The sequence below is a fragment of the Gymnoscopelus microlampas genome (assembly GCF_963454915.1).
Source record: "Gymnoscopelus microlampas genome assembly, chromosome: 8".
NCBI lineage: Eukaryota > Metazoa > Chordata > Actinopteri > Myctophiformes > Myctophidae > Gymnoscopelus > Gymnoscopelus microlampas.
In genome coordinates, this window is record NC_139945.1 from 25833493 (window position 1) to 25898492 (window position 65000).

At 40.7% G+C, this 65000-nt stretch overlaps 2 protein-coding genes across 2 annotated transcripts; one reads left to right on the forward strand and one right to left on the reverse strand.

The window, feature by feature from the left end:
- Positions 1-16663: 16663 nt before the first annotated feature.
- On the reverse strand, positions 16664-23306 carry LOC311050530 (zona pellucida-like domain-containing protein 1; the record flags this gene model as incomplete). The annotated part of the gene is made up of 10 exons (XM_084064615.1): positions 16664-16815; positions 17390-17419; positions 17579-17681; positions 18387-18558; positions 19083-19166; positions 19473-19570; positions 19822-19894; positions 21163-21353; positions 21877-22103; positions 23135-23306. The coding sequence occupies 10 exons, from the start codon at positions 23304-23306 to the stop codon at positions 16664-16666; spliced, it is 1302 nt and encodes a 433-aa protein (XP_083920741.1).
- A 24090-nt stretch (positions 23307-47396) lies between these two features.
- On the forward strand, positions 47397-62624 carry laynb (layilin b). Its single transcript, XM_084064249.1, has 7 exons — positions 47397-47589; positions 50231-50543; positions 53263-53420; positions 56098-56142; positions 57231-57308; positions 57905-58019; positions 60661-62624. The coding sequence occupies exons 1-7, from the start codon at positions 47475-47477 to the stop codon at positions 61022-61024; spliced, it is 1188 nt and encodes a 395-aa protein (XP_083920375.1). The 5' UTR covers positions 47397-47474; the 3' UTR covers positions 61025-62624.
- The last annotated feature ends 2376 nt before the right edge of the window (positions 62625-65000 follow it).

Below are 65000 nucleotides of genomic sequence, written 5' to 3' on the forward strand. Positions count from 1 at the left end.
TTTATTTAACCTTTTCTTTAAACAGGTAGAACACATTAAGAAACAAGCCACACATTCTCAGGAACAAATCCTGGCCCACGATGTCCGTCTGTCATGGTTTAAAATATAGTTTTTGATAGGATTTGTGATTTGAGCATGCATGATTTGTGCATGATTTGCCGGTGTTATACGTACTAATCCGCTAATCACAATATCGTCTCTGTTGGGTGGAAACCTCATATGTCCAAAACTGTTACTTTTCAGGATTCAAATTCAAAAATAGCAAAAGTAGCAGATCTACAAGCTCGAAACATGAACTTGTGGATCTGCTACTTTTGATGCTTTTGTGTGACGCTGTAGTATGCGTTCATTTACAAAAAAAAAACACGAAACGTTTGAATATGGAGAGGTTTCTGCTCGACAGCAACGATATATTAAGGGTATATTTCACAACTTAATTATAAAGCTCATCTAAACGGGTTTAGATGAGCATATGGCATCTCATACAGGTTGCTGTGTGAGCTGCTGGTGTGACTTGTATTTGCAGTTGTTAAACACCTGAACTTTACATTTGACAAGATTCACAACTCTACAACGGTCAACAAAGTATATACCGTAGGGTTTACAGAAAGTGATTTTGAGGGCCGACACCAACAGCAATAGTTTCGGCAAGAGAGAGACAGCGCTGTCCATCCAGGCCTGAGAGACGCACTGCCAGTCATACAAGATGGACACCATCCCAGGGGACAATTACTGAAACGGTGCACACAGGTCCAGACAGCCAGGTCAGCCGCTAAACGTGCACTAAACCTGTGTGCTGAAATGCAGCTGAAGTTTGTGTACAACTGGAGCTGTAGCATAACAATTTAGTATTTGCATTTCCCAAGATTACTTTTATTTTCCCTAGCCTAGCCTGATCAGTATGCTTGATTGAAGAAGCTATTTAGCAGTCTACTGCCATTAGAAAAAAATATTAACACCTTGGTTTCTGAAGTGACTATGTGCTGGTACTGTATGTGCACAACTCACAAGGTGTGTATGCATAGTGCGTTAAACTTTATACCTGTCTCCCACCGTGCCTCCACAGCAGCTCCATGTCTCCATTGAGGTGACACTGCAGCTTCAGAGCCTCGTCAGAAGGTGAGCTCCTACACAGACTTCCACAGTCAGTCCTTCCAAAGGACTGCCTGCACACACACAGCCCCAGCTCTGCATCGTAACGCTGGTAGTCCTCTGCACTCTGACACACCTACATGAGAGGAACCGTCTTAAAAACTCAGCTGAAATGGTCAAATATTTACGTAATCACTCTTATGTGCTCAGAGTTTTTTTTCAGCAGGCTAGGCTATGTGGTTTTAGTCCCGTTAGCAACAGGACTCTGTGGATGCTGATGGAAATTGGTCGGTGGTCAGTCCATCCATCAGTCCATCCATCCACCATCTTAGTCCCAAACAACATATTGCCATGGAATTTTCAAAGGCAAAGAATAAAATGACCGTTCCTTAAGCGTCAACATGGTTGATATGAAAGGGCACCATGTGGGTGCCCTTTCATATCGGCATCAGATGCGAAGGATAAGGAATCAAGCTGAGAAATATAACATGTTGTGAGTGAGAATGCCTTTCTGCAAAACAGCCTCTAGGGGCCGCTAGCCGGACTTTTAGACTTGTGTTTAGACTCATTATAGTAAGAAGCTGAAATGAATTTATGTCATTGGTTCTCAACATCGGGTTCGGGGACCACCAGGTGTCCAAAAGGACTCTTACGGGTCCATGTGGTTCCAATTGTGCACTCTCAGAGTTAAATGAAGCCCAATCAGTGTAGATTGGGGTTCCCGTATAGTTTATATACTATATATATACTATGTACTATTTATAGTTCAGTGATTCTCAACTTTTTGTTTATTTCAAAGACCCCCAGTTTGATATGCATTAAGCCAAGGACCCACATTTGATTCTGTGTTATCTACTGTACACTGTCAAATCCTCAGTGTTTTGCCCTCAACTCACAGAGTGTACATAACGGTTCCATTAGGACCCGACGTTGTACTGTGGACCCTCGCGACCGTGAGAAAGGTAAACAGGCTGTCTGGGAAGGATCGATGAATGAACGCATGAGTCACCAATTGATGGAAGTACTTCATAATAGCAGAAAGGCCAATGACATCTATGCTGTCACTGGTTCATACTGGTTGTACCTTTTAACCCTCTTTCTGAAAAGAACCCAGAGTACTACTAACACATACACTGTAAAAATCCAGACTGTTACTTTAACTCCCCACACTGTAAACGTGGACCCGTGAGGGTTCATGTTTACAGTCTCGGAGTGAAATGAACAGTCATGGTTTTATGTTGTTGTGTCAGGGCCATTCGCCCCTACAGTAGCTTTCACCTTTATCCTACTTGTGTGTGTGTGTGTGTGTGTGTGTGTGTGTGTGTGTGTGTGTGTGTGTGTGTGTGTGTGTGTGTGTGTGTGTGTGTGTGTGTGTGTGTGTGTGTGTGTGTGTGTGTGTGTGTGTGTGTGTGTGTGTGTGTGTGTGTGTGTGTGTGTCTTTCACCTTTTGCCTACATTGCAGGGCCCATTGATGTCTGTCCAGACAGTCTCCGTGCTGCGTACGGGTTTTCCCGTCCCTGCAGACATCGTATAGAGTCTGTGCACACAGGTGGTCTCCCTTGCTGGTGCGCTGGTACCCCAGGGCACACTGGCACTGACCGTCACTCATCTACATGGACAGATAGGGTACAAACCAGGGTTATTATAGTTAACTAAAACTAACAAAATAACTAAAACTAGACATTTTACTTTTTTAGGATTTTTAGCGGTGCCAACCGCTCTACACTTGACTTTTGACTTTTGTATGTCCGTCCGTCCGTCCGTCCGGCGGTTTCAGCACGGGATGAGCACGGCAAAGAAGCAAACAGCTATAACTTCAGTTTGCAGCATGCCACCAAGTCCAAATTTGGTATGTGGACTTAGACCACCAATAGGGACGAGCATGAATTGATGACGTTATCAAAAAGGGGTCCAGGGACCCCCAGCGCCCGTATGAGCACGGGATGAGCACGGGATTTTAAACAGCTATAACTCCAGTTTGCAGCATGCCACCAAATCCACATTTGGTACAGTATGTGGACTTAGACCACCAATAGGCACGAGCATGAATTGATGAAGTTATCAAAGAGGGGTCCAGGGACCCCCCGCGCCCGTATGAGCACGGGATGAGCACGGGATTTTAAACAGCTATAACTCCAGTTTGCAGCATGCCACCAAGTCCACATTTGGTATGTGGACTTAGACCACCAATAGGGACCAGCATGAATTGCTGAAGCCCCGCCCCCTCTGTCTTCCCATTGGCTGGCCTTCAAACAGCCATAACTCAAGTTCGCAGCATGCTATGGAGTACAAATTTTGTACATGGACTAAAGCCAGCAATAGGGACTAACTGTCATTACTTAAGCCCCACCCCCTCTGTCTGCCCATTGGCTGGGCTTTAAACAGCCATCATTCCAGTTTGCAGCATGCTCCCAAGTACAAATTTGGTAAGTGGACTCAGACCACCGATAGGGACGCATTGAAATGAGTTAAGGCCCGCCCCAAAGGCACCGCTTCCTTCACACAGGGTGTGATTTTTTTTATTAACGACAGTTCAACAGAGAGACTCTGTAAAATGTCATTCCTCACCTATCACCTCATTGGCCCTGCTCCAATCAGATCAATTGAGCTGATTGACAGAGTCCCTTTAAAAAGGCTTGTCTCACTCATGCTCTCTGTTCAGGTCACCCACCACCTCCCCGACACCGCCCAAGCAGCAGGCACCACCAGGTTGGCCCTAGGCTGAAGGCAGGGGGCTCCTGAAGAGCCCCCTGCCTTCAGCAGGCAGGATCTGATCAGGACGGATCTGATCTGATTCTTCTCCTGCGATGGGGCCCGCGCCAAAGTGTTCTAACATATCAAATATAATCATTTACTATTCTAAATACATACTGTACTACTGAATTCATGTCATCTGTATTTTTCAATAAATATAATTGCATTCATCTTATGGTGTGAAGCCTCTCTTAAGTTGAACTGGAATAAAAATAATAAAACAGGCTTTAAAACAAAAAGGATAACTGAAACTGTTTTGTGTATTTATTAAACTGAGTAAAACTAACTAAAATCATATAATAATATCTAACTAACTAATATCAAATGTGCTTAGTTTTTTTTTTTAAAGCGAATTTCCGATAATGCTTTCATTCAGCTCCTTCAGTCGCATGTCCATTCTAATGCAAGGCTATTATAGTTGTTGTCTTTGCCAGGCCGACAGGCCAGGAGGCAAAGTTTACTATGGTTTACGGTTTTATGTTGAAAACCTGGTTCAGTTGAATAATGCCACAAGAGGCCCTCGAGAATCCCCAGCTGCTCCTCGTCATACACACAAAAAGGCGCCAAAGACCTATAGAATCTATCAACAAAACCTTGCAAGGTGTACAGTATACTTAATCTTCATAGAATAAGACGTCTCATCCACTGTGTGTGAGGTGGAGGAGTTGCCTCTTTCCATTTCTAACGTATCAAGTGTCAGGCAAGAAGGATGCAGATATAAGTCACTTTACTTAACCAGAGATTAGACCACTGTATCCCAAACAGCGACCCATGTTTGGGTCACAGACCAATTTTTATGGGTCGCAAGTAAATATCCTCTTTTTTCGTTTCCTTCAAAGAAAATACACCCAGGCAGGAGCAGGCACGTGCACAGATGGGCCCAAGGTGCACACAGCCCTGCAGGGCAAGAGTCAAGAGAAAATGAACCACGTTGTTCTTTAATATGAGCCGATGAGAGCACAATTCACCATGCAGCCACCCTGCGACAACCCAGGAAACCAGACCCCGATCTTGGGCTACCCGATCTACAACTCTCTCCGCTTCCAGCTACAGATTGTTTGGTCTAAAGTTTCTGTTTGGTCCAATGAGGAGCCTATATATCCTAGTTTTCACTACACTAGCGTGCAAATCGAATCCTTACTGTATACAAAAAAAAATGAGTGACACAGAAAAATGGGATGATCTCAAGACGTCGGCGTTCAAACTGGAAATGATTAAAATAAAGGAGGGAGGAACAAGTAGGACAAGGAACATAATGGCTGAGAAGTCGGAGACGTTGACGCAATTAAAACGAGCTGGAAGAAGGCTGTGGTACAGTTAGTCACCGACATGAAGAATAATGAGGAACCGAGGACATGGATATTATTAACCTAAAAACTCCTTAAAGAACTGGGTTAATGCTATCAGGTAGACATTAAAGATGTTTCTTGCCTGGAAGGTCTGTCCTTCTCCCAGGCAGACACAGGTGTCCTGGTGTGACAGAGGCTGCTGTGCATCAGGGCCACAGGGCAGGGAGGCAGACAGACCCGGTTTGGGGCAGTATTGGTGAGGAGGACAGCTGATGCAGCCGCCTATGGATGTTGCACCGTCAGTCGGTCCGTAGGTTCCTTTAGGACACGGGATGGGAGTCGAACTCATCCCCTCTGGACAGAAGTAACCTTCAAGAACAAATAATTGCAGCAGATATAAGATATCAAAGATCTTAGCTACCCCAACCATGGACTGTTTCAGATGCTGCCAAGGGCCAAGTGGCTTCGTAGCCACAGAGACACTGGCAGTGCTAAATATCTACTTCCTCAGGCCAGGAAAAAAGTAACTTATGGTAATAAGTAGCATATCTAGAAGCTCACAAAGCATCGCAACGCAAAACATTTGTAGATCAGCTGTTGTAGATCTATGAAACGTTTTCATAGATTTCATAGATAGCGTCATAGACTTGTTTGACAATACTGTTATCAGTGTATGTTGGACTCATGTTAATGTGTATTTTCAGACATCTAACCGCATAAACCCTCAGTACTCTTTTTTCCCTCTTCACCAAACCTCTTTTCCGCAAATAGCCAATCTGGGTTAATACGCTGCATGTTGTGAGTTCTCCTAGGGATGCTAGGGTTCAAGTGGTTAATGTAAAAGAATCCTATCAAACAAAGATTTGGCAGCCCCCCTGTAGTAACTCTGAGGACCCCCTGTTGAGGACCCCTGGTATATAGGGTTTAAGTGGTTATAAAACAACTGTTAGGACTACAGGGAAACAGCCTACCTGTCTGGCAGAGAGGTCTCCCTGGTGGTGTGTGTTCGGTGAGGTTGTTTGCACCGATCAGAGTGACGAGCAGAGAACCGTACAGACAACACAGAAGGCCGAACCCCCTGGACATCCATTGTTTCAGCATCGCCCCCCTGTCCCAACCCGACACAACCTCGGAAGGGAACATCTGTCTGCAATTTCCGTTCGCCGTCACCCGGGGTCATTATAAAGAGCTAGCTTTCTAATTCCTCCCATAACGTTCCGTAAAATAATTATTTTTTAAGAAGTTACATTGGTTTGTCCTCTCCCTGGATACTTGACCTGAGCTGTCCTCTTGGTAAAAGACTGCAGCAACAAGGTTTGCAGCATGAGGAAGGCAGTCTGGTACCACACGAAGCCCGATTTATACTTTGTTGTACGGACGTGTCACGCGGCGGAAAATAGCTGATCCATGAGCTCACAACGCATCACGGATGCGACACGTTGTGATCTTATAGATCTGCTATTTTCAACGGAGCATGAATTAGGCATAACTACTTTCACTGGCCCGCTGAATGTTTCATGAGACATGTGAGCTGTGTGTGTGTGTGTGTGTGTGTGTGTGTGTGTGTGTGTGTGTGTGTGTGTGTGTGTGTGTGTGTGTGTGTGTGTGTGTGTGTGTGTGTGGCTTTTACCTGATGCTGCCATGGTCAGGTTACGTACTGTATTTGTTCTCTTCAATCCCCACCATGAAACTGATTAGTCATTTGGCTCCCGACGCCAACTTTGCTTTAGCTCACCGACAGACACGGCAGATGGCCGTCGTGAATTCATTCATTCAAGTTGTACAGACTTCAGATGTCACTTTCAGATTATTGACTTTGCCTGAATTTTCCCCTGACGAATCTGATGCTGTGAAAACCACAAATACGGTTATTTTTCGTAATCGAACCGTAGTTTCTACGGCAGGGTCATTTCAAGCCAAGGGCCCCGTAGCTGCGAGAGAGATGGAGGGACACCCCATTACATTTTGTATAAAATTGTGTTGCAGATAAAACCTTTTCATAGATTTCATAGATAGTTTCATAGTCTTGTTTGACAGCACTATCATCAGTGTATATTGGATTCATGTTAAAGGAGTAGTTCATCCAAAAAAATGATCAATTATAGGCCTACATCCCATGAAGCATTTCAATGCATAGAGATGTTTTAGTTTTTGTCGCATTCCTAAGCCAATAATTTGATGACCGGTGGTTTCTCTGGTGGAGAAAAAAAGTGTAATTGATCGAGAATAAGTCATTTTGTGGGTGAACTACTCCTTTAATGTGTATTTTGAGACATTTAACCACTTAAAACGTCAATACTTAGTAAACTTTGGCTCTGTACTTGGTCTGCTCTTTTTTACCCTCTACACCAAACCTCTTTGTAGATCTGCTATTTTGTGGCTGAAGTTCAAGTGGTTAATGAAAAAAAAATCACACAAATATTTGGTGCCCCCCCCCCTGCGGTAACTCTAAGGACGCCCTAGGTGTCCTGGACCCCCTGCTCTACGGTGATGAACAGGAACTTTAACCCTATACAATTTAGAACAAAATAATTTTGGTCTGTACGCTTTATTGTCACGTCTTCTGCCTGTAGGCTACACAAGTCATGACAATAAAGAAACCTTGAACTTGAAAGTGGTGCCAACCTGGATGCTCCAGTCTGTTGATGAACCTGGAAATGTAGATGTAGTTTCATGTGATAAGACTATTTAAGACCAGAAGACTGTGTTGGAGCGCTTCACGAATAAATATTATATATTTATAGATTATAAATATAGAGTGGTATAACTATGGAATGGTGTTGACTGGTGCTAGCTGCATGTCTATAAATGATATTCCCAAAAGATAAAAAGTGTCAACCTAATAGTTAAAGATTAGGTCATTAACTGAGAAGTTGTCATCAGTTCAGATGTATTTATAATGTGGGATCTTTCAACGTGGTACCTTTAAAGGAGTAGTTCGCCCCAAAAATGACTTATCTATCAGTTACACACCCAATTTTTAGTTTTTGTCGCATTCCTAAGCCAATGATTTTAGGAGACTCAAAGAGAGTACATTATTTGACAGAAAATATGTCATTTTTTGGGTGAACTACTCCTTCAAGATAACAGGCCTAATCTATTCAAATGATCTGATTGCAATTGCAAACCGTGCACATAGCGTGCCCACATGTGCATCAGCATACATTTAGTGCATCGCTCTCTTTCTGCATGTGTCCATGCATGTGTGCACACAATCGTACTATGTACAGTACGTGTGTCCTGTATGTACCATACATGTATGTAACATTTGCCCTTTGTTCAACTCTGTCCATTCTGTAATGTCTTCTTTCACTTCACACTGTTATTGTACAGTGTGTAAATGATGGACTTTGTGTGCAAGGAAGAAGCTACATGCTCCAGCATGGTATCAATGGACTCTGCTCCTTCCAATGACCACTTGTACTGTTCTGTATAGCTTACCTAATAGAACACGGTTCAACTTTCACCCACATCTTCATGCAGTAATTGTGTCAGTATCTGCAGAGCTCTGTGCGCTGCACACTCAACTCCACTACAAGACGCACACTCTCTCTCTCTCTCTCTCTCTCTCTCCTCTCTCTCTCTCTCTCTCTCTCTCTCTCTCTCTCTCTCTCACACAAACAGAGATAAATGCTTTTTTCATGAAATTCCTTAATTGATAGTGGTTGGCCGTGGACCCCCCACTGAAAAGGAATACTCCCATAAGAGAAGATTTGCATTGTTTGAAATTTCAAAAAGTATTCCAAATTGTTCACAATTTGTCAAAATGTTTCAAAAATAGCATATCTTCTAGCACACGTGTCACATCGCGACTTAGTCTATTTTTGAATAACATTGTTATTAAATAGGTACCCGGACCCCAGTTTGAGAACCACTGAAATAGACAACAATCATTGACAGCAGTGCATGAGGGCATCGTATCAAAATGTAATGCCAGAGAAATGTGTCATCATTGTGGTACACACACACACACACCCACCCACCCACCCCCACACACACACACACACACACACACACACACACACACACACACACACACACACACACACACACACACACACACACACACACACACACACACACACACACACACACACACACACACACACACACACACACACACGTGTGCACTCATTGATATACTTGTGAGGACATCAACGTTTCAGGATTGCTATTTTTCATTATAAATGCAATTCCCCCCCCTTTTTTTGTCATGGTTAAACCCTAACCTTAAATCGTATCCTAAACCTAACCCTGTTGTTTATGTGTTTATTATTGTTAATATCATTGTTGCAAAATAATTTTACTTTTATGTAAACAAGATGTAACGGTAGAGTAACCTTGACATTGACCTTGACCTTAGACACATACACACACACACAGCGTGTACACACACACAGCGTGTACACACGCACGCACACACACTGGTCCCATTGACTGACCTTTCCCCATAGTGTTTTTTATGCGTCAAAAAACAAAAACAAAAAAACATTCATATATTCCTCAGCACAGGTACAGTGCACAGTTTACTACAACCATAACAATTTTAACCTCTTGCGATCTGCTGGGTGAACACACACATTTGTACGTAAACATTTGTAAAGCAAATATATCCGAAGCTTCCTACGTCAAGACTCTGTGTGCATCAGCCCTTTGGTCAATAACTCTGTTGTTTTTAAACGTGCTCTATAAATAAAGTTGTCCAGGGCCTCCAGGTCACTGGAGGTCCTGGACAATACGGGTGCTGGGGTTGGTTAAAAACCTGTCACTATCAGGGTCAAGGTCAGTTTCGGAGAATGGTGATGTCATTTGTAGAAATGCTGGTGAGTTCTCAACCTTTTTCATGCCAAGGACCCCTACATTGATATTCATTTGGACGCAGACCCCCATCTGAAAATGTTTTGTGCCAGGGCCACCAGAAGAGAACATTTGTGTTAAAAAAATCTTCAAACACTTTCAAGATTTCAAGCTTGTATATCTATTTTTGAATAGCCAACGTATACAATATGGATTAAAGGGTGAAAATGTATCAACACCTTTAGCTGGGGACCACCTGGAACACTGGTGTCAGTTTAGTTTTAACCTTGTGGTCAAGAAAAAAACATACTGCCTACTGTAAGTAATAAAAACATGAGAGCACATGACCAGGGTAAGTCTGCATGGTCGCGTGCACGCACGCACATACACACATAGACACACACGCACACACACACACACACACACACACACACGCACACACACACACACACACACACACACACACACACACACACACACACACACACACACACACACACACACACACACACACACACACACACACACACACACACACAAATAGACCAGTGTTTCCACCATGGACACATGGTCAAATAGACCTGCAGTTCCCAGGCCAGAGGTTAATCTCATAATGTACTCACCAGTGCCAAGGTTTTATTGTTGTTTTTTTTGTTTTTTTCACGTCGCCATAGACCCCGTTAAAATCCTTAAGAATGCGCGATGCACTGTTTGTAAACATCGTGCAGATGTCCCTGTGTCTACCAGTGAAGACCACGTGTCAAACGGGGCATCCATGTTGTAGTTAGAACGGTTTATGTTAAACAGTAATCAGCGAGGAGAAAAACTACAAGGAGAAAATGACGTTTAAAACTGGATCCCAGACAGGAAGCGGATGCGATCGAAAAAAAACGGAACCCATATAATTCTGTTTCCGGTGGTGCTACCGGAAGCGGAAGTGGATCAAAAAAATCGGAAATTGCACTTTTTCGAATTAACATGGATTTTCATAATAACACCAGTTGGCGTAGATCTACGCGATTGGCACGTGGCGGCTTTTAATCGGTTCGCGTAGATCTACGCGACTGGCAGTCAATGTGTTAATGTCTCGGCAGGTGTCACTATTTCACCTCCTCTTGGCTCCAGAAGAATACGTAATACTCTTTTCTTCTTTTTTTTTTAACCCTAACCCACGATTTTGTAACACAATACGGGTGCTGGGGTTGGTTAAAAACCACTGATCTAGACCAGTGGTTCCCAAACGTTTTGTCTCGAGACCCAAAAGATGAATTTGATATGATTAATGTCTGAATTTTGTGAAAATTCTTGTAGGAAATGAACAATAAAGGGACATTTAGTTCCAAAAAATGGGTCTCGATCATAGACTGTAAAAAATGAATGGACAAAGCCACTCCCCTGCTTTCTACAGACCGAAAATGAAGCCGATAGTTCAGGAACGTGTATCCTCCCATCTTTAATATATACAGTTGGCCACGTCGGAACTCACTCAAACGCTATTGGTTGAGACCAGACATGTGACCAGGGAACCGGAAAACAACCCCCAAAGAATGCTATTGGTTGGGTAGCTTGTCAATCAAGAGCGGGGCGGGGAATGAATGCTATTGGTTGTGTAGGTTGTCAATCAAATCATCCCGCCCCTCCTGGAGCATAGCCTACTTTATCGTCAATTTTAGAATAAATGGGACAATAATTTAGCAAAACGCATATCCTGATGATTGAAAGGAGACTTTAAACTAGCGACTGGAAGCATATAGAATTTATGACAATTTTGATTATGGTAAGAAAATCTAGTCTAAAGTTTGTCAAAAAACCCATTCACTTAAAATAAATTCTTTCTGACACCGCAGGTCGGCGCAGGGTAAAACAGTGCCACACTCTGGCCATTCATAAGCTTCCGTGTTGGGCTCATCGTAAATATCCAAGCCTTGGCCCTTGGTCTCGATCCACTGTTTAGCAAACACCGAGCTAGACAGCAGAGATGTGTGCCAGCTGTCTTATCTGGCTGTGTGAGTGGGCATGCAATGAACTGGATGAACCTCTGAAGTTGGTTCCAAGAATGCGTTGTTGTTTTGGACTAGAAGTAGTCTCCTGTAGCCAGATAACTATTCCACAATCTCTGAATGAAAACTCTGGAACTACACCTCCCGAAATCCGAGACAGGAAGATATCATCTGTTCCTCATTTCCGTTAAGATAATAGATAAGATATCTTAAAATATCTTCACATTACATTTTAAAATTTCCATTTCTGCTAAAGCAGCAATTTATTTGGATACATTTGCGTGACTGTAAAGACGAAACGGAGGTGGGAACCGCTTTATTTCGCTGGATCATTTTCAAAGCTTCCGTTGCTCCAGACTGTATGACGGAAGCATTTGAAGATTGTGGGAGGCAACAGTCTGGCTCGCCAGACTAGACTTGAAGGGCAGTAAACAGGGGCCTGACATGGGTGTGTGGTGTATGTGTGTGTGTGTGTGTGTGTGTGTGTGTGTGTGTGTGTGTGTGTGTGTGTGTGTGTGTGTGTGTGTGTGTGTGTGTGTGTGTGTGTGTGTGTGTGTGTGTGTGTGTGTGTGTGTGTGTGTGTGTATGTGGGGTCTATTCCCCTGAAGACGGAGTGCCTCAGTATTTTTTCCTTAGTCTGCCTCACCAAAAGCAGAACTTTGATTTATTTTGCTTCTATATTCCTATACCTGTTCCACTGAAGAGCATCTGTTTTGAGCCACTGTGATTGACCCCAAGCAGCGCTTCCTTTTCTTTTGTTTTAAAGTGTCTATATCAGCATCTCACTTTGCCTGACATCATGAGCACTTCCTCAAATCAATGTCCAGGAGCCAAAACTCAATACTTCTTCTCTCTTCTACTTGAAAGTTTCAACTTTTATTGTTTTGCTCTGGTCCCCCGTCTTTAAACCAATCCAGTAACTTTGATTGGTGCAGGGCTGAGCATGGATCAGATTGTAAATACCATCATTTCTCTGCAGATAGTTCACATATCAAATCTAAAATCATCCTTAACCATTAAATTCAATTAATTATTTCAATGGATCAAAATCTTGTTTTATTTGATGGCCTTCCTGCCCTGGCATTTGGCCTTTGTACGAAATTCCAGGCCTGGATGTAACAATACAAGCATCTTGAATTTTAGTGGAGAAATGGTGTGTGTGTGTGTGCGTGTGTGTGTGTGTGTGTGTGTGTGTGTGTGTGTGTGTGTGTGTGTGTGTGTGTGTGTGTGTGTGTGTGTGTGTGTGTGTGTGTGTGTGTGTGTGTGTGTGTGTGTGTGTGTGTGTGTGTGTGTGTGTGTGTTGTGAGTGTTGTGAGATATGTTATCAATGTGAACCTCCACGTGTTGGCTATGTTGACACAGGCAGAGTTTAGCCCAGCCTCTCTGATAACAGAGTCCTTTATAAACCAACATCAGAAGAGCTTCTCTCTATAACCTGTACGGCCAATCGCTCAGTCAGTCATTGATCCCCATGCAGCTTGAATTATTTCGCCGTTGAGGGAGACTCAATATTTATTTGTTAATTTTTCATCTGTTGGAAACGTGAAGATTCTAACGTGTTCCTCTCGCCTGTCACTCCACAGAAAGATAAACATGCATCTCAAAGTAGTCATCTTTGTGCTGTCATTCTTATCAACATCAGGTAAGGAAGAAAGTCCTCTCACACTTTGAAATGAACGCTTATATACTTGGAGATATTTATATGTTAGTATATGTTTAGATGCTGATAGGTGTGTGTGTGTGTGTGTGTGTGTGTGTGTGTGTGTGTGTGTGTGTGTGTGTGTGTGTGTGTGTGTGTGTGTGTGTGTGTGTGTGTGTGCAGCATACCCACTCCATCGTGACACCAGCAGCAGAGAGGCCGTCTGGGCTAACCCCGAAGCCAACCAGGCTAACGACAAGACGCAACTCACCAAGGATGTGAGGTGAGTCTAGATTTGTTTGTGCACAGATGTGTCCCCAATGATCTGCCTTCATATTCATTCCAAACGGCAGTGTGCTATTCTGCTATAAAGCTTTACCGTCTTTGCACAGAACGGCGTACAAGACCCACGTGGACAGCGGCGACCTCTACACCCGGTTAGACGTCCACAACCCCATGGTGGAGGAGATGCGGCGGAAACTCAACATGGAGTCGGAGCGCCTTCGCGCCCGTCTGCGGCAGGAGCTGGCCGAGCTGAGGGAGAGGCTCTCGCCGACTCCGGCCGTCTCCTCCGGCTCGGCCCAGCGGGAACTGCGGGACCGCCTGCGCCCCCTCAGCCGGCAGCTCCAGAGCACTATGAGGGGCGACACCCAGGAGCTGTGCGGGCAGCTCAGCCTCTACCTGCAGGGCCTGGAGGTCCGGGCGGAGGCCGGGCCGACCGTCGTCCTGGAGGCCGTCCGCTGGATGGGCCAGACCATGGAGGACGGCGGGTCCAGGCTGGCGGACGTCATCGGCGACTTCCACACCAAAGCCTCTGGCGTGATCGACGAGTTCAGAGAGGCGGGCGGCGGCGAGGGAGAGGCGGCAGCGATCGAGCCGAGGCTCTTGGAGGAAATGGAGGAAAAGTGGGGGCAGGAGGTGGCCTCGCTGAAGCTGGAGGTGCGGAGCAGGGCGGCGGCCGTCAAAGCTGAGCTGGCGGCTCTTCTGGTGACCACGCCGTCCGGCATGGCCGAGGTGGCGGCCACCGTCGAGCGGTTCTGCCAAAGCGCGGCGCTGCAGAACCAGGTGTTTCAGGCCCGTATAGAGAGGCTGCCGCAGGGTCTGGAGGTGCAGAGCGGGGAGACAGAGCAGGGACAGCAGGCCAGGCTGACGTCCTTGTCCTTGACCTCGTCCGTACAGGCCAATGGAATGTTGCAAGAGGACTTCTCGGCCAAACTGTCCGCTCTGATTCAGGACATTCTGACCTCAGTGCAGTGAGAGAGACAAGAAAACAGACATCTGTGGGAACCATTGTGACAAAGCTCCATTGATGTTCCGGTTACAATGGTACATTTTGAACTATATTTGTCTTCATGATCTTGATTTGACTTTCATCCACTTTCTATACGCCCAGGGTTGGATGGGATCTATGCCTCTGCTTTCGTTAACCCTCCCCTCACGTTTTATCCCGAGGCTGTCTGATATGTTTGATATTTGTGCTTGTTAATATCACCATTTCAAATGTATTATTTGGAAAAGCAAACACAATATCCCCCTAACCCTGTATACGCCATTGTACATACAGCACAAGCAAAACAAGTCTTTTTATGTATATATTTATGAATGCATCGATCGATGCTTGTTTCATTCCATATGTGTGAGTGATGGTCAATGGATATTACTGTACTGTAAAAATGTAAATAGACAACGTGTATGTTTAATACATAAATAGAATTTATGACAAAACATGTCCCATACTCGTTTTTGTGTTTGTTTGTTTGTTTGTTTGTTTGTTTGTTTGTTTGTCTTTGTCTCTGTTCAAAACTGATTTTCATTTAGATTGTGAAGCATCATGTGAAATCAACAGTGGTGGGAAAAGTACTCACATTTTTTACTTATGTAAAAGTATCAATACTGCAATTTAGAAATACTCTGTTACAAGTAAAAGGCAGGAAATCTAAATTTACTTGAGTAAAAGTACAAGAGTATTGGAAGCTAAATGTACTTAAAGTACCAATAGTAGAAAGTACTCATTTGGCAGAAGGTTCCTTTTCACAAGTTTGCAAATGGATAACATGTATAAAAGTCCTTTGAAAAAAGCCGATCTACTTGTAGATTGGCTATTTTCGGCAATAATCAAAATCTACAAAGTAACCAGTAACTAGACGTTTTCAAATAATTGTAGAGGAGTAAAGGTACAATATTTGCCTCTGAGATGTAGTGGAGTAGAAGTAAAAGTATTGGAAATTCTCAAGTAAAGTAAATACTAAGTGCAGTACTTGAGTACATGTACTGTACTTAGTTGCTTTCCACCACTGGAAATCAAGCACACAAAACCCCAATGTCCAACAGAGTCAAAACTTTATTGTGTTTTGTTTAAAGTAATGTACAAAGCAGCAACAGGTCATATGTCTTCATAAGCATACAGTAACTGTTTCAAAGCATACAGTCCACCTCATGTGAACTTCTACACACCCAGCGCCAACGGAACGGCTGACCACGGCAGGCAAAACAAGCAAGCAAAGCAGAATAAAACACATTTCAACGTATCCCACACTCCAGTGTAGAATCAAGGGAACAATAATCAGTAACTTTATATACAAGAACACATATAAACAATATTCCGTCTTTACAGTCTATACATACAGTATTTCCAGTTTCCTTCATAACCACTTGACCACTGAAACACACACATGTTCTAAATTATTATTATTATTTAAATGGCTGATCTACAAGCTCACAACTCATCGCACCTTGACACGTTAGCTTATTTTTTGAGCTTGTAGATCTGCTATTTTTCAAACTTATTTTTTGAGCTTGTCGGTGTGCTATTTTCTTTTTGTTTGTTTTTGTTTGTTTTTTCGCCTATAGACATGCCCAAAATCGGGATGCCAGAGTTAAAGTGGATAAAGCAATGTTGCACAGATAAAGATACTGTATAAGTTGAATAATATAAACCACAGCATTTGAATTCTTACAACAGTGAGCGTCATAAGAGAACACAGATATGAGCGCGCTAAGGGACGGGTGCATTGGTGAAGTAGCAGACGTGTAGAATAATAGAATAATAACGAACTAGCTGTAAAGACTACAGTGTGACGGTTAAAAACGGGTCAGTTGAAGAGGTGAGGGCGACCTCCCACCCAGTAATACTTCTTCAGGGCAAACCAGCCACCGAGGACCATCAGGACGGCCGCCGCCGATCCGAACACTATGCCGACCGCCAGCCCCGTCACGTCCACATCGCTGCTCGCCTTTCCACCGCCTGATGGGGAAACAGGGAGAAGATTTGTGAAGTGTTCCTAGTGTAACCTATTCTGCATGGTGTCATAATAGGCAAACATTCTGCAATCTTACTGTACATACTTTCCCCATTTGTTCTTAAATTGTTTTATTATGTTTTGACACCTGTTTTGGCAATGTAAACGTATGTTTTCTCATGCCAATAAAGCTCCATTGAATTGAATTGAATTGAATTGAATTGCAATCTACAAGTCAAAGAGATCTGTTGTAGAGGGGGGAAAGGAGAGGGTCAAGTATAGAACCTTGGGGGACCCCATGCAACTCAATATGATAGAGTTTACAGGAAGTGGTTAAAACAAAGGACGAGTGAATGCTATAATCCAATAGTAAATACATGCAAATAGTATTGTTGGTGTGTGTGTGTGTGTGTGTGTGTGTGTGTGTGTGTGTGTGTGTGTGTGTGTGTGTGTGTGTGTGTGTGTGTGTGTGTGTGTGTGTGTGTGTGTGTGTGTGTGTGTGTGTGTGTGTGTGTGTGTGTGTGTGTGTGTGTGTGTGTGTGTGTGTGTGTGTGTGTGTGTGCGTGTGTGATGACTCACCATAGGCAGCACTATGGGGACTGCCCTCTTCTGTGTAGGATGAGAGAGATAGAGTTAGTCACTTAATGTATGTACAGTATGATCTTATGTTATGTTACCTTACCTGATCTGATCTGATCTGATCTGATCTGATCTGATCTAATGTTATCTTATATATGCTATAGATAAAGCGAATGGTGTCTTACTGACCTTTCCGGGCTGTAAAGAGGGGTCCCACTGTAACGGTGGCTGAGTCTTGGGACTCTCCGCCAAAGGGAGTGACGGCTCTTTTTCTTCTTCCTGAACTACAAGCCTGTTTAACAAAGAACAACTCTCATTCACACATAGCTTCTGTGGTAATGATGTGTCATGATGATGACACAGTAATTATAACATTTCAGTTGTCAGTGTAAGACATTAATTCACGTCCTTCTAATTTGCTTTGCCAACACATTTAGTCCTGTCCCTAGTGCACCTGTAGGAGCCACTTTCCTCATGAGCTCTTTAGGTTTTTGAATCAAATTGGCCTTTTGAACTAACATCTAGGTTTGCAATTATTTTCTTAGTGATTATTCAATCTTTTTTGATTAATCAAATAATCGAGAAGTGTATTTTTAACAATAGTATTCTTTTTTTAATAAATCAACGAATTGGCGTAAATATGGAGTTGTGCAAAAATACCAAAATAACTGCTCTACAAGCTCACAACACATCGCATCGTGCGTGAGTTTATATATCTGCTATTTTCTGTATTCTTGAAAATAATAATGCAAAATGTTAAATGTTCCACCAAAATTGATTATTTTATTAACGACTTAAACCCCAGCACCCTTGTGGGGAAGAGTTTTGCAGGAAATAGCAGATCAACTAGCTGTTGTGAGCTTGTCGATCGGATAACAGAAAACAGAAAATACACTAGTATAGAGCCCTGAGGGACTCCGGTCAACCAAACACGGTTTAAGTGGTTAAAACAGATTGATTTTATATTATGAAATAGATGGGTTGCAGCTGTACTTACATTGACCAGCTCCTCACACTTGGTGGGTTCACACAGCCTCAGTATGCAGTGCAGGTAGATGCTGGATTTGTCCTGGTCCCGATGCTCCACGAAGCGGAACGCCTCAAAGTTGAACCGTGCGTTGTTGGAAAGACCGTTTTTGGTCACCAAAGTTCTTTGGTCCACTGAACATCTGATCATGAAAAGCAGTAGTTTCGTTCAGTTTGGGGTTGTTGGTTTGTTTTCGTTGGTGCAAATGACCAACAAAAGCAGACTCATACAGTAAAAAAACTAAAACATTTTAGCTTAGAATTGCTAGAATAAATGTATGATTGCAGATGATGTGAAACTGCCCATATGGCTTATTAACAAAAAGTTCTCATTTCATACAACTTCTCATTTCGTATATTAATGCCCTACGTGATCATACTTCAGCTTCACACAATAGTATCCAAAATAGCTTGTCTACGTCTTCACACTCGAAACGCAGCGCTTTTGAGCTTGTAGATCTGCTATTTTTGCTATTTTTGAATTTGAATCCTGAAAAGTAACAGTTACCTTTAGGAGGTTTCCACCCGACAGAGACGATATTGAAGGACAATAATAATATAGATCAGATGTTGATTGAAGAGTGTATTGTCAATTGAAATAGTGTGTGAAATAATAATGTCATGTCCAGGCATGTATGGTTGGTGTCGATGTGTTTGCTTATCTCACCCTGTGAAGAAGTTGTGCTTTTCATTGTTGCTCATGTTGTACGGAGAGGGCGTTGCAAAGCAGTGGTCCAGCAGCACATAGAAGCTGTGAGGAAAGAATAAGACAGAGGTCAGTCTATACCCCCACTAGCACACTGGGATGAGCTCCAACACTGATGCATGCACTCTGGGATTCAGAGATAAATACATCGACCATGCATGCACCGCAAGAACCCTAAGTGTTAATACAAATTACAATGTCACACTTTTTTTTTAGAAGCTATGTTTCCCTCTCTTTTGTCCGAACTCTGAGCCAGGTTTGTGACACTAGGGTTCCAGATGTATACTCTACCATACAGATTGGTCAAAATAATGGATTGCAGCTTTAAGTGGTAGATTTCACTGAACTTACTTCCCAGTGAGGTTCACAGCCTTAACCTCCACATATATCTTGGTTCGCAGCTCAAGTCCTGTTGTAGGGACCCCCAGTGGGTAGCCGTAGTCTGTGTCCTGACAACACAAAACCAACACATGTGAAGTCACTGTTTTTCTGTAAATATACCTTTACTGCTCCTAGTATTAATGATTTATTGTATAGTATGTTATGTCTTTATGTGTCTTTATGAATTGAATACATAGGACCACAATGGAAACAAGCCCTCAGGGCTTTTTGTGTTATCCTTTTAGCATTATTGTATGACTGTACCTCTGTACCTCAGAACAAACAGCAATACTGCACCAGAAAAGCAACTTGCACTTACATTATATACACTCATTCTGAGTGTATTGATGAAGGTTCCATTGTTATCGCTGGTGGCCACAGAGACTGAAGACCTACATGTTTAGAGAGGGATAGAAAAATTACATTTATTATGGACATAAAAGTTTTATCTCATTTGCCACTTGGCTTGCTGCTGAAATGGCAAGTGCATGAAGGCATAAAGGATAACTGTCTTACTGTAATAAATAAATATGAATATTGAGTCAGCAGTGCATCAGGCCATTTAAATGTAAGATTTTACCATATATTATTTATGCAAGTTATTACTGGGCTCGCTTTCCAAATATGCAGAAATTGCTCCTCTCACTATTTTACTATTATACGCAAAGATTTATCACACTCCAGCACCACTTTCACCTAGCGTCATTCAAACTTTTAAATGTTTGGCTTCTTTGGGGAGTCACCATGACTTTCTGAAACCTTTTGAAATGTTTTATACTTTATTAAATATTAACCATTTAAAACGTTGTTATAATTTTATACTGGAAGTCCGCACCGTTCCTTTAGGAACAGTGCCAGTGTACTCAACTCTAGGACTTGATTCAAAGTATTTAGAAAGAGAACGTGACATCACACCATTGAAAGTAATGAAAACCTCTCAAGATGGCGTTCTAAATAGATACTATTACTCCTGGTCAAATATTACTCAACTACAATTTGAGTAATTGACTAATGTACTAAGTGCATTATTCAAGTAAACGTACTTTATTACTGTCCGCCACTGGTTTTCTCATCCGTTTTTAAAGTCAATTGGCATCTGTTGCCAAATTCACTTCCGTATCATTTTTCTTTTTCATTCAGGAAATTAAAAATGTCTATCTTTGCAACAAACAGACTAGACGTCACCTAGCCTGTGAAAACCGTAGACCGTAAAATAATATGGACAACATTACGCCATTGGTTTCTACAGACTTAATTTAAAACAATTCAATGAGGATTTTGGCGAACTTTACACTTGATTTTATTACCTTAGTAAACCTTTTCATAAACACTTAATGTTTTCAATCTTTTTTTAAATGTGTTTAGTAAATTATAGTTCCATACATTTTAAAGCTAATGATAAAGTAGGGTATGCTTATAGGGTTTCTACTGGTTCTACCGAGTGAAGACCCGGCCTCGCTGCGGTTGCAGGCAATAGCATTAATTTCCGTTAGCCTTTCGGACAGGATACAGAAAGATGGCGGATTTGAAATCGCTGACAAATAGGCTTCATTTACTGTCTGTAGAAACCAATGGCGTCACTTTGCCCATTCATTTTTACGGTCTATGGTGAAAACTAAAACACTGATCTCTCCAACGAGACAAGAGAAGACGGACTCACGCCACAATCTGGGTGTTGTTGATGAGATACTCCAGCGGGTAGCGACAGGAGAAGTGGTAGTAGAGGTCTGTGGAGTAGCTGATGACGCCCTGGTCTCCTGAGGGGGTGTCGATGTAACCCGTGATGATCACCGACTGGATGGTGGAGAAGGAGCTGAACGGGCCATTGGGGTCCGGGACCTCGTCCACAATCTGAACCACACAGCAAAGAAAGACAGAAAGACCCGCTTATCTTAACGGCTGCACAATTATTCATCGAAAATGTTGGATATTATACAGTTTAGACTGATGATAGGTTCTTGGTTTACCTATCATCCTAGATTACTATTTCTATGCATTTGATGTGTGCTCTATCAGTGTTTAGCGAACAGTGGGTAAGGACCCATTTGTGGGTCGCGGACACATTTTTATGGGTTGCGAGTATCCCTTTTGTCAGTTTCCTACAATTTGTTCATATAAAAATATTTGTTTTTAAATTCGAACATTTTTCAAAAGAACTTCACACATAAACAAGTCAAAAAATTCCATATAAAGACCTTTAAGAAGTAGTGAAAATAGTCGATCTACAAGCTCACAATGCGCACGTGTTGTGAGCTTGCAGATCTGTTATTTTCACTATAGCTTGGGTCCCGGGAGACCCAAACTTTTGGGTCTCGAGCTAAACAAAAACATTTGGGAACCTGCAGTGCTCTATATATGAAACCCTATGTCGGACCTGCAGTGACTGGCGGCAGGGGTTGGCCTCGCTGTGGTTGACGTGCAGGTAGTAGCGGATGACGGGCGGCTGCACGCTGGTGTCCACGGTGCCCTGGCACTCTGACGAGTTGTGCCTCCCGTTGAGCGCCAAGCCGTTGACCTCAAAGCCCGCCCACTGGGCCGTGCACAGGTTGACCTCCAGAGTGATCATACTGGTGCCACAGTCCACCGTCAGGTCCTGGTTGTCTGGAGGAGGGCGCAAAGACACCAGGGTTACATATATGATACCAGTGGTTTAAAGTAACTAAGTACATTTCGTCTCTGTCGGGTGGCAACCTCATACAGTATGTCCAAAACTGTTACTTTTCAGGATTCAAATAAAGAAATAGCAAAAGTAGCAGATCCACAAGCTCAAAACGTGTCGCTTTGCGCCGTGTTTAAAGCTTGTAGATCTGATGTAATGGAATAGAACTTAGAAGTATAAAGTATTGAAAAGTACCACTACAATTATTTGACACGCATTGTGACGCACTGTGAGCTTGTAAGTAAGAACTTTGATGCCATTACTTTTACTCAAGTAAAATTTGTAATGCATGCCTTTGTGACAGAGTCATGTTTCTTGGTATTGCTACTTTTACTTAAGAAGAAAAAACTGACTACTTCCTCAACCACTGTTATAAATACAAAAGTTCACGGATGAGTTTCAGCTGAAAGTATACTTTCATTCACAGTGTAAAGTGATATAGTTGTAATACAGACTAGAGTCAACATTAGAAGTAGATCAGTATATCCACAACATCGCTATTCTCTCTGTTCTGAGGTGATATTATCAAAATCTAAACTAAAAACTAAAACTGAAACTAATAATGGAACTAATAAAAAACAAACTAAAACAAAAAAAAATGTAAACAATAATAACTCAATTGAAACTAGCAACTACACACAACTACACAGAACAGAAACTAAACTGGATTTAACAAAAATATAGAATAAATAAATAATGGAAAACACTAATAAGTGCTCACAAGCTCACACGTTGTGAGCTTGTAGATCTGCTATTTTCAAACATTTTGGTACTTTTGGTTCTTTAAGTACATTTCTATACCAATACTTTTGTACTTTTACGCAAGTAAATTTAGAATTCCGGACTATTACTTGTAACAGGGTACTTCTACATTGCAGTATTGATACTTTTACTCAAGTAAAACATTTGAGCACTTTTTCCCCACCGCACCTTGTTCCACCACTGGGTGAGATATAACAGCACATGTACCAACCTGGGATCCTCTCGTACACAGAGGAGCAGTTGTATGTAGCAGAGACAGCAGGCAGGTGCAGCAGCACCGCCACTAGGGGGAGACAGAACTGAAGAGGACTCATGATGCTCTGCAAGATGATCTGGACTTGACTGGATGGTTCTGTGTGTTGAGAGGAAGATACCAGAGCCATGGTTATCATCACATCCTCAGTGTTCATTTAACTCTGAGAGTGTACAATGCAAATTGACCCGTCCATTCGGTTCAATTTGTACACTCTCAGAGTTGCAGACCTGTAAGGCTACAGTATCATAGTATCATGGTATGATACAGTATCACAGTATCATCATGTTTAATAGCATCCGGCCATCCGCTATAAACACTATGATACTTATAGTAGCTGTTCTCAGTCAGTCTGTGTAAACTGTATCTCTCCCTATCAAATATACCATGACAACAACAAAATTCTGTGCAGTGGTGCATGGAAAGTACATTCACTCAAGCACTAAGTAATATTTTACTTTTAACTTTGAGTATTTACATTTTTTATAAGAAATTAAACTAATTATTTGTATGAACAGAGCAAAGCAAAATAATGTGATACCACATTTCCTTGCAATGTCTATTGCTGAATAAATCCTTCCAGTCAAACATAAATAAGTAATGTCTAATGCCAACTGCAAGTAAAACGTTCCAGTTTTAAAAGTAAAATGAATAACTAAATACATACATTATTTCTATCTAAATAAATGAATATCCTAAAAAGAAAAAGAAAGAAAGAGAAGGGTAAAAAAGAACAAGTCTGGAAGAGATGAATCCCTCCATAGATAGCAGAGTACCTACCGTTGAGTGTAGCTGGTGGTGTGTGAACACAGAGCAGGTGGGTGTGTGGTGTGAGAGATACAGGTTGAAATGTGACTTTTATACCCTGAGACAGCCTCAGCAACCAGAGAGGTGTACCTCCTTACACCCTCCCATCATGACTAATTATAGACCCACATCATGTGCACATGACGCATGCACGCTCTCATGCACATGCATTCACACAATAGCTCTCTCTCTCTTCCTGCATATCCCGCCTATTTCCCCCGTTCACATCAGCCATATCAATGGCACCAACCCTCCGTCCAGCTGCACACAGAGGTGGCAGAAGTAGGCTACTCTGGGGTTTTTGTGTTTTGTTGTTTTACTTATTCACATCAAGGTTCAAGGTTGTACTTTATTGTTACATCTTGTGCACAGGTACATAGGTCATAGGTCAAAGGTTTGGTATTTGTAGTGCGCCCCCATCCGGTTATTACACTGGCCCGGGGCGCAGTCCGGAGAAAGAGAGAAGAAAGAGAAAAACATAGGACAAAGAAGACTAGACTAGGACAACAAGAACTCAGTCACACTGTCACAACAGGAGGGAGTAGAAACTAAACACACACACAAAACACAAAACAACAAGTGAACGTTGGAGTAATCTACAGTGATAAAGTGGGTCTTAAGCATGTTTTTAAAAGTCCCTTGGGTGGGGGCCGCTTTGATCCTCAAAGGGAGTTTGTTCCATAACTTGGGTGCCAACAGAGCAAAGGCACGGTCGCCCATCCTTACTGTGCTAGACCGTGGAGTCTTCATGTTCAACTGACTGTCAGATCTGAGTGAAAGAAGAAAGAATGAGAGAGAACTAAAACAGGAGCAAGAAATAGTCTGTAGTTTTATACTGAATGAATGAATGACTAATTTTATTTTCTTGTCTGGCTGCCTTTCGCAGCCCATCCCTTACGGGATTATTCAGACACAATTTAAAGAACACAGTATTTCCAGTACCAACATGCTGACACGAAAATGATAAATAAATAAATAAATAAATACACCCTGTATACATAACTCTGATCAAAAGTACTGTTTAGTAGTCTAATTTTCAAACTAGAGAGCGTAGGGCAAGAGAGAGAGAGAGAGAGAGAGAGAGAGAGAGAGAGAGCAAATAACTAATAGGATAATAAAAATAGATTAGCGAACAATGAACGTATGCTTGCATAATATATACACCATCAGCATTTATCAGTAGCTGCCACAGTAACTTATATAAACAACATGAACCCTAGCATGAGTAGCATCCTTATTCCAGTCCTGTAGGCAATGTTGAATAGCATTGATTTTAGATTTTTTTTAGAGAACTCTTCTCTTCTGGGGGTGAAAAAGTTTGAGAACCACTGGTATAAAAAAAAAAATGAAATACTCAAGCAAAATTGTACAGTACTTCAGTAAATGTACTTAGTTACTTTGCCCCACTGGCTGCAGACTGCGTCACAGGGTTGTGACATAGATCCCACAGGTTCACTTTAACTTTAAATGCTGCTTCAGGTTTCCATCCAACAAAGCAGATTCCAGCAGAATACAGGCGAGAACCAGCTGTATTGTGCTAAATCTGTTACAGTAGATTGAGGTTTACACACGGCACTGTACTGTATGTGTCATACAAATTGCGATTCATGCATTTTAACTTACCACATTCAAATGTGGCCTTGATCATGTTTCATTAAAGGTGCTACCAGTGATATTTGTTTGGTTAAAACAAATATCACTGGCAATGGTTGCAATAGCAACCATTGCTATACGATATACTGTAGGGTGTTTGTTCAGTAGGGGACTTCCCATCTCTCCGGATCTGAAGTAAATAGAAAATACATTTTCAGGTGGGTCACCAATTTAATCTAATCAGGAGAGAGAACCCCTTCATCAGCTTCAATTTTATAGTGTTCCAGGTTCAGGTCTGCTCATTTTTATAATAATTTCCAATTTCACTTGTTCATCCTGTATCCTCTACAAGTTCTCTCCTGATTGGAAATTGATATCCTGACTTGAAATTGTATTTTTGGTTACAGTATTATGCTATTTTAACACATATTCATTATTTCAAGAACAAAACATCACTTACACCCCCTTTAATACCTTATTTGTTTCATTTGAATCCTATTCATTTCTTCTTTGTCATTTGACTTAGTAGTGATAAGTGTGCCATTTTCAATGTCACGCATGTATGTTGTACTTTCTGTCGTGAATCAGACGGCCAAATTGTTTCAGGTCATATCTATCATCTGAATCAGAAACCATAAGACTTGAGGTGATAGGGTTAGGGTTAGGGTTTTGTTGTATGACTGAGATGTTCATGTTCTGTATTGATTTATTGTTTTCTTTTTGGGAAGAAAAATAAATGATTATGGCGTGTTCAAAGTGTTCTACTCTAACAATTCCCAGGAGGATAATTTATGGAGGTCAAGTTCACTGTCACATCCTGGGGTGCGTTTGGAAATATCTGAGAGCGCCGTCGTGCTCTGTGGTCTTTGGTAAATTCAGTGCCGTCTTTGCGTTGCCATTTGAAAATACAGTGCACTGTGCCTTACTGTAGGTCAGTGGTTCTCAATCTTTTCAGACCACGACCCCCCAAAATAATCATATTTGAACTGGGGACCCCCGACCCTGACAAGCACTTGGAACTGTAGGAGTTGAGGCATTACATTTAGTTTGACTCTGTTCAACAAATAAACATTGTGGAAATAGCCGGACATTGTGCAATGTTCACAACGCCTTGCTGTGAGCTTGTAGATCAGCTATTTTAACAATTTTTGCCTTTCTTATATTATTTGACAATTTGGCCACTTTGACACACACACACACACACACACACACACACACACACACACACACACACACACACACACACACACACACACACACACACACACACACACACACACACACACATACAATTTGGTTCTCAACCCACTGCCCTAGGTGCACTGAGTGCGCATAACGTATAGGGTTGTCCAGTGCGTTGACTCCGAACACTGATAAAAAAAAACACCTGATTCCTGCCTGTTATGCTGTAAATCTCACTGCTCTGATCTACAATTTAAAATAAAGTATGCAGTTATTTAAAGGTGTAGCACTGGCCCTTTAAGGAAAGTGCATAAAGAGGGGTGGCCAGGTTTGTGGCCTCCTGTTTAGCCAGAAGCCTGGTTTGAGTGTTTGTGAGAGAGACCTGGAGGCATGAGGGGTACAGACTAATTCTCGGTAAGACAATCTGAAACAAATGACAAGGTTTTTATAACTCATTGTAACAATAGTATATGTATAAGAGTTTAGATAGGCTGACAATATTAGGCCTGTTAATTATACTAATATATATCTGTACTTCCAGAAGCCTCCAGGTCCTTTGAGTAGCAGTACTCTGTGGCTGTGCAGGCCTTTATCAATTGGAGCCATGAGCATACATTGACTATTTGGGTATGTTTGTTATTTTTCTGTATTTTGTCATCTTGCTATAGGAGCCTAATAAAGTGATGAATTGTTGGAGGGTTGGTCTAATGTTTTATTATTTGATTTTTGTAGGAGCTGAACTGTAAATCACTGTTTTTCCCACCGTGCCATATATATATATATATATAAATACTATTTAGACTGAGTGCAATAGGGTTGACTGAGGACAGAGCTATACTGGGCCATTAGCTAGCATTGCATGACTTTGGTTTTGCTTATTTGTAGTTTGTTTTGATTTGCTTATTTGCTTTTGGTTACTTATTTACTTTATTTTCTTTTGGTTTTGCATTATTTGGATTTGATTTGTTTAATTTCTGTATATTTACTTTAGAGGCCCCGAAGCCCTTACCCTTATTGCCCCCTTTGCCTCTTGAGTTCAGTCCCTTTTTGCAGAACTCTAACACTAACCGCTTTCTTCCGTTCTGTATTTTAACCTGACTATTTTTATAACTGTTGAATAAACTTGACACATTTGATACATCAGCCTCTGGTTCTGTTCATTCTGAACCCGTACCTTCCTGGGGAACCTTACCTTGTTCAGTCCTATATATCTATACATATACAGTATATGGTTAATGTGTTTAAAGGATCCCTCACTCCTATATGCGTGGGTGGCGTAGTCATTGCTTTTACTAGCCTTGCTACAAAGGTAGGGTAAGTGATTTGCTTTGGTTAAAATAAGTGTTAAATAGCTCTATATTCTGATAGTACTCATTGCTATAGAGTGTTTGTTCAGTATTAGGAGTCTCCTTGTCTCTCCACCTCTTTATTAAACAGAAAATGCATTTTTGTTTCAGTTTCATTTCCAATTTTATCCAACCAGGACAGAGAACTCTCACACACACACACACACACACACACACACACACACACACACACACACACACACACACACACACACACACACACACACACACAATTTGGTTCTCAACCTGTGGGTCCCGACCCACAGGTTGAGAATCACTGCCCTAGGTGCACTGAGTGCGCATAACGTATAGGGTTGTCCAGTGCGTTGACAACGAACACTGATTAAAAAAAACACCTGATTCCTACCTGTTATGCTGTAAATCTCGCTGCTCTGATCTACATTTTAAAATAAAGTATGCAGTTCTTTAAGTGGTATTATGTAACTTTTTATTTTAAATGAATAAAATGTAATTTTGTCCAATCTGTATGGTAGAGTATGTTAATACAATATAACTTATACAGTTGTAGTGGTTGTATTTAGTTTTAGCAACAAATGACCCCTGACTAATAGTGACATATAATCACAGTATAATGCATTTTAACTGTGATTATAATGCATTAGTACAGTGACTAGCATTATAAAATGATTATAATGTATCACAACTATGAACATTTACATGGAATACATTTGGATAAAAACAACTCAGCCAGTCCCCCCGAAATGTATTATAGTACTTGACTAAATTATTAAAGATTTTATAATGTGTTATGATTGCATTAAAAGTTGTTATGAGTGCTTATAACTATACAGTGTCATAATCAGATTACAATGTATTTATACTTGACCTTATAAATCATTACAAAAGCTTTATAATACGCTATAATTATTGTTACAAATAAGTGCTTATGAATATAATGTTAGTGTTATAAGCAATGTACATGTATATGCATTTTTCAATGTTGATAATGCATTATAGGCATGGGATGCATAGCATGTGTTATTGTCTCCGCCAGGCCGAAAGGCATGGCGAGAGAGTATGTTTTCCACCCCGTCCTTCCGTCCGTGTGTCCGTGTGTGTGTCCGTCTGTCCGTCCTGTCTGTGTGTTACCAGCTAATCTCTGGCACCGTTGGCCCGTTCGCTCCCAAACTGTGCACACGCACTCCCTGGATGCCAATTCAGAACCTCTGCCCCAATTTTTTCACATGGGCCTGTTATAGCGCCACCAGGAGGCCGATTTGTGCAAAACACATTTTTTTACATTACTCCTACAGATTTTATCCAAACGTCATGCAAATCGGTACACAGTATCTCTATAGTCATGTGATCAACACGGATCTGTCCGCTTTCCCATATTCCATCCTCATTGCCTATGGTTGGCTTCCAAAGTTTGCAGGATTGCATCAAACTATGCACGCAGCTTGCGATTTCCGTGGAATTTCACACGCACATTCCCACTAGGCCGAGGAAGAAATGCCACCCTTTTCACATTGGCCTGTTATAGCGCCACCAGCAGGTCTAATTTAGCAAAACACATTTTTGGAACAAAATGCCTCAAATCATGAATGCAGTGTCTGATTGCCGTGAAAGACCTAAGAATAAATGGCACCCTTTTCACATTGGCCTATTATAGCGCCACCAGGAGGCCACAATAACGTACCTGACCTGGCGGAGACCTGTGCTCCGAGGAGCACTTTTTCTAGTTGTTTATTTTTTTTGTTCCTTAACTCTGTATAAAGAGTTACACAGTTTATCATTTGTGGGTCATAGCACCATTACTGTGAGCTTTCCCTGGTGGCACAGAAACAAGTGTGTAGTTGGCCGCTCATTCAATCTATATTCTGCATGTGTTATCTTCATGACGTTCTGTAATTCAAGTTGTTGTACTTGTATTCACCTTGTTTATCTTGGGACTTGTTTATCCTATTGAGTGTCTTTAATTATACTTGACTTACAATATATTCTTTGTGTGTTTCCATATGTACGATGTGTATTTGATGAGTATTGGGCGTGCGTGTAATTGTGCCACATTTGCCCTGGTAAATACCCCCAAAACACCCCTGGGACACATTATTCCCAAACCACAACATCATATTTCATTGTTATGCTAATGATACACAGTTATAGATCCCACTTGAACTCGGTGAAGCAGGCCATAATGTCCTGGATCCTCCCATGTCTCACTCAAAAAATTAAGTCATTGTTATAATTTTGCTGACCTGGAAAAGATAATTTACGCTTTCATTTCATCACGCCTAGATTACTGTAAGTCCTTGTACTCATGGACTCAGTAGCCTAAAGATGCAATTGCTCATCTTTAACTGGTGCAAAGTTCTGCAGCAGTAACCTGTAAGCTGATTGTATGACGTTCTGTATAGTAGTGTGTATATCTGTCTGTCTCTTATATGTCATCATGATTTGTGTGCATGGGGATGTCATGTTAAACAAGCTCAGTAATTAATGAGTCTTCCAGTTTAGTAGACCTTGTATTGTGAATTTGTACTTCCATGTACTGTTGTTTTCATGACTAAAATAAAGTACATCAATCAATCAATCAATCAAGCTAATCAGTAACTATAATTCTGAGTAACGCCTTTCAGTGACTGGTTGTGAAATCCAGAATACATTTTCTGGATTATATGTTTTAGATGAATTTTGAAAACTTGCAAGGCCAGGCTCCTAGATTTGAGATACTATGCTGGTCGTGGTTCCCTATGAACATGATTATAGTCTTATATCATCAGATAGGGCCTTCTTGGTTGTTCCTAAAACTCAAGCGATAAGCAAACGTCGGCCAGTGACAGCGGACGTATTACGCACGGACAGAAAGCCCTACTCACCCCGTTTCAATCCATCCGATCTGAAAGACTGGTGTTCCACTCTCCTTCATTAATCCAATGAAATAGAATAAAATAAAATAAAGGTTTTTACAGCTGTTTTTTTTTTTACAGACCCTCTTCTCTCCATGCATGCTCTCCACGCGTTCAGTGGTACTGTAGAAAGTAATTGAGTACATTTACTCACGATTTTTGTAACCCATTATAACCCAGTATATCCAATATTCAATACTTTTACTTCTACTCCACTACATCTCAGACAAATATTGTATTTTTACTCCACTACAAGTATTTGAAAACGTTTGTTCCTAGTTACTTTGTAGATTAGAATTATACAATAACCACTTCAGCCCTATTTACACTTTGACTATTTGAAAATAGCCGATGCATTGTGAGCTTGTAGATCTGCTATTTTCAAAAGATTTGTATACATTTGACAACTTTAAATGGGACATTCTGCATATAGTGAGTACTTTTACTTTACATTAAGTATATTTTGACGCCAATACTTTTGTACTTTTACTCAAGTAGGCTACATTTTTACGACTGGACTTTTACTTGTAACAAAGTATTTCTACATGGTGGTATTGATACTTTTACTTAAGTAAAACATATGAGTACTTCATCCATCACTGCACACATTGCCGTTGTAATTTCACTTTCACGTATGCTGCTCAAACAGATCTGATCTACAAGCCTGGCAGCTGCCTGGCAATGTCAGGAACACCATTCAGGAACACCGTGCCTGATCTTTGGAGAAGGCTATGTGGTGTTACTCCCATTTAGTGACAGGGCTCTATGGATCGGGCAAACAGTCCAAATTGCTCCATATGCCACCCCAAAGGCCAAGATTTCCACTTGCACAAAACATCTCATAAATCTAATGGGCTGATTTCCATGAAACTTGCTAAACGCATTCATGAACCTTAGTGGATGAACCCTAACCATTTGAGTGAGCCCATGACCTTTTAATCAATCAATCAATCAATCAATCAATCAATCAATGTTATTTATATAGTATCAAATCCCAACAAATTGCCTCAAGACACAGAGCAGATCAAGCCCATATTCTACAGCAGGGGTCGGCAACTTTCTTTTTTACATGTAGTGCCATGTTTTGGTTTTGTTGATAGTCAGTGTGCCATATCAACATTAGCTTACGTTTAATTATGACTCCACATGAAAATGAAAAATATTTCCAACAGATTTTGATTGTCATAACTTTTGAAATATTTTGTTTTCATATCAGGACATTGTAATGATCATTAGACTCGGAGCAATAGCCCCAACTATCTCCCAGACTAAAATAAAAATCCTCTCTCATACTCAAGTGCGAGTGTGCCAGTGATTACCCTCCCCTCCCCTGTGCCAATGTTGGCACCCGTGCCTAAGGTTCTATACGGAGACCCAACACTTCCTCCATGAGCGAACACTTGGCGACAGTGGCAAGGAAACACTGGGGAAGAAACATTGAGAGGAACCTGGCTCTTGGTGGGTGGCCTCCTGCTTCTTTCTCTCTCTCTCTGAGAGAGAGAGAGAGAGAGAGAGAGAGAGAGAGAGAGAGAGAGAGAGAGAGAGAGAGAGAGAGAGAGAGAGGGGGGGCAGGGGCTATTAATCGATGTTACCTCATAAAATCTCATTTAATTAAATGTCAAAAACTGTTTTGCATTTTGCTACTCTTATCAAACACTTAGTTTTCTAAATGGATGTACAGTTTCTTGGACACAGACAAAAGCATTTCACAGTGATTCACCCAAAGTGGATCCATGTCAGAATGAAACACCATGAATGCTTGAAACGTGATCAACCATTGCCACAAGCTATGAAGTAGTATACCAGCCAACCAGAAATAGCCTTTGTTAATTTCTCCCTTGCATGTTACTCCTCTCTTTCATTGTGACCCAGGAGTTGCAGTGCAGGTAGTTTTTAGCCATAGGCCATAAAAGCCACTGATCAACTGAGAAGCCTCATTGTTCTTCTAAAATACGGCATGAAAAGGCCATCCGTGTTTTGCCAGAGCGCCCCTGGTGATCGGAGACATTTGTTACACTATCCAGAGATGCGTCATTTCTTTATACAATCCCTTCAATTCTCCTCTATACTTCACGGATAATGTCTCCCATGACACCAGTTTGGAAACACCTACAGTAGACTGGCCTCTTAATCGCATCCTGAAATCCCTATAATCCCACCTGCGACAGGGGTCAGGTGGGTGACAATGACAATTGCATATTATGTAAAGATCTCAGGGACATGGCGTGCTCACCTGTGCAGGTGACTCAAGGTCAAAGAACTTGATCTCTAAATAACTCAACGTAAACTGCAGGCTATTTGTTGTTTTTACTGTAGGGAGGAAAAGATGACAGACTGAAATATCTGCGATAACTAAATGACATGTAGAATGTAAAAAAGATAAGATTAGATTAACCTTTATTTATCCCTGGGGGGGGATTCCGGTGTCGTAAGCAATATCAGTAAAAGCCTCAAACACAGGAGAGGTACAGCAGGGTCGTATATCAGTTGTTTTTGAAGATTCCACGGTCTAGCACAGTAAGGACGGGCGACCGTGCCTTTGCTGCGTTGGCACCGAAGTTGTGGAACAAACTCCCTTTGAGGATGAGCGCTGCTCCCACCCTATAGGGACTTTTAAAAACATGCTTAAGACCCACCTTTTCACTGCAGAGGACTCCTAGGTTCACTTAATAATAATAATGATAATAATAATAATAATAATAATAATAATAAACTTTATTTATATAGCACCTTTCATGACATAAATGCAGCGCAAAGTGCTTTACAGAACAAAACAAAAATAAACAAAACAAAACAAAAAAAATGTATAAAATACACAATAAAACAGTGGCAAAAAACACTGGCATAAAATGAATGGCTAAAACAATAGATAACAGGCAGTGAGGCAGTGAGCAAAACAGTAAAGACATGAATAACAACACAGAGATTTAGAAGAGAAAAAAAATCAACTAAAAGCGTGAAGAAATATGTCTTGAGCTGTGCTTTAAAACTGTCCAGAGAGGGTGCCTGTCTTATGTGTAATGGGAGTTTATTCCAAGCCGTCGGACCGTAGAAGCAGAATGCTGCTTCACCGTGTTTTTTATATGACATTTCAGGCACTTCGAGTAGACCTGCACTAGAAGACCTGAGGGGGCGGTTTGGAACGTATTTAGGGAGGAGGTCATAGAGGTAGGAAGGTGCCAGACCATTGAGAGCTTTATAAACAAGTAAAATAATTTTAAAATCAATCCTAAAAACAACCGGGAGCCAATGTAGTGCTGCTAAAACAGGAGTAATATGTTCTCTCATCTTAGTTTTAGTTAAAACTCTGGCTGCCGCATTTTGAACTAGTTGTAGTCTGTCGGTTATTTTCTTTGGCAGGCCAGAAAAAAGCGCATTACAGTAATCAAGTCGAGAGAACACAAAAGCGTGGATCAACATTTTTGCATCGTCCAAAGACAGATAGGCTCTAATTTGTGCAATATTTCTCAGATGGAAGAAGGCAATCTTGATAACATGACTGATATGTGTATTAAAATTCAATTCAGAATCAATAATAACCCCCAGGTTCTTGACTGTAGTGTTACTTACAGTCATGTTACCAAGCCTACTTGTTATCAATCTCGGAACCCAGAGACACACTGAAAAGTGCAGAATCTGTTCTTGAGAGATGAACTTGTTATTGACCCTCTCTGCTAACTAGAGCCAATTATGAGAACTTCTGTTTTATCCTCATTTAGTTTGAGAAAGTTCTCACTCATCCAGCATTTGATGCTGGACAGACAGGTCAACAACGGGTCCAGAGCACTGGGATCATCTGGGGCTACAGAAAGGTACAGCTGGGTGTCGTCAGCATAGAAATGGAAATTTACTCCGTGTTTGGAAATAAGTTCTCCCAGCGGCAGTACATACAGGGAAAATAATAGTGGACCAAGAATTAGTGGACCAAGAAGAGACCGAGTCAGCTAAGTTGACAAAATAGCTTCTGCCTGTTAAGTAAGAATGAAACCATGACCGGGCAGTGCCCGACAGACCTATCCAGTACTCCAGACGTTGTATTAAAATGGTGTGATCGATCGTATCAAACGCAGCGGTTAGATCAAGGAGTAAGAGGACGGATACGGTTTTATTGTCAGCGGACACCCTAAGATCGTTGATAACTTTTACTAGTGCTGTTTCTGTACTATGCCCTTTCCTAAAGCCGGATTGGAATTTGTTATGGATCCTGTTGTTCTGTAGAAATACCTCTAACTGATGGAAGATATTTTTTTCTAGGACCTTGCCCAGGAAAGGCAGATTAGAAATGGGTCTATAGTTACCCAGCACAGAGGGATCGAGTTGTTTTGTGTTTGTGTGTGTGTGTGTGTGTGTGTGTGTGTGTGTGTGTGTGTGTGTGTGTGTGTGTGTGTGTGTGTGTGTGTGTGTGTGTGTGTGTGTGTGTGTGTGTGTGTGTGTGTGTGTGTGTGTGTGTGTGTGTGTGTGTGTGTGCGTGTGTTTAGTTTCTACTCCCTCCTGTTGTGACTGACTGACAGTGTCTGACTGCGTTGTCCTAGTCTAGTCTTCTTTGCCTTGTCCAATGTTTTTCTCATTTCTCTTTAAGTAATAACTGGATGGGGGGCGCACTACAAATACCCAACATATGAAACTATAAGATTAGAGTAAAATAAATAGATACATAATAAATACATAAGACATTTGCATTGAGGTTGACTGAGTTAACATAATGTATATCAAGTGTATACAGTATGCATGAATATACTGTACATCTACCACCTATGAATGGATATACGGTAAACTGTATGTGCAGACTATCAACAATTAAGATTGTTCCTGTGGGGCAGAAACCTCCATATTTAAACTTTTTGTGTTTTTAACGCCCTACTTGATCATATTACAGCGTCACACAAAAACATCAAAAGTAATAGATCTTGCTCAAAACGCTTCTCGAAACGTGGCTCGTTTTGGACGGTTTCCACCCGACAGAGACGATAAGACTGGCATGTATGGTATCAACCGGCCTACAACAGCGGGTCTATGGATGATATACTGTACTGTACATGTACAGTAAATCAACAGTGAATGCATGAGTGATTACAGGTATAGGTCTCAGCAGCAGTTATCCTTGACAGAAATGTCAAGTACATGTGTAGTGTACATCAAGTGGTTCTCAAAGTGGTTCCCGGGTACCCCCAGGGGTCCTTGAGGGGGTTCCAAGGGGTCCCCAGTCAGATAGCATCACAATCAAACAGTAATACATGTCATCAACAAATGCATACACTATTATGCACAAAAAAGGAAAAATGGGCTGTGAATGACACCTCATTTTGATGGGAATGTACATTTACCCCTCTTGTGGTTTCCTAATAGATGTGATTCACATCCTTTAATGGATGGTGGACATTCCATTCCATTTTGGTGGCAGAGCAGTAGAATTTTCCAATGTTTATTCTAAATAATACTTTAGAAAAATGTTCAGAATTCTTTTTTAACCCATATCCTCTCTTATGGTGGCCCATGGCACAAAATCTATTCCAATCTATTCCAAATATATCAATTGGGAGGGGGGGGGGGTCCTGGACATGAAAATGTTTGAGACCCAGTGGTGTATAAATTCCAGTGGTGGAATTGCAAGTTACAAAGGAGTATAAGAATAGGCTCCATGAATGTGGGGCTAAAACGTGCCATGGCCCATGTGAGTCAGTTCAGTGTGTGTGTGTGTGTGTGTGTGTGTGTGTGTGTGCGCACACACACACACACACACACACACACACACACACACACACACACACACACACACACACACATACACCAATAAAGGCCATTGTACATCTTTTACTGTCTCCTTTTTCTCAGGAATCCATAAAGTGGTGAAGGAAATCCGACCCCCACACCGACGGCGAGCAAGTCAGTGGTGGACGGAGATTTAATTTGTGCAGAAAGAGGATACTCTGGGAAGGGTTCCTGGAGATCCAACTGAAGGCTGCACTGAGTAATACACATAGTGACCCTGTGGGGTGGGAGTGTGTCCCCCCCCCCTGCCCCCTTCCCACCTCCCGACCGACACCAACAGACCCTTGTTCAGGTATGTCAGGTATTAGATGGCCAACTAATTATCCAATTCACAGTTAGACTGCACACACACGCGCACGCACGCACGCACGCACGCACGCACGCACGCACGCACGCACGCACGCACGCACGCACGCACACACACACACACACACACACACACACACACACACACACACACACACACACACACACACACACACACACACACACACACACACACACACAAAGAGGTTGTATTCAGTGGTGGACAAAGTGCTCAACTCCCAGTACTTTAGTCAAAGTATAGGCTGCTACAGGTGAAGGTTGCTCGGTTGCTCACTCAAATTTGTACTTGAGTTGCAGGAGTACTTGATTTAAAAACAAACATATAGCTGCACCATGTAACTTTCCTCTTCTACCCCAGATTTGAACCAGGTTTCCTGCGCAATTGCAGAATTTAAGTCTAGAATTTAAATCTGAATATCTCAATAAAAGAGCAGGGAGTTGTATTGTATTAACATACTCTACCATACCGATTGAACAAATTACATTTTATTCATTAACAAAAACAAGTTACATAGTGAGGCTTTAAGTATTTAAAAGTACATGCTTATAAAAAAAACTATTTTAAGTGTTCAAAAGTTCAAATTACAAACAGATTTTCTTTTTAATTTCAATGCATTGCTGTATAAAAATTCAGACCCCCCCAAAAAAGATTTTCCAGAAATCCTCACAATCTCACAACACATCGCATCGTGACGAGATGTGAGTTTGTAGAACTTTTATTTCTCTAGGCTATAAGTGGTTCATTCATAATGTAATTGTTCCCTTCCTAGAAACACAGTGGAGTCAAACGTACAATATTTGTCTTTGAAATATTGGCATTCTCAACCATATACATAGGGCTCATAATTGGGCCTCCAGCGCCCTCTGTTGGTCTGCAGAATTATACTTGGGAGAAAGTAGTGGCCCTTTAGTGTACTGCTCATGGCATGGTGACAAACAATGGTTAACTAAATATGAAATAAATTATTCTTTTTAAAGCAAGCAATTAAGATCAGTATAAATGTTTTAATATGTCATCAATGTGAGACGTTACAAAATGTTGAAGGTAGGTAAGTGACATGTTTTGGTTAAAACTAAAAGTTTTTTGTTAAAAGGTTAAACCTCTAGTGTGATAGTATAATCATTGGTATAGAGTGTTTGTTCAGTAACAGGGGTCTCCCTGTCTCTCCAGCTCTTTAAAAAACAGAGGAGAAAGTACCCATTTATCAGCTTCATTTTTAGTGTTCCAGTTCCAATTTTGTCTGCTCATATCTTTGTGTCATCCCTTCCAATTACACTTGTTTAATCTGTATCCTGTCCTGTGTGAGTTCTCTCTCCTGATTGGATAAAATTGGTATCCTGGCCTGAAAATACATGGGACGGGGAGACCAAAAAAACGATGCCTACACCTAACCTTATCCGTAAGCCTAACTTCACAAAAAACAATGCCTAAACTTAACCTTGAACCCTGAACCCTAATCTTAACCCCTAAACCTAACCATGAATCTAAACGTTGAAATGCAACGTACTTAAAATGTGACGTTTTTGTGGTCCAGAAGCTCTGGCTATTGGGTTTGCTTTCCCTGGTCAGGTTTTGACACTGAACCTTAAAGCACTGAATTATAGCACTTTATTAACCATTTTGTTTATAATGACATGCCCAAAATGTGCAAACATGTTTTATTGTTATTTTTTCATTGTGCAATATATCTCTGAGAAGATTATACTTAAAATGATATACTATAATTGTATGAGATATTGTTATTCATTGGATTGATAAATATAACTTCTAAGTTCACATGAAAAGTTTAAAACGTGCTGCACCAAAGACATCTGGTTCGAATTACCAGGATGCTCACAGTTCAAACATATAACAGGTTCCCACTCCAAAAGATGACAAACAAAGCTAAAGAGACATTTAGATATGTTTTATGAGGTGTTAACAAGAGTAGGCTACATATGTTTCAGCCTGTGACTACATCATCAGTGTACTCCAGTGTACTTTGAGCATGGTTTTATTTACATTCATTGCATTGGCTTCATGAAAGCAGAAGGGAGGTTTTGAAAGCAGTCTTTAGTCTCATCCTAAGCTTTCCTTTGCTGTCATCTGCTGGCCAAACATTGAAAGAGCGTTAGTAGACATGTTTATATACAGAGCTCATGATTCTCAAGCAAGCCGTCATTTAATTACATGAGCCCTGGTGTCTTTATTTTGGGCATGTCATCATTATAGCAAAAACTTGTCAAGACATCACCCACAGCCACAATACTAGAGGGAGCGTAAACAACGATCTGGTAACACCCACCCATAAAACAAACATGGGTAAATTCTCCTTCTACAGCACTGCCAACCAGGTGTGGAATACCCTGACCCCATCCCTTAAGAAATGTAGACCGCTGGCCTCCCTTAAAACAGCCCTGAAAATTCACCTTTCCGGAGGCCAAAGGGGGAGTAATTATCACTTCTCCCTTAGACAGGCGACCCCCCCCCCCCCCCCCCACCCCCTTTTTTTTTTTGTGTGTGTTTTTTTTTTGTGATGATATTGAATGTTTGGTGCTATATGTTGATGAATTGAACACCTAAGACCCAATGGGAACAAGACCGCAGGGACTTTTTTGGGTGTTATCCTTTTAGACAAAGTGTTTGACTGTACTCGTGCTGTTTTTACATTTCTGTCTAATAAAATATTCAATCAATCAATCTACAAGCTCACAGCTCATTGTGTGACGTGTTGTGAACTTGTAGATCGACTATTTTGTACACAAAGCATAAAATCAAAGGGTCACTGGCTTGTTTTTTCCAAAACTTGTAACCAAGATTACATTTAAAATGGTGCATTTATATAAAATAAAATAAAAAAGTCTATTACATTCACACACCGGTGGACAAACACACACTGAACTGACTCACACGGGCCACGGCACGTTTTAGCCCCACATTCATGGAGCCTATTCTTATACTCTTTTGTGACTTGCAATTCCACCACTGGAATTTATACAGCACTGGGTCTCAAACATTTGGCAGCGGACCCCCATTTAAAAAGGTTTTGTGCCAGGGACCCCCAGATGAGAAGATTTGTGTTTTTAAAAAAGTCTAAATTTGAAATTGATATTTCAAAAATAGCTGTATGCTGTATTAACACATTTAGCTGGGGACCCCCTGGAACCCCACCCCCCCACCACCAAAATCCGTGTAAAGGCTGATATTGAAAAACATTGGGACTTTAGAACGGATATCAACTGAACGCTGCGTACACGGATTCACCAAAGAGGTGTAAAGTACTGTGTTACAAAAAGTACAGCTTTGTTACAATACTCACACAATTCTCACAACTTTCACTTTTACTTCAGTTTAGAATAAGATAATTATTCTTTTACTCGACTACTAGATTATCATTGTCACTCAAATCAAATGCAAGTCTCTCGATTTTAATTTACGTAATTATGACTGACTAACAGGCACTCTCATCAAGGAAAGATGCCTGCTGTCCATTGTTGTATGCTGATGTATAAAATAAATTGAGGGTGGATTTTAAACAGATTTTGACGCTAAGCCGTTTTGCTTGGAACCCCCTCAAGGACCTCTGGGGGTACCCAGACCGCACTTTGAGAACCACTGGCCTAGGGTGCCAGTACACCCAGAAACACCACTGCCGAGAACCATTTTAAAAAATGTCTTCCATGCCAACGAATGACCTGATTTTATCTTAGTGTAATAGGATGAGAGCTGGGCTTCCCGAATGCCCTTTTACATTAACACTAATAAAGACACTGTCAGACAGGTATTCAAACCTTATTAAACCAGTTATCAAACAGTAGCAGATACAGAACGTGCCTAATGAACTGGGCCTGGAAAAATCTGTCTGAGCCCGAGTTTTTAACCCTATGTCACCAAACGTAGGCTATATGATACACACATTACACAGATGTTTTAATAAATCAGTGTAATCAATACTTGGACCAAGAACCTGTTGTATCATATCTGACACATCCCCACTTCCCCCTGGACCATACCATTTGCATTGCAGGTAGTTACAGAGCCTCAGGTGGTCTGACCCAAAATGTCTGCCATCAACTAAACAGGAGAGGTTGATGCACTACTAACAAACAATTAGTTTTTAAGCAGTTCAGGCAAGTTTTCCTAGTATATCTTTACTAATATTTTGAAATAAGTGTTGGATAACTTGAATGCACTTATGAGCTCTCAAAATTTAACATTGGAGTTTGTTTTTTATGATGTCAAAAGTGTTTGTATCATATTTGATACTACAGGTCTATAGTCCTTTACGATTTGTATCATATTTGATACTACAGGTCTAAAATATTTTTTTTTGTAATGTTAAAACCGACTTGATTTTTGTATTTTTTATATTTTTTATCCCACGATTTTGTAACCCTATTTTTTACACCCAGTGCCAATCTCTATGTAATCCTGGGCACTACACTCCCTCTACCAACCTAGGGAGGCCAGGGCCGAGCTCATGCCTCCTTCAATGCATGAGAGCTATGATACAACAAATAAATCATACAAAGGACTGTTAAAAAAAATAAAACAAAATCAAAAATGTTTTAAGACCCAATAAAGTGTCCCTTTTCAAAATTTTGGAATTTTCTGACCTTTCCTTCATAGAGATTAGATAAATTATAATGACCGGTGGATATTAGCAATGTGACAATTCTTCTCACTGTCTCTGATTGTCTTTAATGCTTTGAAAAGTTCAAAGCCATCAGTTCAATTTAGACACAAGAAGAAAATGAAGTAGAAAGTTGACAAAAGTACAGAGATGGCCATGGAAATAATAAGAATAATAAACTTTACCTTTAAAGCAATTTTTGAAACTGGGTTATTCTTTGCTCCATCTACGCCTTCCCTCTCAGCTTTCCTACTTACTATCTTAATCAAATAAAGAAAACACAGCATGTGTTATCCAGCGTGTCTACTGGACAAGTATACATTTAGGGCTAGATCTATGAGTTTTTGATATTATTGACCACTCATTTTGTATGTCCGTGGCAAAAACTTTGTGTGAGGAAAACGTCCATCACAAGCCAGCATGTTGATGACCCTTGCTGCTCATGGACACTTCAACTCTAACCCAGGAGGAGCCAGGGATGTTCCAAGTGGCCGCTCTACGGTACCTCTTGAGCCACTGCCACCCATATCTGATATCTGATATCGAAACCTCTCCATATTTTTTTCTCCAACTTTTTGTGTTTTCTCATAAATTAACGCCCTACTCACACTACAGTGTCACACAAAAGCATCAAAAGTAGCAGATCTACAAGCTTGTAGGTCTGCTACTTTGATACTTTTGAATTTGAATCCTGAAAAGTAACAGGTTTCCATTTACTTGTGACGCCATGGTGACTGCTTTATCAGGACACTGTATGCCTGCGTCAATACAAGATGCACCTGTTGTTGTGGAAGTACCACTCATCTGCATATAGAACATAATGTTTTATTGTGTACTTATTCATATCATACTCTGTTCCTGTCTGTTCCTTTCTGTATCTGTTATGACTCAAACATCTCCTGGTCACGTAATATGTGACCTATACTATACGGTAACAGTACGTATATTCTATGTGTTTAATAAACTTGAGAACTTGTTGTGTGATTCTGGCTGGTGTCATCATGTGCTCTTGCTTATACAGAAGAATACTTCAACTGAGTCATCACTCGCAACCCTTAACCCTTAAACCCTTCACTGAATGCTTAGAATTCCCATTTATTATGTGGGAAGATTAGGAACATGAGTAATATCATGCTTTTCTGAAAAGGTTTCCAATGATTTACCTATACACTACTTTCTTACTTTAAAAGTGAATACCCCATATCTGAGAGAGAGATGAAGCAGGGATCCCCCACTACATATTGTATAAAATTGTGTTGCAGATTAAACTTTTTCATAGATTTCATAGATACGTAGCTTCATAGACTTGTTTGACAGCAGTAGCACTATCATCAGTTTAAATTCATGTTTTTTTGTTTGTTATGTTTAGGCAGTACATTTTCTATTAATACATTCATGTGTATATTTTCAGACATTTAACCACTTAAACCCTCAATACTTAGTAAACTTGACCTTTGGCTCTGTACTTGGTCTGCTGAATGGTGGAACCGTCACAGTGAGTGACATTGCGTGACAAGCATCTGACAGTCTCAGCCTTACATTAAGACACAGACAGCTCTCATGACACAGATACTCGTGTCGCCAATAACCAGACATGTGAATTAGACAGGGATAGTTAGATCTAGGGAGGGAGGGGTGAACACTATAGCCTTGATTTGAACCGTTCAGCCACCAGACAGACAGACAGACAGACAGACAGACAGACAGACAGACAGACAGACAGACAGACAGACAGATAGAGCTACACATGCAGACACTGGCTGGCTTGTGTGGCCTCTGCCACTTCCTTTCTGCACATAGAAACATGTATTGGTGACACGGTGCCTTCGAGGTCACACAGCTGTTGATGGGTGGTGTTGATAACCAGACTGCACAGCACGCCTACGCTACGTGGGCTGTGGTCAGGTTTTGGCTGGCTACTGTGTACGTTGACATTACATGTACAGTCTATAGATGGAGACTAGACAGACAGACAGACAGACAGACAGACAGACAGAGTGTGCAATTGTGGCTCCCAGGATCAAATAATACGTGTTTCAGAAAACGACATGGTCTGATACAGTGGTTCCCAAACCTTTTAGCTCAAGACCGAAAAAAATGTATTAGTTTGTCCGGGACCCAAACTAGTGAAAATAGCAGATCTACAAGCTCATAGACGGACTTGGAGCTGAATCAGCTGATAAACGGACTTGGACAGAGGTCCACTTACACCTGGATGTGTGTGAGCAACTGCTCTATACTGCTCAAATGCCCACGGAGATGGGCATTTGTGGCAGATGTGTTTCTGTGTCTCTGTTTCTGTTTCTGTGTTTCTGAATGCTACTGTACAGATGGAAATCATCTGTGTCGCGTAACATGAGGCACACTGCAATGACTTTCACAACCAGCGACTTAAATGGGATTGTTTTAGTTCTCTGGAGAGAGAGAGAGAGAGAGAGAGAGAGAGAGAGAGAGAGAGAGAGAGAGAGAGAGAGAGAGAGAGAGAGAGAGAGAGAGAGAGAGAGAGAGAGAGAGAGAGAGAGAGAGAGACATTGGCAATGCCTGGAAACAGGGCCAAAGGGACGAACAGGAAATATGGCATTGAAAAAAGAGCTCCCCTGTTCCTCTTCCTGTTCCTATGCAACACACACTCTATGCATGCACACCCTCCGGGCACGTGTGTGTGTGTGTGTGTGTGTGTGTGTGTGTGTGTGTGTGTGTGTGTGTGTGTGTGTGTGTGTGTGTGTGTGTGTGTGTGTGTGTGTGTGTGTGTGTGTGTGTGTGTGTGTGTGTGTGTGTGTGTGTGTGTGTGTGTGTGTGTGTGCATCCTCAGATCTGACAATAGTGACCATAAATATCTGATTGTCCTCAGATTTGTCCTCAAATGTGTCACAATTATAAACAGATCATCTCAACAGGCAGGATTACGGGCAAAGTAGAAGCCTATAAGACCATACACTGTCAAATCCAAGAGTGTTTATTTGAACAACTTTCAACCTGGAGTCCCTATTTCAGGCAAGTCATTATAGGTGAAAATTAAAAAGACAAGACAAGTCAAAATAATTCAATAGTATGTAATATATAACAATAATTAATTATAATTATAATTTAATCATTTTACATTTATTATGCTCCACACAAATGGAACAAACTTCAGGACTCTCTGAAACTGGTTTAGGTTGCTTCTTGAGGACACATAGTGACTGCACCTGTTTCATGTAACCCTATATACTGTATGTATTTGCATCTGTGACGTTTTAATGTGGTTCAAATGTTTGTTATTGTTTTTCACTATATTGTGTTTTATATGCTGTGATCAGGGCGTCCTTGAAAAAGAGAGCTTGCTCTCAATGGGCTTCACTGAATAAATAAAGGAAAAAGAAAGAAAGATGTATGGGAAACATAAATAAAAATAGGAAAGTGAATGGACCCATGGGTCCATTGTTGGAGCATGTCCCATGGTGGGACAGCCTTTTACTGGAACAGCGGGGTTTTAAAGACACCACTAGAGTTTTCCACACAGCTCACATCAGCCACAAGCAGTCATGTGACCAATAAACTTGAACTGAATCACAGTGGAAGAAGTATTCACTTTACTTAAGTAAAAGTAGCAATACCACAAGGTAGAAATAGTGTCCCGTAAAAGTGGTCTCTTAAGTCCTGTATTCAAAGTTTTACTCAAGTAATAGTACAAAAGTACTGGCATCAAAATGTACTTAAAGTACCAAAAGTGAAAGTATACTCATAAACACATTGTTTGAAGATATTTCAAAATGTGTATTTTTATCCAATAAAATATCTGATCTACAAGCTCACAACATTCGAATAGCTGAAGTAGGCTACAGAGGTTTTGTATTAATAATCAAAAATCTACATAGTAACTACTTACTAAAGATGTCAAATAAAAAGTAAAATAAAATAAAGTAAAATAAAAATCATCTGAGGTCTAAAAGTAAATGTAGCCTATACCTCAAAAAGTTGTACCTAACCCTAACCAATGAAACCCCAGCGTCCGTATCGCGGGGAAAGCTTTCACAGAAAATAGCAGAAAATACATTTGAAAAAAAAACTGAAAATACACTATTAGAGCCCTGAGGGACTCCTGTAAACCATATGGGGTTTAAGTGGTTAAGTAAATGTACTTAGTTACTTTCCACTTCTGCACAGCAGACCAGCAGATATTTTGCTATGGAGGAGGACAATGAGGGGAAAAAATATGGAGCCAGGCTTTTAATGTCCCACAACACTCTGTTTGAAGTTCAGTCTGCCTGATGAAATATTCTGTTGCTTCATAGTTTTCTGTTTTTTCCCCCAGTGTGTGTGTGTGTGTGTGTGTGTGTGTGTGTGTGTGTGTGTGTGTGTGTGTGTGTGTGTGTGTGTGTGTGTGTGTGTGTGTGTGTGTGTGTGTGTGTGTGTGTGTGTGTGTGTGTGCGTGCGTGCGTGCGTGCGTGCGTGCGTGCCTGCGTGCGTGTGCGTGTGTGTGCGCGCGTGTGCGTGCGTGTGTGAGACAGACAGACAGACAGACAGACAGACAGACAGACAGACAGACAGACAGACAGACAGACAGAGAGAGAGAGAGAGATCTGTCTATATTTTTGGACACTAGTCATGTCACCACAGAGGACTCCATTCATCCCATATAAAATTCCACTGCTTAAAGGGAAATGTCATGTTTGGTATAATTGTGTGTAGGGAGGACAATGAAGATGGGATGTAACCTTATGGGGGAGAAAAGGAGAGATAAGATATACAGTAGGCTAATGTCAAATGCATTATCTCTTAGCCATAACTATATAAGGTTATAAGTTATATATCTCTGTTGTGAGCACACACCCACCCACCAGAAGCCATACTGTCTGGCAGAAACCTTGTATCTCCATATTTCAACTTTTTATGTCATTAAATGAATGCCCTACTTTGTCATATAGGAGTGTCACACAAAAGTAGCAAAAGTAGCTGATCTACAAGCTAGTGTGATATTTTAAGGGGAAGTCAATGGTGTTTAATGTCAATGTGTGTCTGTGCAGGTTTTATGAATAGGCCTACTGAACCAATGCAAAGCCAAAGAGGCTATTTAGTTGACAACAAAGAGCTTGTGACTAAATAATTAGAACTACATTGGATCCATTCATTCCATTGGAAACACAGGTTCATCTTTTTTTTTTTTTTACTTTACTGGAGTAAGCCTACTTCCAATTTTCAATACCTTTACTTCTACTCCACTACATCTCAGGCAATTTGAAAATAGCCAATCTGCATGTTGTGAGTTTTTAGATCTGCTATTTTCAAAGGATTTTTAAAATACATTTTATACATTTGAAAAAGTGTGAGATGGGACATTCTGCATAGCCTAATGAGTACTTTTACTTTTGGTACTTTACGTACATTTTGATGCCAAACATTTTGTACTTTTATTCAAGTACATTTTGAATTCCAGACTTTCACTTGTAAGAGTATTTCTACATTGCAGTACAGTGATACTTTAACTTAAGTTTAAAAAAAAATGTGTACTTTTACCACCACTGTTGATACTTTTACTTGAGTAAAAATTGGATTCCTTTTTACACCACTGATTGGAACACATGTACTTTCGTTTTCATTCCCTGAAAAGTAACGCTTTAATTTTGGACATACGGGCTTTCAAGCCGATAGCAACCAGCAGCCTATGCATACCTCAACCAGTCCACCTCGCCGTGATTGGACAACCGCTCCTAACTGCTCCCTGCTGAAGCCAGTCTCTCTCTGATCCACAATAACTGCCACAGAGAGCCTGGAAAACAGCAGTTTACATACATAATGAGTGCATATTTGAATGTATATTACTGACCGCAACGAACACAACAATGTAGAAATGGATTTTATGAAACTCTTCGGCACCGTTATCGCCGTCTTCTTCCACCCTGGATCATCCGCGTCTAAAATAAACGGTAAGAACTGCGGACAAACTAGCCGAAAAACTAACGGAAAGTGTGACACAGCTATGAGCGTGTTTTTTAGTTTTAGTATTTAGTATCAATATCAGGCTGTTTTTTTAAATATAGGTTACTTTGTTTCAAAGACGGGGATTTTGTTGTAGCCATGGATCACAAGACGGTCATCTGTCGTGACTGTGTCATGGATGCACTTCAACCTGGTGTTTGCACTTTATCCCTTTCATGTGCATAAAGGTTTTGATTTCAGATATAAAGTGCTTACCCCATGACCACGGATGTTAAAATTATGCACGGGCTCTTAGAAGTACCCGTATCTTCCATATTGATCAATAAAAAGCATTGTAATCCGATTGGTGGCCATTTTCTTATAGAGTTATAATGTATCAGCGTGCAATACACCTCCCAGCCGATAGGGTCGCGTTGTTAAATACGAATGGCAAAAATACGGAGAAAATGGCCACCAATCGGATTAAAATGCTTTTTATTGAACAATACGGGAACAGGCAGGTAGTTTTGAGAGTCCGTACATAATTGAAATATCTGTGGCCATGGGGTAAGCACTTTATATTGGAAATGTGAACGTTCATGTAGATGTACAAGCCGTAAACTGAGAAAGTGCAGACAATATGTTGAAGTTCATCCATGACTGTCATGATATGACAGTCATGTTTCAGGGCTAGGGATTTTGTAGTGTTTTTTGTGTTGTAAAATTAATCAGTTAATATCGTTTTCTTTTATTAAATGTATGATCATTTCAATGTGTTCTGTTTACATTATTATATGGTGAAATATATTGCCTAGAGGTTATAGGCCTTTTGACTTTCGAAAGACGATCAACAAACAAAACAAAACAGCACATGATGTGGGTCAAAGTCAAACTCGGCTGAATTTAAAGTTCGATTTTGAACATTTGCTTTCTCAAAATAATAGAACTAAGGCTGCTATGATCTCACATTGAACGTATAGGTTAGGGAAATAATCTGGGCAAAGGTTTTGTAGAGGTGTAAAGTAACTAAGTACATTTACTCAAGTACTGTACATAAGTTAACTTTTGAGTTATTTTTTACTTTACTGGAGCATTTCCAATGTTCAGTACTTTTACTTCTACTCCACTACATCTCAGAGGAAAATATAATACTTTTACTCCACTACAATTATTTGAAAACTGTATAAGCTACTAGTTATTTTGTAGATTTGTATTATTATTACAAGGCCTACCATAACCACTTCAGCCCTAGCCATATACAATACAAATAGCAGATCTACAATGCATAGCTGTTATTTTCAAAAGATATGTATTCATTTGAAAGCTTGTGAAAAGCATAATGAGTACTTTCTACTTTTGGTACTTTAATTTAAGTACATTTTTATACCAATACTTTGTACTTTTACTCAAGTAAATTTTGATTAGACTTTGTACGTGTAGAGTATGTCTACATTGCAGTATTGATACTTTTACTTAAGTAAAAACATGCAAGTACTTTTTCCACCACTGGGTTTTGTTTTCTGAAGCAAGAGCATTGATTTAATGGCTTCATTATTTACGACGCCTTCATTGTGTGTAGGCTAAACCAGATGCTCTGCGGTGCACATAGGGACATAAGCTATAGAGCAGGCCAGGGGCCTTCAACGTTTTCCAGGCCAAGGACCCCAATAGCTGAGAGAGGAAGCAGGGACCCCCACTACATGTTGTATAAAATTGTGCTGCAGATTAAACTTTGTCATAGATTTCACAGATAGTTTCATCGACTATCAGTGTTGTGTAAATTAATAGTTTTTGTTTATTTCAGACATTTAACCCTCAATACTTAGTAAACTTGACCTTTGGCTCTAGTTAGTTTGTTCCTTTTTCCCTCTACACCAAACCACTTTGCCAAAAAATAGCCGATCTACAAGCTCACAACGCCTCGCAGCGCATAATATGAAATACATGAGATATTGTAATATCAAACAGACATACTAATGATAGATCCAAGCCAAGATAGTGTTTCAGACATGTAATTATTAGTCATGTTTTTTAGCTTGCTTGCAAAGGAAGCATACCCAGAAGATGTTCTTATATTAATTCATAGTCTTCATTTACCCCTGCACCCAATGTTGGGTCCCTCAACAGTCTTGAGAAACTAAATAAAAACGCATTCAGCAATCTATCCTTTCCTTTTCACATGTGTTAATGTGAGTGTAGAGGGCTGCAACTATCAATTATTTTCTTACAGATTATTCTACTGATTGCTTTCCTAATCGAACAATTGAGAAGCAATATATGTTTCTATGTATTTTTCTAATTCTTTATAACCAATGAAGCGATTAACCACTTGTTATTTTAATTCATACTCTGTTGCACAATGGTTTCATGCAAAAATAGTGAAAGTAGCAGATCTACAGTGCAACCTCACAAGTCACAACGCATTGACGTGTTGTGAGCTTGTACAGTAGATCGGCTATTTTTACTGTTTTGTTTACTCTTTTGAGACTTTTCGTCTACAACGACATGCCCATTATAGGGGTCGATTATTAATAGATTATTTTCATAAATGATTGATCATTTTTCTATAATCGATTGAATGGATTAGCTGGATTAACTGTTGCTCCACCTATGTGGGACGTCCGTCCGTCCGTCCGTCCATGCATCCAGGCCAGAGGATCTGTCGCAGAGGGACGGAGCGTCCGTGCTACAAGGTGTCCTACATCCAGGACAGCAGGCGCAGGCTGACCTTCGAGGATGCCCGGCAGGCCTGCAGGCAGGACGGAGGGGACCTGCTCAGCATCGAGACGGACAGCGAGCAGAGGCTGATCGAGAGGTTCATACAGCAGCTGCAGGCCGGGGACGGAGACTTCTGGATCGGCCTGAGGCGAAGCCCGCAGCGCCACCGGGCGTCTGGGAGCAGCAGCCCCCCGGCGTGTCCATCGCAGTACTACTGGCTGGACGGGAGCAGGGCCAAGTTCAGGTTGTTGTTTACACTGAGTTTGTTATACCTTTACACTGTGCGTACTCTCCTTCAGCACTACTGGCTGGCAGTGGTGTAAAGTAACTAAGTATATTTACTCAAGTACTGTACTTAAGTACAATCTTGAGGTACTTTTACTTTACTGGAGTATTTCCAATTGTCTATATACTTTTACTTCTATCCCACTGCATCTCAGAGGTAAATATTGTACTTTTACTCCGCTACAATTATTTGAAAACTTTAGTTACCAGTTACTTTGCAGATGTAAATTATTACATTATGAAACACACATTAACCACTTTAGCCCTATGTTATACCTAGGCTATTGAAAATAGCAGATCTACAAGCTCACAACGCGTCGCATCGTGTTGTGAGCTTGTAGATCTGCTATTCTCAAACATTTGGTACTTTTACTTTTGGTACTTTAAGTACATTTTGATACCAATACTTTTGTACTTTTGCTCAAGTACATTTTTAATTCCGGACTTTTACTTGTAACAGAGTACTTCTACATTGCAGTATTAATACTTTTACTTAAGTAAAACAGTTGAGTACTTTTTCCACCACTGCTGGCTGGATGGGAGCAGGGCCAAGTTCAAGTTGTTTATACCAGCAGTTCTCAAACTTTTTTGTGCAAAGGACCCCCAGGTTAATATAAATATTTGGCCATGGACCACCCTCTGAAAATGTTTTGTACCAGGGAGTCCAGGGACCCCCAGAAGCGAAGATTTGTGTACAAAAAAACTAGAATCTTCCAAACATTTCCGATATTTTTCAAAAATTACCAAAAATAGCAGATGTACAAGCTCGCAGTGTGGCACGAAGTGACGCACTGTGAACTTGTATTCTGCTATGTAGGAATAGCCAACATATAAATGGATAAAGTGGTTTAAATGACAAGACAAGAGTCTAATAATTGCATGGTTTCTCCGTCCAATCTTTACCTAACCATGCATGTAATTGAGTGAATGAAGCCCACAAAACAAGCCAAATAGAAATGGTGATCTAACCCTGACTCTAACCCAAGGAGAATATTATTATAAGTAAAAGATTCACCAAACACATTTTTTTCTCACATATTTGTCAACATCTATCTTTCACACTCTTCATTGATTGATTGATTGATTGATTGATTGATTGATTGATTGATTGATTGATTGATTGATTGATTGATTGATTGATTGATTGATTGATTGATTGATTGATTGATTGAATACTTTATTAACAGTTTGCAAAAAGTACAGAGGTACAGTTATACAATAATGCTAAAAGGATAACGCAAAAAGCCCTGAGGGCTTGTTTCCATTGTGGTCCTTTGTGTTCAATTCATCAAGACATATATACAGACATACAATACTATACAAGACCTCATCAATACTAAGCGCAGTAAAAGTATCTTTGCAGAAAAACAGTGGGTGGTCATTTATTTTGAGAAGCTAGAAGACTTGTATAGGTCCAGTTACAAATTACAGACAGGTGCTCTTTTATGGTGGTTTTGAAGGAGGGTTGGGAGTCACACTTTTTTGATTCGCTTTCACTCACTTTCACTTTCAATCACTTTCAGACATAGGTAGGCCTACATAAATGTGTACAATCCACATCCATGATACATTGTAGGATACCTATGGAGTAGTGGTTGGTATTACCACATATGGTTGCCCGTAGTTCCTCAGGGCTCTATGCTAGGTGTCTTTTCTGTTTTTCTATTATTGTGGGGAAAGCTTTTGCTGAAAATAGCCGATCTGCTATTTTCTCAGAAAGCTTTCCCCACAGTGTATACATATCATTTCAGTGAAGGCTTTGTGGGAGTTGTGGATGGGAGAGGGTGGAGGGACGGATGGCGTGCATTTGGGGATGATGCTTTGTGCTTGTTGGCATAAGACCTGACCCATCACAATTAACTTATGTATCATGTTAGGATGGATAGTGCATGTTCTATTTTAGTTTTGCCTTTTATGTTGCCGACCCCAGGAAGAGTTGCTTTTTCCTGAGCTAATGGGGATCTGAATAAACAATAAACAGACAATGAATACAGACACATCATAAATGCCATACATCCCCCTTAGTTTGACCCACTATTTATTAATACTTGGGCATACAGTAAAGGAATGTGTACAGTGTGTTGCAGAGTGGAATGTTTATTATGACAATTTCTTAATTATTGGACAATTAACCAACTATACTTAGTTGACCATGGTCCCCATGCAAAGCTCTGTACTTGGTCCCCTCCATTTCTCCCCTCCACACCTAAAAAGATATCCAATCTACAAGATCGCCTTGCATTGAGCTTGTAGATCTCTATTTTTGCCTTAACGCCCCCCCCCCCCCCCCCCCCAGAATGAGCACGCTAGGGCAATGGTTTTCAAAGTGAGGTCCAGATCCCCTGGGGTCCTTGGGGAGGTTCCAGGGGGTCCCCAATAAAAATGTGTTAATACAGCATCACAATCATTTTAACCACTTTATCCATTTATATGTTGGCTATTCAAAAATAGCAGATCTACAAGCACACTTCTGTTGATGTGTCCCTGGCACTACACATTTTCCTATGGGGGTCTCCGTGGCCAAAAACATTTCAATTGGCACAAAAAGGTTTGAGAACTACCGCGCTGGGGTTCATGTGGTCATAAGAACATGGCAGATTTCATAACACTGTGAAAAACCTAAACGATCCCATTGAGAGTAACATCAAAGACGTCATTTTCAATCCAATTTCCTGCAGGAACTGGCACTGGGACGAGCCGTCCTGCGGGCGAGAGATGTGTGCGGTGCTGTACCACCAGCCCTCTGCACCGCCCGACGAGGAAGGCCACTTCCTGTTCCACTGGAACGACGACAACTGCAACTCCAAGAACAACTATGTGTGCAAATACCCAGAAGGTGAGTGACTAGACCACCGTGCCTTCCACGTGCTGTTGTTCCTGGCCCCACGAGCAGTGGTGGAAAAAGTACATTTTTTGTTTAAGTAGAAGTATCAATACTGCAATGTAGAAATACTCTGCTACAAGTAAAAGTCCAAATTTAAGAGTTCAAATTTTACTTGAGTACAAGTACAAAACGTATTGGTATCAAAAGTAGAAAGTACTTGTTCTGCAGAATGTCCCATTTCACAGGTTTTCAAATAAAATCATTTTGAAAATAGCAGATCTACAAGCTCACATTGTAAGCTTGTAGATCGGCTATTTTCAAATGGCCGAAATGTATACAGGGCTGAAGTGGTTAATGTATGTTTTGTAATAATAATCAAAATCTACCAATCTACCAAAATCTAATTAAAGTTTTCAAATAATTGCAGTGGAGTAAAAGTAGAATATTTGCCTCTGAGATGTAGCGGAGTAAGAGTAAAAGTACTGAAAATTGGAAACACTCTAGTAAAGTAAAAATACCTCAAAATTGTACTTAAGTACAGTACTTGAGTGCCAATTACACCACTGACCACGAGGAGTGTACATAATGGAACCACATGGACATGTACGCGGGTCCATTTGGTTCCCGCAGGACCCCTACATCTGAAAACATTTTAGTGCCATGGACCCCGTCGTTGCGATACCACGCGATACCACGTGTTGTGAGCTAGTACACACAACTATCCTTCTCCGTTCTCTACACTGGCTCCCCGTAGCGGCTCGCATCCAGTTTAAAACCCTGGTACTAGCCTATAGGGCAGTGAAAGGAACAGCTCCTTCTTACCTCCGGGCTATGGTCGATGCCTACACCCCTGCCCGACCACTTCGGTCTGCTCCCCTCGGGGCGACTGATTGCCTCGTCACTCAAGGGTCCTTCTGGGCGATCCACACGGTCACGACTTTTTTTCTGTTCTGGCCCCACAGTGGTGGAATGAACTTCCCACTGATGTCAGGACAGCAGAGTCACTGCCCATCTTTCGCCGCAGGCTGAAAACCCACCTCTTCAGGAAACACTAGCCTTCCTCTTTGCCTGGCCTACTTGTTGTTAACTAGTTGTACGAATGCTTGTTTTATTGTTGTATTGTTTATTGGATCTTGTTTAGTCAATACAATTATTTGTATTAGCTCCTGCTCATTTGATGTAGTTATTTTGTCTCATCTGTTTAAGGAAATAGGTAGCTGATATATTGCACTTTTACCTTAGCGCTAGGTATACTCTTGGTTGCTTGTTTTTGCAGAAAATGCACTTAAAATTAGGTGATTAGGAGTTTTCGTTCCCTACCTATGTTGATTGCACTTATTGTAAGTCGCTTTGGATAAAAGCGTCTGCTAAATGACTGTAATGTAATGTAATGTAATGTAATGTAGTAGATCTGCTTTTTTCCCCTCCATTATTTTAACTGTGTAACTATGTAACTTTCCTCTTCTACCACGGATAACCCTGGTTTCCTGCACAAGTGCTGAAATTGAGCGAATTGAGCTAGTAGAGCGTGCCTGCTTGCTCAGGGGGTAAATTGAATCTTGACCGTCAGGTCAAAATCCGTGTCAGATCCTGTGTCTATAGGTGAGGCATAACCTTTGACACGATCTAAATGTCTCAAAATAAGACGAAATACAACCACCCCAATTGTATTAGTTATATTGTGTTAACATACTCTACCATACAGATTGGACAAAATGACATTTTGTTCATTAAAAAAAGCTACATAGTGCTGCTTTAAGATCTTTTTAAAATGATAATAAAAAAGGAACGGTTGTGGACATGCAATGTTTACACCAGGCCGCAATAAACATGGAACTGCAGGGAATGCTTCTTGGAGATTTCAGAATGACGTAATAATTAAATAAGCGCTGCAGTCCAGTGATGTTCAGTCACAAGGTCTGTGAGAATGAGAAATGGGCCATTCTGCATAATGACTACTTTTATATTTATGTCTGCCAGTACTTTCACCAAACATTTTAATGCAGTTTTAATTTAGACTTTTACTTGCAGCAGAGTATTTCTATATTGTGCTCTATTGCTACTTTTACTTAAATAAAAATCTATACTTCTACCCAGTGGTGTAAAGTAACTAAGTACATTTATTCAAGTACTGTACTTAAGTACACTTTTGAGGAATTTTTACTTTACTGGAGTATTTCCCATTTTCAATACTTTCACTTCTACTCCACTACATCAGAGGCAAATATTATACTTTTACTCCACTACAATTATTTGAAATGTGTTACTAGTTACTTTGCAGATATAAATTATTATATTATAAAACAGACATTAACCACTTCAGCCCTATTTTATACATAGTCTATTTGAAAATAGCCAATCTACAAGCTCAACAACGTGTCACATCGCAACGCGTTGTGAGCTTGTAGATCTGCTATTTTCAAATATTACTACTTTTACTTTTGGTACTTCAAGTATATTTGATGTCAATACTTTTGCACTTTTACTCAAGTAACATTTTGAACACAGGCCTTTTACTCGTAACAGAGTATTTTTATATTGTGGTATTGCTACTTTTACTTAAGTAAAATATCTGAGTACTTCTTCCACCACTGCTTATACCACCTGCTGCCTATGTATCAAGAAAGACTATAGTTTACTGAATGAGGCCTCAGTAACTAACATCCTTGCAATCTTTGCATTTTTACAGAAAGACTGCCAGTATTTACAGTGGCGGGGAACACGGTACAACCAGGTAGGCTCCTGTACAACACACAATGTTTCATGTATTTGTGCATCATATATCTGAGAAAGTAGACAGACAATCATACTGTAGGTAGCCTGAAGGATCGGTCATTTGGTTGTACTTGGACCAAGGAAAGGTCAGTAGAAACCATTGCATCACAGTTCCTCATCAGCCTTTCTCCATGTCTCTTTGTTGTTCCACTAGGTCTATGTGAAGGAAGCCCTCTAGTGGTCAAAATAGACAGAGGTCCTCTGTTACATAACCTCTCACATAATCGTTGCTGTCAGGCAGAAACCTCACATCTCCATATTTTTCGTAAATTAATGGCCTACTTCACCACACAAAAGTAGTGAAAATAGCAGATCATCGCAAGCTTGTAGATCAGCTATTTTCACTATTTTTAAACACTTTAAAAATACTAATAAAGAAGGAATGGTTTGGGACATACAAGGTTTCCACACCACAGCGGTGATATTTCGGTTTATACCAAATTCAAGAATGTATAAACTTCCACAAATCTAATCATTCACAATTTCCTCTAAACCTCTAATCTCCATATTTCAACATTTTTTTTGTTTTTTTCATAAATGAACGCCCTACTGCCTACTTGATCATACTGCAGCGTCACACAAAAACATCAGAGGTAGCAGATCCCCAAGCGCAAAACACAACGCGAAGCGATGCATTTTGAGCTTGTAGATCTGCTACTTTTGCTATTTTTGAATTTGAATCCTGAAAAGTATGTTAAAGTAAAGAAGATTTACTATTTACTGACTTGTTATTCAGCTCCATCTCCATCGTAGTTGACTTTATCGACGAAGGAAATAGAATCAGAAGGTTTTAATTGTCACTATACGCGAAATGCTATTTTTTTGCGGTCCACAGGGTACTGTGCTAAATACCAACAATTATGCTCAATCATGTCTTCAGTTTATTTTTATCCTCCCACATTCTTTATTCCCGTGTGTGTTTGCTCAGTCACTTGTCAGGCTCCAACGTCGTTGTTTGCTCAGTCACTTGTCAGGCTCCAACAAGGTTCATTTGTGTACAAATGAAAGTGTTTCTGATGATGCTCATCTCATTTCTCCATGACCCAGTTCCGTCACTGAGGCCACGTTTACTGTCTACCACAGAAAGTGATGAGAGGATAAAAAAAGGACTGCTTGAGCCGTCAGGTAGAGAAAAAAAACTCTCATCTTTCACCTTTTGATGCTTGATATTTATTTATTTATTTAGGATATGCTCTTTGTTTCCCCAGTAAAAGATGATAGAAAATGACTGAATGGTGAACCCTAGTTCTTCCAGAGAACTGAAGCCTGATTTATACTTTGTCGAACGAACCGGCTGCCAGAGTAACTGACTAAAGTAACTAACTTTCAACTGAAAACTTCAGCTGAACTTCAGTTGAACTTTCACCTGAAAAGTAGCTGAAAGTCAGTTTATTTTTGTTGAGCAACACAGTTGTATGACTAAGTATAAATGAGGCTTATCCACACTAAAACCCTATATACTTAGTTGACCGGGGTCCCCCCCGGGGCTCTGTAATTGGTCTGCTTCTAATTTCCCCTCTGCGCCAAATCTCTTCGACAGAAATAGCACATCTACAAGCTCACCACGTGTCACGTTGCGACACGTTAGCTCGCAGATCGGCTATTTTTGCCTATATTTCTGCTGAATTTTATGACCTATTATGACATGCCCAAAAATAGGGAAACGCTAGGGTTCAAGTGGTTAAGTGAAGTAATGGCCAGTAATGTGTTTTCCCCTGCAGTGTCCCTGTCAGACAACAGTATTCGTCTGTCCTACGTCCTCTACGCCACCATCCCTGTCCTGCTGCTGCTGGTGGTTGTCACGGCGTTCTTCTGCTACAAACGGGTGGCTAAGAGGTACAAACAAAACACAGTGGCGGAAAAAGTAGTATTTTACTTAAGTAAAAGTAGCAATACCACAATATAATGATACTCTGTTACACAAGTAAAAGGCCTGTGTTCAAAATGTTTCTTGAGTGAACGTACCAAAGTGTTGGCATCAAAATATACTTAAAGTACCAAAAGTAAAAGTATTAAAGTGTTTGAAAATAGCAGATCTACAAGCTCACCTTGTGAGCTTGTAAATCGGCTATTTTCAAATAGCCTATGTATAAAATATGGCTAAAGTGGTTAATGTAGGTTTTATAATATAATAATGTATATCTGCAAAGTAACTGAAGCTGTCAAATAATTGTAGAGGAGAAAAAGTACAATATTTGCCTTTGAGATGTAGTGGAGTAGAAGTAAAAGTACTGAAAATTGTAAATACTCCAGTAAAGTAAAAAATACCTCATAATTTCACTTAAGTACAGTACTTGAGTAAATGTACTTAGTTACTTTACACCACTGAAAAAAACACCATCACCCCAAATAGCATGATGCTGTTCTGAATCAGTAAGTATGTCGGTCAGCTCAGTGGCCTCGTGGTTAGAGTGTCCTGGGTCATGGGTTCAATGCTTGGCCAAGTCATACCGAAAAACTATAAAGACTAGTACCCGATGTATCCCTGCTTGCAGTGGTGTAAAGTAACTAAGTACATGTACTCGAGTACTGTACTTAAGTAGAATTTTGAGGTATTTTCACTTTACTGGAGTATTTCCAATTTTCGGTACTTTTACTTCTACTCCACTACATCTCAGAGGCAAATATTGTAGTTTTACTCCACTACAATTATTTGAAAACTTTAGTTACTTTGTAGATTTTGATTATTATTACAAAACCACTTCAGCCCTGTGAACATTTCAGCCATTTGAAAGTAGCAGAACTAGCAGCTCACAATGCTAGCATCGTGACGCATTGTGAGCTTGTAGATCTGCTATTTTCAAAACGTTTTCATACATTTGAAAACTTTGTGACATGGGACATTCTGCATAATGAGTACTTTCTACTTTTGGTACTTTTAAGTACATTTTGATACCAATACTTTTGTTCTTTTACTCAAGTACATTTTGAATTCCAGACTTTTACTTGTAGCAGAGTATTTTACATTGCAGTATTGATAATTTTACTTAAGTAAAACATTTTCGGTACTTTTTCCACCACGGAAAACGGTACCTACAAAGTAAGTAGCCGTGGAGACCAATGCTTCCTGTGCCATGTGGGCCACAGTTCAGGAGCCTATGTCCTGTTTCCCTAGCGTGAGGCGGCTTGATGTACAAGTAAACTCCTTGGCAGCGGTGGCCTAGTGGTTAGAGGGGCGGCCTTGATACCGGAAGGTCCCTAGTTCGATTCCCCAATTCATCACATCAATCATGAATCACCGCTGAATAGCCCTTGAGCAAGGCTTCCATGCAGGGTCCGGCTGGAAACAAGCTTCGTGCTTAGTCCGACACCCTGGGTAAACAACAAACTTTGCTTTGCTTTGCTTTTGGTGGAAGAAGTACTCTATTTTACTTAAGTAAAAGTAGCAATACTACAGTGTAGAAATACTTGTGAGCTTGTAGATCTGCTATTTTAAAACATTTTAGTACTTATATTGTGATGCCAATACTTTTGTACTTTTACTCGAGTAACATTTTGAACACAGGCTTTTACTTGTAACAGAGTATTTTTTATATTGTAGTATTGCTACTTTTACTTAAGTAAAATATCTGAGTACTTCCACCACTGCCCTATCCTATCCTATCCTAGTATATTGTGGATTGACATGCTTGCCTACCAATGTGTTGGGGCGGACAAAAGAAGATCATTTTGGCAATATGTAAGCCAGGCATCCATTTCCAGAAGCGAAATAGTCTCCATTTTGTCTAATAGATTATATTTATTGATGTGTTCCAGGCGGTGGTTGGTGGTGGTTTTAAATGGGTATTCAGGATGATAAATGTGTTTGTTGCAACAAAAAAAGTAATAAGAAACAATATGAGGTGATCTTTGACAAAAACACAGTTTGATTACTTGGAGATAAATGACCATAATAACTGAATAGAAATCCCCTCATTGCTAGTAATACACAAACAAAAAAACAACCGCTGTGCATACCCGTGTGCACATATTTGTTATCTATTTATGCATCAGTGAAGTTGGGAGCCTCAAGCTACTGGTCCCATAGGCCTACATCAAACGGTCTTAAAACATCATGTGAGTGTCTATGTGCTATTATGTAACCACGGCCCATAAATGTAGCTCCAGGCGCCCACAATGTTCTTGATAATATATGCTAATATATGCATTTTGTTCTTGGAAACAAACTGGGGGGTGCACGCAAACAGATGTAGTGGGGTATTTGTGGCAGACCTATATGTGTACACACACACACACACACACACACACACACACACACACACACACACACACACACACACACATACACACACACACACACACACACACACACACACACACACACACTACAGTAGCTGAAAACATCGGGCTTCATTACTAATTTGGAGAACATATTCATTTTTTACTGAAGGCTACAAACCAAGAAGTATTGTGATGATCTTGAAATTAAATGTGTGATGTTTCACGTGACATGGTGTCATCTCTTCCATATCTATAGGAGGAAGGCAGAGACGGACGGCTATCCCACCGCCACAGAACCCTGGATGTCAACAACCGCGCCACCCGGCCCAGCACAGGGACCTTACGCTTTCAGTGACATCACCAAGCTCCAGCACACCGGAGCTCTGGCCTCTGGCGTCGTGTCGGCGGCAGACATCAAAAGGATGACCTTCTGCGTTTCCTCCTCCACTGACACCGCCACCACCCAGTGTGGCGACTATGAGAACGTGTCCGGCACGGAGAGCGAGAGCGGCTTCGTGACCAACGACATCTACGAGACCTGCAGGCAGCAGCAGAGTCGACAGCAGCAGCACCGCAGCAGCCGCCACGCCGGCTGGGTGGAAAACGAGATCTACGGATGATGACTGCTTATACGGGGCAATACAGTATGTCGTTGCTGTCGGGCAGAAACCTTTTCTGTTTTTCTGTAAATTAACGCCCTGCTTGATCATTTCACAGCGTCACACAAAAGCATCAAAAGTAGCAGATCTACAAGTTCGAAACGCGTCGTAGATCTGCTACTTTTGATCCTTTTTTCATTTGAATCCTGAAAAGTTAGTTTTGGACGTATGAGTTTTCCACCCGACAGAGACGATATTGAAGTTACATCAATATCGTGATCATGTGAGATACCTTCCACATTTTAGATATAATAATAATAATAATAAACAATATAGTCCACTCTCCGTTGTGGTATTTGCATACACATCCTAAGTGACAGGAGCGGTGGGCGCTATGGAGGAGCAGCCAGTTAGGGGTTAAGTGTCTTCCTCAGGGACACCTCGACGCAGCCTGGAATCAAACCTGGCAACCTCGGACCTTTGGTTTTCCCAGGCGGGCCCTCTAAAGCTATGGACACCCTACTTATTAATATTATCTTCACGATACGATATTGTCGTCACAATATCAATACTGAGGTATTTGGTAAAAAATATATAATGACTTGATTTGATTTTGTCCATATCGCCTAGCCCTACTGCCGATCCCTACTGTAGATCATTTCTGTGAGTCTCAGACCCCCCCCCCCCCCCATCCCACTTTACCAGCCAACTAATGTGGCCCAGGACACAATAGTTCTGTGTTCTCCAGTGCTTTCCTCCTCTATACCCTGCTGGTCAGTTGTATAGCGTAGGAATTCCGTACTTGTATCCAGTAAATTCTACCCTGGACTATTTGGGTGCTGGAAAAGGGTAAATGTTCTACCCTGAGAATCCAAGGTTCAAGGTTCTTTATTGTTATGTCTTCTTGTGTACAGGTACATAAGAGTAAAAATAATACTTTTGTTTATCTCTTTTGGACATGGCAGCAGTGTGGTAATAACATTGATAAACAGCTGTAATGATAGGAAAAGAAAAGTAAACATGTATACAAATATACACACACACACACACACACACACACACACACACACACACACACACACACACACACACACACACACACACACACACACACACACACACACACACACACACACACACACAATAGCAGTCAGTACATAGTAGTAGCAAATAGAGACAAAGTGAGTCCACACCTAACTGTAAACATTTTCGTCGGCAGGTCGAATGCTGTAAAAGCGATGCGGCCTGTGTCATTGTGTTTGTCATTGTGTCAAGGCTCTGGCGCCTGCTAAAATAAAACTAGTCCTGTACAGTTAATTCCAAGCTAATACCAATGTGGAGTGTGCATACATTCAGTCTGACTAATGCTTTACGTATCGCAATAAAGTATTTCTTTATTAATCCACTGAAGCTGGCATTCAAGTTTTGTTGCCTGATGCAACAAGCTCGCCGGACAGACAGCAACACGAGTTTTGTTCTTAAATAAGCAACAAATAGGCTAATTGAGTTTGGGAGCGCAAACAGTGGTGAATTACACATTTAATCAGTACGTTTTGACCAGGGACTGGCTACTCCGACATGTAAACACAAGCAAACAAGTCAACAACGCAGCATTTTTTTTTATAATTACGTCTCCCAGTGTCGTGAGACAGAAGAAGCACAAGTGGTTTATGACTTTCTTTTTGCCATGAGTGAACGTGTTCCTTTTTCAGAGCTTGTTTTGACTGTTCCTCACAGCCTTCCAAAGCCAGGGGGATGGTGTCACCTCTGTGTGAGCCTTCCTGTTTGGACGCTGATGTCAGGGAACAGGACAGGCTGGACGGAAACTTTGATGACAGAACACTGGTGACCCCAGTAAACCTCAAAGCTGCAGGGTCTGATCCCCCCCGACACCACCTGACAGAGAGAGAGAGAGAGAGAGACACGGAGAGAGAGGCTCACCCCCTCCCCACACACACACATTGTTTTCAACTATATATTTCTTGTCTTATAAAGAAAATTGTGCAATCGTCATGGATGTTTAACTGAAGCGATTAAAAACACAGGGGTTGTTTGAGAAGGTCCATGAGTGAGCTTGTGGGGCTGGGGGTGTCATGGAAAGGCACGGCCGAGCCCCAGTTTAAGGAGAGGCAGCAGAGAGTGAGTGTGTTCTTGGAGGATGTGAGGCAGGAAATGCCAAAAGCACATCTGGAACTCTTACATTCAGGAAGTCTATGCGTGACAGCATGCAGCAGAGAAGCCTTCAGAGAACTGGCCTAGTAGCACTGCACACATTTCTGCTGCTTGTTAGACCAAGTTGATTCTCAAACCTTTTAATTTAAGAAAGGATATGATATGCATTATTAGGCCACGGATCCCCCATTTGATTAATTCTGTTTGGGTTTTTTATCTCTGGAACCCCAATCTAAACTGTTAAATCCTCAAGTGTTTATTTAACTCTGAGAGTGTACAAATTGTTCCATTGGTACAAATTGTTCCATTTGTACATTTTTTCCCATTTGTACACACTCCAGAGTTACAGAGCATCTGTGTCATTTTAGTCAATGATTTGTTTTGCATTGACTATTCAAAAATAGCAGATGTGCAAGCTCACAGTGCGTCACTTTGTGCCATGCTGCGAGCTTGTACATCTGCTATTTTTGAACATTTTTTTTTATAAATCTTGAGTGTTGAGTTCTTAAGTGTGAGATCTGGGTTAAAGGAGTAGTTTGCCTAAAAAAATACTTGGTGACCGGCAAAGTCTATTGACAAAAACAGTCTCCATGAATTCAAGGCTTCATGAGGTGTGTAATTGATAGAAAATAAGTCATTTTTTGGGGTGAACTACTCCTTTAAGGGTCCATTTGGACCCCTGGTGGGTCCCAAGGACCCGAGGTTGAGAACCAGTGAGTTAGACTGTTTAAGAGCTGAAGAGAACAATGTGCTGCACCAAAGTGTGTGGGTGATTATTAGGTCCAATATACCAAGACATTGTGTTGGTGTTTCTCGCTCAGTTACAGATGTTTATAATCAATGCCTCATTTCTGGGGGAAATTTTTAAACTTTAAAATGTAAACTATAATATAGCCTACTGCGTTATTTGACATGTATTGTCATGGTTTGTATGTTGTGCTTGATGACCCCACTCGAAAACGAGATGATGATGCATCTCAAGGGGCTTATCCTCCTGAACAATAAATACAGTTAAGGACATACTGGATGAATATTACATTGATTGACTGGAGTTTTGACCTGAATATTTTCCACAACATAATTCAGCTGTTGGTTTCAACTCTGCGGTTCAACCAACAGATGGCGATGTTATGTAGCTGTCCTACTAGGGTAAATGTAAACCTCTTCTGACAGTGGGATTACTGCATGGGCCTATTGTGAAATCATGCTGTGCAAGAAACATCCAGTCATAAAATTGTCATGAACCCCATGACACCTACAGTGGTGTAAAGTAACTAAGTACATTTACTCAAGTACTGGTACTTGAGTACATTTCTTCGGTACTTTTATTTTACTGGAGTGTTTAAAATTTTCAATACTTTTACTTCTACTCCACTACATCTCAGAGGCAAATATTGCACTTTTTACTCAACTACAATTATTTGAAAAGTTTAGTTTCTAGTTACTTAATTTTAATTATTATTACAAAACATACATTACCCACTTCAGCCCTATAATACATTTCAGCCATTTGAAAATAGACGATCTACAAGCTCACAATGCATCACAATGTGATGCATTGTGAGCTTGTAGATCTACTATTTTCAAAAGATTGTTATAAATCTTATAAATTTGAAAACTTGTGAAATGGGACATTCTGCATAATGAGCACTTTCTACTTTTGGTACTTTAAGGAGCCTACATTTTTAAACCAATACTTTTGTACTTTTACTCAAGTACATTTTGAATTCTGCATTTTTACTTAGTAACAGAGTATTTCTACATTGCAGTATCGATACTAAGTTAAAAATGTTTTCCACCACTGGATGACCAATGTCCCAACAAC

Coding starts and splice junctions, on each gene's coding strand:
- laynb (XM_084064249.1), top strand. CDS start 47,475: ATGTATATTACTGACCGCAACGAACACAACAATGTAGAAATGGATTTT. Junction 47,590..50,230: donor ATCCGCGTCTAAAATAAACG/GTAAGAACTGCG, acceptor CCATGCATCCAG/GCCAGAGGATCTGTCGCAGA. Junction 56,143..57,230: donor GGGGAACACGGTACAACCAG/GTAGGCTCCTGT, acceptor TCCATGACCCAG/TTCCGTCACTGAGGCCACGT.